Source organism: Hakea prostrata, chromosome 4, assembly GCF_041222555.1.
Source record: "Hakea prostrata isolate BN-2017 chromosome 4, UWA_Hpros_2, whole genome shotgun sequence".
NCBI lineage: Eukaryota > Viridiplantae > Streptophyta > Magnoliopsida > Proteales > Proteaceae > Hakea > Hakea prostrata.
Genome location: NC_142603.1, coordinates 20,266,843 through 20,338,931, shown reverse-complemented (window position 1 = coordinate 20,338,931; position 72,089 = coordinate 20,266,843). Strand labels below are relative to the sequence as shown.

Genomic DNA, 72,089 nt, shown 5'->3' with positions numbered 1-72,089 from the left:
AGCAAAAGCCTGTGTCCCTCAAAAAATAATATAAGAAATGCCTGTAACGCAACACTCAATAATTAGTAAACAAAAAGATGTGAAAATGAATAAAATTAACCAACTCAATAAACATTCAAAAGTAAATCAAGAACAACACAAGAATGTAGAGGAGAAGAACGCCTAGTAGAAAAACCAAGCAAAACGAGAGACAATGAGAAAACAAAACTCAACAAATGCCTCAGCAACCTTGATAACAGCTCAACATGCATAGTGTTGTCACAATCCTACTCATCCTCACAACCAAGTGTACCTGCAAGAACGTGCTCGACCGGGAAGGTCGAGTAACGTCTCCGACGATCAAGTTAGTCAACTATCCGACTTTTGATGAAGAAAATAGATTGCTAGTTGGAATGATCTAAGAATGCGTACTTGACCACTGGCGAGGATATGGATAGTTATAGTTGATTACCTTGGCAAAGTAGTGATTGAGATCAACTTGAACTCTATAATTGCTCCTTTACCTGTAGAGGGAAGAATTGAATCTTATCCATTGGGAGAGAGTGTTTCACTCGTATTATTGTCACACCCCACCCGCCGGTATCGATCCCATCCGAAAACCGGTGGGTGCGATCCACGATCACAAGATCCACGGTTTAGCCATCGGTGATAATAAATGCATATAATACCAAGTCAAGAACAAAGAACAATTTAATAATTAAATAAAAAAGATATACAAGTGTCCCAAGTCCAATTAAGAAATATTATAATCCAAAGAATAAATGAAAGAAACGTGTCGAAAAAGGGTATTTTAGCGAAAACAAAAGAATATCAAAGTTTAATTATTGTTTTGTACTTTTCCAAGGCTGATACTATTCTCTTCTAGTTTTTCGATAAAAGGAGTCATGAAACCCTCATTCATTGACCTATCAAAATGGCGAACTACCTAGATCATCTTGCCATCAATAGGTGCTACAAGCACACTCCATGTACCCACAAGTGGCTTCATGTTAGGCAACACTACATCCCATTGACGTCTCCAGAGTCTCTTCATGGGGGTACTCCCGAGTCATACGGAACTTCTCCGAGCTTCAATATAGTCATCTGAATAGTATAAAAATAATCCACAAAATGGTGAGTTCTAACGAACTCAGTAAAGCAACAATCTCATATGCATATCAACATTAGAATATGATAAATAACATTAAAGAAATATGGCATGCATAGGTATGGATGCCTCTAGTAGCTAACCATATAAGTCTCTAATATGGCAGACATGCTTTAAGATATAACATCAGCCCTCCTCTAGGTAAGTCTCGTCACTCTAATCCCTCATGGATTGGCCGGCTACCTCTGTTGGGATTTGGGGCAAGGGGTATGGTCCTTGTCAATCAACCATGGCTGGGGTTTAAGTCCACACTCTCTCATCACAACCATTGGTATGAGTATTGGTGCATATCAGGGATCCAAACCGAGTGCAAGGTCCTACAGTAACATACTACATATGGTCCACATACTTCCCCTATGGCACCAATCAACTTGGTTCAGTATCCTTCTTCACCTAGGAATGAAAATCCTCACTGACTAATTACCTCTATTGGACTCCATTTATTAACCCTATGGTCATCCACATATTGTTGGGGTGGATACTCTCATATCCCCTCACGACTCCCAAGCCACTTATTGGACACCTATGAGTCCAACCCTACAAATGCATGATCAGTGCACCACTAAGTCTTCGTACGAACTGGCTACCGCTGTATGATGAAAGAGAGTCATGTCACCATTATCACAGGTCATTTGGCTTCAATACCCCTTCCAAAGGGTAATAGCATGTATGGGTATCTAACAATGCAATCTAGACCACCTAGGTATGTAATCCAACAACCGTGATAGTGCTAGGGGCATTAGAGAACAGTGTCTCATACCATAATCTCTAATATCCCAAGCTTGGAATACCCAATAAGGATACCCTCAATCATAGTTCCAACCACTTATCATTTCATACACATAATGAGTCAAATACATCTAACCATCATCCACAGCGTGTTATTATCAAGAAATCAATTTAAACTATTGTAACAGCAGGTTATAAGACTACTTACGCATTAAAAGTAATAAATAGTTCAACACATTACAATTCAATTCATATATAAGTAATTATAACCTTACTTGTCGAAGTGGAAAAGCTACTGACAATGCAAATTAAACCTCACAAGCAACAACTCCAGTAAACCTCAGAGATCACGTAGATAAAGGTTAAGAAGTTTCATTAAAGTTTGAAGTCACAATGGAGCAAAATTTAAGTTGGCATGGCTACTATGACCCAGCCGATTGCTCGTGGCGATTAGTTGGGCCAATCGATCCCCCCCTTTTCGGGCAGAATCTCAAGTCCAAAATTCAAATTTTTGATCACCCATCCTTGATCTGATTTTGGGATTATTCAAATCCGAATTGCATCCTTAAAATTCCAAAGAGTTCATCTCATTCTAGAAATACATAAGAGGAAGATTTAAGATCCATTTCATCTCATTCAACTAAATCAACCCTTGATCCATATATAGAAATCCATCTTCAGGCGTGATCTAGTCACGATCATCAATGGGAAAGATTCTAAACACTTCAACTCACCATCTACAGAATCTCAGAGGGAAGAGAAACACTCTAATAACAAAGAGGAACATGTAGGAAAAGAGTGTGATTTAACTAACCTCCAAAATATTTGAAAGACCGAGCGAGATCCAAACATTCTCTGTGATTTAAGCGTTCTTCACCACAAACCACGTGTACTATGTCTCCCAACTGTCCACAAAAGCCTTCAAGAATAAAATAATACAAAATTAGGTCGTGGATGACTATTTATTGAGGGTTAGGGGCAAAACTAGGTTTAAAACCCGCAAAAGGACCAACCGGTCGCTTTGGGCAGTTAGTTAGGTCAATCAACTGCCTTAAGCAACCACCCCTTAGTACTTTTCATTATTTGGGTGCTTTGCTCAACCAATTGATCCCCGACACTAATCTAACTTAAACCAACATGTGGGGGTTCTTACTTTGATCTTAGACATCTTCAAGCTCGAATTGTCTTAAGCTAGAGATCCACCTTCCCAATGCATCGGGATTTCCATTGGATCTCCTTCGGTTCCTAGTATGGCAGGTTCTTCGTCGGTAGAATCTAGATCCATGGGCTTAGGGTATGGATCATGGGCTTCAAACCGGATAGTCCATAGCTTCTTTCAGCTGGAACTTCAGGTACTTGGACCTACAATGTTGATCCTAGGTTAGAATTATGGGGGTTTTTTAAATTATAATGGTAGAGTCTGACCTAAACTCTAAGAGTAATTCTTAAGGTGATCGGTTATGTCACCCTTGTTTACTTAGTTTTTGTACATTTCTATTGTACACAAACTGTTCACAATATAGTTGATTCAAATATCTTTGAATGTGGTCAAACCATCCAACTAGAGGGTTGGTTGAACCACCATGTTCCGCCATAACACATAGAAACCAAAGAAGCACAACTGAACAAACGGCCGACGACATCATGCTAAGAAGAAAAATAAGGGGCTCCCTAGAAATCACAATACTGAACAGAATGAAAGAAGAAAGCAGATGAAGTATCAAACTCAAGTAGCTTAGCAAATCGAAAATCAAAAATGGAAAACATAAAGAGGAAGAAAGAAACATAACTAGTGTATGGAACATCACATATGGAACAACAATGAACAGAGATCCCTCTACGTACATGAAAGCATCAAAACAAATCTCTCTTTTTCAATAAATAAATAAATAAAATAATTAAGTACCAAAAAGGATCAACAAAGTAAAAGAGAAAATGAAAATGAAAAACAATTAAATGAGAGGATAACTTTAGGGCCTGTTTGGTTGTGTGAATCCAGGGATTTCAAATCCCTGGATTCATGAATCAGGTTTTTTACCCTGTTTGGTTGAAAAACATGAGGTGATTCATGAATCCAGCCATTTCAAAATTTAGGCTAAAAACGTGAATGAGCTGAGTCCTTACTTTGGGCTAAAATGAGCGGAATTAACCTTGTGTACAAAAGCCCTTGAATGAGCGGATTCACGCGACTCATATTTGACGGAACGACACTCAAACGTCAAGTCTCGAACTATTTTCTCTCTCGACAAACAAAAGGTTTCGTTCTTGGAGAAGCTTGAAGGTGAGAAGCTTGAAGTTTGTTTAGGGTTTTTCATCTTTTTATTCAACTTTTCTTCTAGTTTCTCTAAATATTTTCTCTCATGGTAGGGTTTTCAGAAGATCAAAGGAGTTTTTTTAGGTTGAAGGTGCTCCGTTCTCTGAAGCTTGAAGGTGAGGTTTAAATCTCATTTCAGTTCAAGTCTTGTATTTGTTTTCTTCTTTCTTCTATTTCTCTGATGTATTGATCGATACAAGCACTGCTATTGTAAACCACTGCCTCCTTATAATCACTAACATTGCAGAACACAAGTGAAACTTAGCTCTTGTTATCATATGGTCAAGCTTGTTCAACAAGTTTCCAACAAAATTACAAGTTTCGAAACTTTGTTTTGCTTCTTCCTGGTTCTAGTTTCTATGTCTAAGTTCTTATAGTTGTAGTAATTCCAATGAAGTCTTGTTGGATTTTTGTTTTAAAATAAAATAATATTATAATATAATATACTATTTAGATAAGTTTCAAAACATTAAAACTCTATCTCCCTAGTTTTGTTTTAGGACTCTTGTTTATTCTTACTCTATAGAACTCTTATGGATGTATAATTCGGCATATATATTAGGTAATTTAAATTACCATATGTGTTTAGTCCTACATCGGATGGAGCTAATGATTATATGATTTAAATATACATATATAGCTCCTAAGTGGGGTGTATGCCAATAGAGAGCTAAGTGTGGATCACACGCATGCACCGAGCTGGACTGATTGGGCGTGGTTGCGGTAGTGGTCTGTAGACCCTAGTCTAACCAGGCCATGGGGCACTTTAATATTATATAAATAATATTAAGTGTCTATGATGGGACTTGGGACTTGGGGACGGGGGTCATGGGTCGTGGATCCAGAAAACCTGGTTTTGGGTTTTGCAGTAGGGAGGTGACTGATCATACAGTCACAACTCTTTGAAGGTGACCTTACGTACATATGTAGCTCTATGAAGGTGTCTATACGAGCCTATAAATAGAGGTGAAGCTCTGAACAAAGTCTTGACTCGATTTTTGGTGAAAAAAACAGAAATTCGAATTCTAGAGTTAGAAAAAAAATTCCATTTTGTTTTCTTCATTCATGTGCTGTGTATTACCTTCGTATCTCCTTTGCAAGTAGACTCTGTTGGAGTGCTGCCTTCAGATCTAGGAGTTGTTGTATCTTGGAGGTGAGAACGTCAAGGTCAAACCCGGTCTGCATAAAAGGGGGCATTCAAATACCTTAAGGAAAAGTATTGTACGTACACCTCAACTCACCCTGTTTGAGTTCATGCTGATTTTCCTTCGTTTCTTCTACTACATTCGGGTAAGTGATTCTGACATAAAGTATACATTATATATTCGTTTCTCCTTGATTCTGTTATTGGTCTGTCTATACTGTGCCTCTGGTCTTCTGGTTATAATAATCTTAAGGTATTTGAATCAGTATAAGACATGGTTAGTGACAAGAAGACACCTGTTGTTGATTCAATGGCCTCTGGCAAAAATCCTCCTGACAGTGTTGTTCCAAACGCACAAGATGTCATCCCAGTCTTGCAAACCAATGATTCTGTTCCTACGAATGTCATCCCACCAGTGCATGTGTTGAGGTCTTCTATGGACCACATGCGGATTATGTCAAAATTTGACAAGATAGACCAATTCGTTGGTCAGAATTTTAAAAGGTGGAAACAGATGATGTTGTTCGCTCTGACCCAAATAGGGGTCTTTTTGCTTTGACAGAACCAAAGCCTGCACAAACAAAGAACCCAGAACTCGAGGCAAAGAGAATGGCATGGGTTCAAGCTGATTATCAATGTAAGAACCGAATTCTGAATGCCCTTTCTCTGAACCTGTATAATGTGTATTGTACGTTTGAGTATGCCTATATGATTTGGGATGCTCTCTCGAAGAAATACATATTGGAGGATGCAAGCAATGGTAAATATGTGGTGGCAAATTTCCTAAATTTCATAATGAACAATGATGAGGAAATTTCTCCACAGATTGATTGATATCAAGTTCTGATTGGCAAGTTAGCCAAGGAAAGAATGATTCTGCTGGATGCTTTTGTTACTCGCTCTTTGATTGAGAAGCTTCCTAACTCTTGGAATACTTTAAGGTTGAATATGAAACACAAGAGGAAGGAGTGTACTTTTGAATAGGTTGTTGTTCGAATAAAAATTGAAGAGAGGAATAGAGCAAGGGACAAGAAAGAAAAGGGCAGTGGAGTTCAGAAAGTCAAGGCAAATCTTGTGGAAACCGGAAAGCAGTCAAACTTCAAGAGAGGTCTTCAAGTGAGGAAGGATAAAGACTTCAAGAAGAAGAATAGGAGTTGCTTTACATGTGGTAAACCGGGTCATTACAAGAAGGACTGTCGCGTTAAGAGGAAGGTTGAAAAAACCAAGATTAATCTCATTGAGGAAGACATCTTTATAGCGATGATCACAGAAATTAATTCAGTTGAAATTCTGGAGCTTTGTCTTTTTGGTTGTTTCAAGAAGAGGATCGTCAATAGATCTGGAAACGTGAAAAGCAAAGAGTCAAGAACACTCTGGAAACCAATCTTGAATCAATCTTGAAACGTGAAAAGCAAAGAGTCAAGAAGACTCTGGAAACGACTCTGGATCTTGAATCAATCTTGAAACGTGGTTGGATCGAGAGGGTTGAACCAAACTAAAGAATGATACCATGAAGAAATGATATTTCAATAATGTAAATGAATAACATATTACATGTATTTATAGGATATTAAGATCACCGTGATCAGCTAGAGGACAGCTGTAAGGTTGATCTCTCCTTTACACTATTCTATTCAATTTAATGTGACAAAATCAGGAATAAATTTTTTTTTTTAAATTGTTATTTAAGGTGAGAGTCTAAGAATACTTTTCTGATTTTTTTATTTTTTTTCTTCTTACGGTAAGATAAGAAATGATAGTAGAACTAAGGAGAATAGTAGAACTAACAAGCAAAAGTGAAAATTGAAATTGAAACAATATTATCTTAAACCATTAGTTCTCTTTGGATGCTTTTTATTTCTACTTCTTGGTTCTATTTTTGTTTATATGACTATAGGTCCTTGAATATGTTCTAAATAAATGAGAAATAAGCAACCATCCTCATTTGATTTGCTTCATTTTAAAAGAACATTTTTGTTATGAAACGTACTTTGGTATAGGGGTGTAAACGGACCGGATTCGGATCGGATAGTGGTATATCCATATCCGCATCCTATTATATTTGGACGGATTCGGATAATATCATATCGGTTTTCAGACGGATTCTGTCAGATTCGAATGATAATAGGATAGTTATTTTCTTAAGTAGATTCTTCTAAACAGACATGAATATAGATTGAATACAAGTTTTCAACTACCTGTTTACATCTTTACCTTTTTATTTGTGAGGGCTAGGTTTGAAATTTAAGAATTTAATAACTTTGGTAGCTATTTTAGTAGAAAATCTAGAAAAATAGTCACATATTATAGGCAAAAATTATAAAAATAAGAATAATAAATCTAAATAAGTAACTTAATCGGATAATTTTATCGGACAGATAATATTCGGTAAGAAAGGGGTATACCATATCCGTATCCTATTGATAATCGGACGGATTTGGATACCTCTAAATGGATGCGGATGCGAATTCGGAAACGGATTTCGGTTATCCATTTACAACCCCTACTTTGGTAGGAGTTTAAATGAGAGTGAATGTGTATATTTCTAATTAGGCCATGTTAGCCAAGGTTCTCTATACCAATGTTCTAGAACTAAATGCATCATAGACAACAAAAATAATACACAAACACCCATTTTCTCATAAATAATAATAAATGAATTGCTATATTCAAAATTGAGATGAATTATAAAACATCATTCCACGCATAAATCGTGCGTAGAACTTACTTGTTTCTTGGTTTACTCCGATCCCTCAGAATTTCTCAAACTTATGTTCATACAAACTCTATATGAAAATAAAAAATGCATATTGATTTCTCAAGTTTGATCTCTCAATTTTTGTACTTCAAGTTTCATGTAGGTAGAGTGAACATATTTATTTCATGACGAAGTTAACTATAGCCAACTGAATGAGAAATCATTCACTATACAATCATATGGCTCATCATTGTCTTTTAATTTTTCCTAAATGGGTACCATGTATGTGTCATGGGCAACAACCAACCAAAAGAAAATGACTACAAAGAAGAGAAGATAAGGGACGGGACTAAATCATCATATTGACGGCATGACTGATATTGATCCTATATAAATTGGCCATGATGGATTCATAGCAGAGAGTTGTGAATCCATCATATTAGGGGGTTCGTGTGTTTATAGAAACCTTTGTCTAAGTGCAAATGCGCAAAACTCTACCTCTGCTGTTAGTTGTTTATTTGTGCATTCTTTGGAGGAGAGAAAAGGAATTAGACCAATAACAACAGAGTTACTGAGAGATTCACTACAAGAAAACGGGTGTATGGCGGCACTTCGGGTAAGGATACAGCGGCGTTTTATGTGTCTTTATAACAGCGTTCATAAAAAACGTCGTATATAACTTTTTAATGACGTTTCGTGGAAACGCCGTTGTATGTTGATTTACAAGTACAACAACAATAATTTAAACCCTTTTAACGGCGTCTCATAGAAACGCCATTGTAGCGTTTCGTATGTCCGCGTTACGGCGTTTCCCTAAAACGCCGTGGTTGCCAATTCCTCCCATCCCGCCTATTTTTAACTTCTCCCGCCCCGCCTGTTTTTTCACTTTTGGGAGACGAGGAGTCGAATAAAACCCACTCATTCTCTCGCTCGTTCTCTCTTTCTCAATCCCTCTGTACGTTCTCTCTTGCTCGCTCATTCTGAGAGATCGAACTCGTGGAGCTTTCATAGAACAGTCTCGAGTTGGAGCTTTCGGGTTCTCTCCCTCTCGACTCTCCGCCTCTCCTCTGCCGTTGTTGACGGCATCTGGTAACCCTAGTTTTCGTATCTGTAGCTTCAGCTTCTTCCCTAAATCTTATGCGACTTTGAGCTCCAAAAGACAAAAAAAATTTCAGGTATGGTTTTTCTCTCAGAAAAAGTTCTGTGGTGCTTCAATTTGCTTTCAATTTCGTACTTGAACTTGTATGTTTTGTTAGAAATGATAGTTCTCTGCTATTAATTTCTTCAGAATACTTCGTTTTCGATTTGAATCTACGGAGAAATTCTTTATTTCTGCTTCTTTTTCTTCTTCTTCTTTTTCTGGTGTGTATAGGCAGGTAGAGCGGTTTGTTTTTGAATTTAGTACTCACTGTGGCTGCTCCAGTTTTAAGATTTCTGTTGAATTCTTGTGTAGATTTCGTAACAGTATGAGCTCTGGCACTTCTCTTTTGACAGCTTTTCAGTGGATTTTTTCGATGTGATTTAGTTGGGAAAAAAAAAAAGAACTCCAAGATATCGGTTTGAAGTTTATAAAAAGTTCTGATCTTCGGAAATGATAAGTCCATTGATCGTTTGCATCTGGAACCTCTGATTTAGTGGTGTTTTATGTTTGAAATATGATAAAGGTTCATGGCTGATTGTTTAAGTAGGCCTGAGTAAATTAGTTTGTCGATTGAGCTACTCCTTCCAATTCTCGTCTTGTTTGATTTTTTCTAGCATCTCATATCCTTCGCCCCTGAAATCTGTACTTATGTTTGGCTTGATGAGTGCTTGGGAAAAAGTAGGATGGTTTGATTCGGTACTTAGGCCATTTCATTACGGGTATTAGGGAGTTACGTTTTGGTTCCTCCTTTTCTCTCTCTATTTACTCTCTATTTAGCCTTTTGTTTCTTGAATGCTGTTCACTGCTTATAATTGATTCCAGTAACCTCACTATTTTGTTTTGTTCTTTTGTAATAGCAACGAGTGAGCTGGGAATTTTTATAGGTTTATCAAATTCTTATAAATTATGCCAGTCCCCATCTTCTTTTCATTTGGTATCATTGATTATATAGATAGGATACACATCTAGAATTATTTATTGTTGTCATTTAAACTAGTTCCCTTACTGTCTTCCAAAGCTTGCTATTCTAATCTACATTCTACAGTTGTTTTATGTCTCTTTTCATCATTTTTTTCCTGCAGATATTTTTTGATGCCTTAAACAATCTGAAAGGTTTCTCTATCATGAAAAATTATTTATGTTATAACAATATCAATTCTTTGTGCTGTTTATGGTATATAATACCTTCCTTTGTTTTGTGGAGAAATATGTCCTGTTTATTGTTTTTCTTTTACTTTTTTATTTGGGGGGGGGGGTGGGGGGGGTGAGTTTGAACAGGCAATAAGTTTGAACAGGCAATACCAGATGTTACTTCCAGGTCTGGACTTGCTTCTTGTACATTTCTATTGTCTAGCTCTTAATGGAGATATCAGTTGTCTAATGTTAACAGCTGAGAACTAGATAGTTCATTGCGAATGACAACCTATAACTTGAGGTGTCCTTATAATATTTTCAAGCACTGACGATGCTAAGTTAACCTATTCATGATGTTTGATCATTAAGAAGAAATATATAATGAGATTTGCTCATCATCCTTGATGAGTTATAGTCTGCCATCATGCCATTCTAGACTCTTCAGATGGAAGGCCATATATTTGAACATGGAGGCCATAAGATCTGATTTTCTATCTAGAGAAAAAAACAGATTGTCAACCAAAAAACCTATGTCAGTCTTTCACATTGTTTCACAGATAGAAACAGAGAATTTGACTTTGGAGGCCATAAGATCTGACTTTGGCATGTTTTCCCATCAGGTTCGTATTCAATTCTCATTGATACACGTCTCTTATTCATCTGTGCAATCTTCAAAAATTGACACAAATGGGAATTTCTTGTTGTAGACTGGGCAGTTGTCGACTTTGCCCCCAAAGCAGAGGACTCTAGAAGCCATAGCAAAAGCAACAGAAGCCATGAAAGCTCTTAGCAATGATGCTTTTAGAGGTGGTTCATCTTGGAGAAAGTCATTGGTCCTATCTCGAAAGGGCATCTTGAGCTCAACAGCACAAACCCCCAAGGACAACCCATCAGTCACCTTCACTACTTCAAAGAAGCAAAGGATTTAGAGAGATGTGTTGATGAAATTAAAACCATAGAGAAGGTGATTGAATTCCAAGGCCTTCAGTAATTTCTGTTAAGTTTGATTCTGTTAATTTTCTGCTCACCATCAGAGTTTCCCATTTAAATGTAGTTCTTCCTTGGCCACTTAAACTGTCAAGGGATCTAACCTAATGGACTTCCTTTACATTTGTAAAATTGAATTTGGATTGAAGGAATTGGATTTTCATTTGTAAAATTGGATTTGGATTGATGGAATTGAATATTCATTTGTAAAATTGAATTTGGCTTTTTGGAACGATTTTTTTTTAATTTAAAAAACCTATCCCGGCGTTTTACAAAATGCCGGCATAATTAACGTATCACGACAACACTTTTAACGGCGTTCATAAGAAACGTCACAATAGAACTATTAACGGCATTTATAAGAAACGCCGCAACAAGAACTTTCATGGCGTTTTCTAGAAACGCCGTAACAAGAACTTTTCACGACATTTCCTAGAAACGCCGCAACAAGAACTTTTAACGGCGTCTCCTATAAATGCCGCAACAAGTACTTTTGACGGTGTTTGTAGGAAACGCCGTTAAAAGTATCGTCGTAAGTGACCATCACCATCGCTTCTATTTAGTGCCGCTATAACAATACGGCATTGGTTTTGCCGGCATTTTTGAAGTGCCGGGGAAGCTTTATAGCGGCATTTTTTACCATTTGGCGGCGTTTCCAAAATGCCGCTGTAGATCCATTTTCTTGTAGTGATTGTGCTGCTCATATGGTTTATATGTGCAACCCAATTGAAGGAAAGAGAAGAAAACCTTTAAGGAGAGTAGCAAGCTTACCAATTGAACTCAAAATGAGGCTATGTTTCTGCAATGTAATGAAGCATCCTATGTAAAGACAGTAAGACCAAAATATCTTAAGTTCAAATTTCCGTTCCTCAACACCTCTCCCATCCCCTGAGCCTATGGATCCCGAGTCAATGTGACTGGTTTGGGATGACCCCCAAAAAGAAAATTTGAACTCACAATGACTGCCACTCCAGAGGCTATGTATTTTCATTCTGAGAGCATGGAACGTGAAGATGGTGCAGTATCTCTTGAAAACCATCATGCTGCTCATCTGTGGACTGTTTTTCCACGTAAAACTATCCTTCTGTTATACAAATTCAATTCCTTGTCTATGTTGTTTTCCTTATATGGTCTTTGCTAACAAGGCTCAAATCTCATTCACTGAATTAGTAAGAGCTTCCTTTGTAGGAGCATAAAGTGCAAGGAGGTCAGGGATTTGAATCTTCATCCCTACCACAGCTTTCCTTTCCCTTCCCTTTCTGGCTGCCCTTCCCATGGGCCTATGCACCCCCAGTCACTATGACAGGATGACAGTGACCAAAAAGTAAAAATGCCTACCAATATTTTCTCTTCCCACATGAGTTCCTAAGACTAACAAACTACACATCCTCTAAGAAGTTACTGGATATGCTTTAAAATATACATGAATGTGCTGAATTGATTAGCAAACCAATGTAATTTTTTGGTCTATAACTGAACTCTCTGCTATGAATCCATCAATACATGGTCCAAAAGGAATTGGATTGGAACGCATCTGCATCTGGTTGTCGAAGATATCAATGATGTGTAGGTGTTGTACTTGACTTTCTTCTGAAATCAAATTAATGTGCTTTTCTTGAGCGAGTTTCATGTTATATGACAGAACCGAGTAGCCAATAAGAACGAGTGTATTGGGGTAAACATTGTTGTAAGTTGAGTGGTTTGATTCCTTGTATCTGTGAAATTTGCTTGATGTTGTATTTTCTTTTTTCGATTTTAATACAAATGACCTTTTAACCAAAAAAAAACAAAAGGATTTACAAAGCAGTGCTTCAACATCAATGAGATCAATGAAAATCTTGAGAATGCATGAAGAAGAGCATATTGATTAATTAGACCGAGGAGGATTGTAACTACAATCAGGGAACTAAGTGAAATAGATCCCACAATTATTTGTTGTTTACAAAGTGTGCTTAAATAAACTCATCTTTATTCTCCTAAATTGGCCTAAGCAATCATATTCAAGCTGATTAATTGCCATATGCATTGGTATAGCACCATAGTTTAGGGAAAATCTTAATGCAAGATGAGCTGATTAAGTGTTGTATACATTATATTATTTTATTTTATTTTCTGGGGGTTAGTAGCAAGTGTTCTATGCATCCGTTTTCTTATTATTTTTCATAACTTGCATGCATCCGTTTTCTTAATATTTTTCATAACCAAAAGGAGAATTTCTGGCCCAAGTAATAGAGTTTTTTGCATGTGATATGGAAAAGAATTTTCTTTTACATGCACACCCCCACTTCGCCTCAAATACTACATATGGATCCAAAAACTACTCGACCCCCTTCCGAATCTACCAAAAATTACAGATGGATCCACTCTATTAGTGATTATTAAGACAGCTATCCGAATTCGAATTTTTTTTTTAATGATCACAAATATCCATTATGTATTAAAATGACTCAAATGCTGTTAACTTAAATTCTATTTTTAAAGTTAAACCAACATTGAAATGGGTGAAGGGAATCTTCTTAGTTATATTGATTTATTACGGTTTTAGGTTCTTTGGATTTTAGCTTATTTGTGAAATCACAACAGTTAAACTTGATTGATTAGGATTTCCGTTCACTGATTAGGGTGTTGCTAATTTTTCAAAGACAAAAGGCCTATTTGTCTCTACTTTATTGCCTTTCTCCCCTACAATATCGCTATTCTTCATTTTGAACTCGTACTCCATGAACACCTTAACCACCTCACCTGAAGTTGAGGGCAGCAAAGCTTGGACTTTCCGAGAAATATGTGAAAGCCGTGTTCATGTATCGAGAATGCAAGCACTTTCTTTCGCTTTATTCACTTTTTTTTTTTTTTTTTTTTTTTTTTTTTCTCTCAAAAACATTTGTAGTCACCCAAGTAGAAAGGAGAGCCTTGAATATTTGTGGAATTACAAACGAAAGACAAGAAAAGCAAAGAAAACACGAAAAACCAAAAACATAAAGCCATGCGCTTTTATTGATGACTTGGGAACAATTCAAGCTTTCTTCCGGTGCCTTTTATGGGAGTTTTGACCAATTTGAGGGCAAGAAGATGGGTGAAGCACTTAGATCGGGTATTGGAACTCCTTAAAACTTGCAATCTATGGAAATATGAACCGAAAAAAAATATGAATTATAAATGAAAGACAAGAAAAGCAAAGAGAACACGAAAAACCAAAAACATAAAGCCATGCGCTTTTACTGATGATTTGAGAACAATTTCAAGCTTTCTTCTAGTGCGTTTGATGGAAGTTTTGGCCAATTTGAGGGCAAGAAGATGGGTGAAGCACTTAGATCGGGTATTGGAACTCCTCAAACTTGAAATCTATGAAAATATGAACAGAAAAAAAAAAATCATGAAATACAAAACTAGAAGAAACAAATGAGAAGGGGAAAAAACAAAATACAAGAATGCTTATGAAGCAAAACTTATAGACCCTCTTTTTTTTCTTTTTTCTTTTTTGGTGTATGGTTTATGGTGGTGGGGTAGTGATGATGATTTTCAATAAGACGAAGAAAGAAGATGGGTGAATGAAAAATCTCTCAACCCACTTGTATGGTTCTTTGAGAATAAAGTATAAGAAGAATAATTATAGTTTTCCTTGGTATGGATAAAGGTACAACTGCAATTTTATTTTTTTGTTACTTGACGGGTATAATGGTTATTTCACATCAGCCACTAACAAAGTTGAAGAACCAAAAAATCGATCTCATTTATGATTAGCTCATGATATTTTTTTAATGGTAATGTTGAAGATAAATTTAATATAAACTTAGTACAAAGGTCAAGCAGCCTCATCTATTTTCATGCCTAACAAAGTTCATTTGAATTCAAAGATAAGGTGTATAAATTCTCCAATTTAATGAGTAACAATTAATTAATGTATTAGAATATGTTTTTTCAAATAGATTTAGAAACAAACAAGTAGCAAGATGAACCAAGTGAAGAGATAGTACGTTGGTGGGATGTGTACGTTTTCCGGCAGCATAGATGCGATGATACATATGTTTTCCGGCAGTGGAGTGGCTCATGAGAACGCCGGCAGAGGTAAAGGACGGAGGACTATGTTAGTGTGCCGCATCATTGCTGGTAGGGTGTGTAAGCAGCTTGAACTTGAGTCGTTTTTGGAAGGCCGAGTTGGGTTTGACTCAGTGAATGGGGACAATAGTGAGATCCTTGTATATGATTCACGAGCTGAATTGCCCTGTTTCCTAGTCATCTACAAACTATAGCATTTTAAAAACAGAGAGGAAAAAGAAAGAAAGAAAATGTTCAATGTTCTTGTATTTATCAACTCATTTGCTTCTATTGTATTAAGTTGATAAATACTTCAACATTTAATTATTGTTACTCCACTTTGTTTCATCAAGGGTTTTCGAATTACTTATCATCTTCTTCTTCTAGGGGATTTGGTGGTGATGAACTAGCTCTCCTGACAAGATTTAAGTTAATGTGACATAATCGGGAATAAATTTTTTTAAAAAAATTTTGATATTTAAGGTGAGAGTCTAAGAACAATTTTCTGGTTTTTTTAATTTGTTATCCTAAGGTAAGATAAGAAAGGATAAAACCAAGACACACTCATTAAGGAGAATAGTAGAACTAAAAAGCACAATTGAAATTGAAACAATATTATTAAACCTTTAAACATTAGTTCTCTTTGGATTGCTTCTTTATTTCTACTTCTTGGATCTATTTTTGTTTATATGACTATAGGTCCTTGAATATGTTCTAAATAAATAAATGAGAAATAAGCATCCATCCTCATTTGATTTGCTTCATTTAAAAAAAAAAAAAACATTTTTGTTATGAAATTATACTTTAGTAGAAGTTTAAAATGAGAATGAATGCGTATATTTCTAATTAAGCCATGTTAGACAAGGTTCTTTATGCCAATGTTCTAGAACTAAATGCATCCTAGACAATAAAAATAATACACATACACACCTTTTCACATAAATAATAATGAATGAATTGCTATATTCAAAACTGAAATGAATTATAAAACATCATTCCACGCGTAAATAGTGCATAGAACTTACTTGTTTCTTGGTTTCGCCTCCGATCCCTCAGAATTTCTCAAACTTATGTTCATACAACTCTATATGAAAATAAAAAAATGCATACTGATATCTCAAGTTTGATATCTCAATTTTTGTACTTCAAGTTTCATGTAGGTAGAATGAAAATGAATTATACACATTTATTTCATGACAAAGTTAACTATAGTCAACTGACTGAAAAACCATTCACTATACAATCATGTGACTCATCATTGTCTTTTATTTTTTTTCCTAAATGGGTACCTATGTATGTGTCATGGGCAACAACCAACCAAAAGAAAATGGCTAAAGAGAAGAGAAGATAAGGGATGGGACTAAATCAATCATATTGACAGCATGGCTGAAATTTATCAGATTCTATATCAATTGAACTAAAACAGGGTAGGGTAAATAGAGCTTAAAAGATATGATTAATAGCTTCAAGGAGTTCGCTCAAATGTTAAACATTAACATCTCAGATCAAAAGTTCGAATTTCCTTGAGGCCAGGTCTACTAGGGGCAAAACCTGCATAAACCTGCTCGGACTAAACAAAACAAAATGAACCCAACCATCTAATCCAAGGTGAGGTTTCTTTTTTTTCTTTTCATTTTTGGGTAATAAAGCATTTTATTGAGATTGTACGAAGGGACTGGCCAAGCATAACTCTAATAACCACTCAGGTAGAAATTGGAAGGGCCCTCCCGGCTAGAAAGTCTGCTACAGTATTCAGCTTCCTAGAAATATAGAGGGGCAGGTTTCATTGTTTGAAACATCAACAATGGCTCGGCCAATGCACCTTAAAGATCCAGCCCATTTTAGAGGATATATGTTTTTATATCATCCAGACTTTTGGGCTTGTTTCAAACAGTGTAACCTGGCCCCATCATATTTGGGGGTTCGTGTGTTTATAGAAACCTTTGTCCAAGTACAAATGCGCAAAACTCTACCTCTGCTGATAGTTGTTTATTTGTGCATTCTTTGGAGGAGAGACAAGGAATTAGAGCAATAACAACAGAGTTACTGAGAGATTGTGCTGCTGATATGGTTTATATGTGATGCGTCCAAAATCTGCTCAGCCCTTAGATCTCCTTAGAATGACCTTCGCGATGTGGCCGACCGGCGGGGTCGGGAGTCCACCTCCGAAGGCTAAGTCAGTCGATGAACTTAATCACAAACAGCTCTGCTAGAAACGCAGAGCTAAGGAATGAATAACTGGAAAACAATTTAGATCATAAGCATCTGAGTGTTTACGTCCAAATGTGTGTGTATGGATCTGGATCTCTCCTTTCTTTACCTTGTAGGTAAGTGATGTTTATATAGAGTGTACCTTCGAATCTTCTTCGTTGGATGTATTTGAGACTTCTTCGGATAGTCGTTGGATTCTAACAGTTAGATCCGTTGAGCGATAGACTTCTACTAGTTTGAACTAGTAGAGGACTCCTGAGAAAACCTCACGATTATCTGATGATTACCCCTTCAATAGTGATAAGTGACTGCCGCCAAGTTGTGTCTGCCATCATTAGGGTAATTAACCTAATCCATAAGTTGGATTAGGGTGTGCTTGTTGCTGATTTAATTTTCTTCCTCAATAAGCTACCTCCTGGACCCGGCTCGCTCGGAAGCGAGTCGATTCCTTTCGTCCCGACCGAAGTCGAAGGTCAAACCAAGTATGAACCAGGTTCAATCATATTTTCTCCACATCAATATGTGCAACCCAATTGAAGGAAAGAGAAGAAAACCTTTAAGGAGAGTAGTAAGCTTACCAACTGAACTCACAATGAGGATGTGTTTCTGCAGTGTAATGACAGCATCCTATGTAGAGACAGTAAGATCAAAAGATCTTAAGTTCAAACCTCCATTCCTCAACACCTCTCCCATCCCCTGAGCCTATGGATCCCGAGTCAATGTGACTGGTTTGGTGATGACCCCCAAAAAGAAAATTTGAACTCACAATGACTGCCACTCCAGAGGCTATGTATTCTCATTCTAAGAGCATGGAACTTGAAGATGGTGCAATATCTCTTCTTTTCATCCTTCATAGGGAAAACCATCACGCTGCTCATTTGTGGACCGTTTTTCGATGAACCACGTAAAACTATCCTTCAGTTATACGAATTCAATTCCTTGTCTATGTTGTTTTCCTTGTGTAGCCTTTGCAAACAAGGCTCATTCACTGAATTTGTAAGAGCTTCCTTTGTAGGAGCATAAAGTGCAAGGAGGTCATGGGTTTGAATCTCCATTCCTATCACACCTTTCCTTTCCCTTCCCTTTCTGGCTGCCCTTCCCATGGGCCTATGCACCACCAGTCACTATGACAGGATGACAGTGACCAAAAAGTAAAAATGCCTACCAATATTTTCTCTTCACACATGAGTTCCTAAGACTAACAAATTGCGCATCCTCTAAGAATTTACTGGATACGCTATAAATTATACATGAGTGTGCTGACATGATTAGCAAACCAATATAATTTTATGGTCTAAAAGTGAACTCTCTGCTATGAATCCATCAATACATGGTCCAAAAGGAATTGGATTGGAACGCATCTGCATCTGGTTGTCGAAGATATCGATGATGTGTAGGTGTTGCACTTGACTTTCTTCTGAAATCAAATTAACGTGCTTTTCTTGAGCGAGTTTTATGTTATATGACAGAACCGAGGAGCCAGTAAGAATGAGTGTATTGGGGCAAACATTGTTGTCAATTGAGTGGTTTGATTCCTTGTATGTATGAAATTTGCTTGATGTTGTATTTTCTTTTTTCGCTTTTAATACAAATGACCTTTTAACCAAAAAAAAAAAAATTAGCAAAGCAATGCTTCAACATCAATGAGATCCATGAAAATCTTAGAGAATGCATGAAGAAGAGCATATAGATTAATTAGACTGAGGAAGATTGTAACTGCAATCAGGGAACTAAGTGAAATAGATCCCACAATCATTTGTTGTTTACAAAGTGTGCTTACATAAACTCATCTTTATTCTCCTAAATTGGCCTAAGCAATCATATTCAAGCTGATTAATTGCCATATGCATTTGTATAGCACCATAGTTTAGGGAAAATCTTAATGCAAGATGAGCTGATTAAGTATTGTATGCATTATTTTATTTTATTTTATTTTATTGGGGGGGTTAGTAGCAAATGTTCTATGCATCCGTTTTACTTATTATTTTTCATAACTTGCATGCATCGGTTTTCTTAATATTTTTCATAACAAAAAGGAGAATTTCTGGTCCAAGTAATAGAGTTTTTCGCATGTGATAAGGAAAAGAATTTTTTTACATGCACGCCCCCACTTCGCCTCATATACTACAGATGGATCCAAAAACTACTCGACCCCCTCCCGAATCTACCAAAAATTACAGATGGATCCACTCTATTAGTGATTATTAAGACAGCTATCAGAATTCGAATATTTTTTTTTAGATGATCACAAATATCCATTATGTATTAAAATGACTCAAATACTGTTAACTTAAATTCTATTTTTAAAGTTAAACCAACATTGAAATGGGTGAAGAGAATCTTCTTCGTTATTGATTTATTACGGTTTTAGGTTCTTTGGATTTTAGCTTTATTTGTGAAATCACAACAGTTAAACTTGATTTATTAGGATTTCCGTTCACTGATTAGGGTGTCGCAAATTTTTCAAAGACAAAAGGCCTATTTGTCTCTACTTTATTGCCTTTCTCCCCTACAATATCGCTATTCTTCATTTTGAATTCGTACTCCATGAACTCCTTAACCACCCCACCTAAAGTTAAGGCAGCAAAGTTTCAACTTTCCGAGAAATATGTGAAAGCCGTGTTCATGTACCGAGAATGTAAGCCCTTTCTTTCGCTTCATTCACTGATTTTTTTTTTTTTTTTTTCTCTCTCTCTCAAAAACACTTGTAGTCACCCAAGTAGAAAGGAGAGCCCTGAATTTGTGTGCAATTACAAACGAAAGACAAGAAAAACAAAGAAGACATGAAAAACCAAAAACATAAAGCAATGCGCTTTTACTGATGACTTCGAACAATTTCAAGCTTTCTTCCAGTGCCTTTGATGGGAGTTTTGGCCAATTCGAGGGCAAGAAAGATGGGTGAAGCACTTATATCGGGTTTTGGAACTCCTTAAAACTTGCAATCTATGAAAATATGAACAGAAAAAAATCATGAATTACAAATGAAAGACAAGAAAAGCAAAGAAAACATGAAAAACCCAAAAACATAAAGCCATGCGCTTTTACTGATGATTTGGGAATAATTTCAAACTTTCTTCCAATGTCTTGGATGGGACTTTGGGCCAATTTGAGGGCAAGAAGATGGGTGAAGCATTTAGATCGGGTATTGGAACTCCTTAAAACTTGCAATCTATGAAAATATGAACAGAAAATAAAATCATGAAATACAAAACTAGAAGAAACAAATCAGAGGGGAGAAAAACAAAATACAAGCATGCTTATGAAGCAAAACTTATAGACTCTCGTTTTTTTCTTTTTTCTTTTTTGGTGCATGGGTTATGGTGGTGGGGTAGTGATGATGATTTTCATTAAGATGAAGGAAGAAGATGGGTGAAAGAAGAATCTCTCAAACCACTTGATGATTCTTTGAGAATAAAGTATGAGAAGTATAATTATAATTTTCATTGGTATGGATAAAGGTGCAACTACAAATTTGTTTTTTTGTTACTTGAGAGGTATAATGGTTATTTCACATCAGCCACTAAAAAAATGAAGAGCCAAAAAATCGATCTTGTTTATAATTAGCTTATGATATTCTTTTTAATGGTAATGTTGAAGATAAATTTAGTATACACTTGTACAGAGATCAAGTAGTCTCATCTAGTTTGATGCCCAACAAAGTTTATTTGAATTCAAAGACAAGGTGTATAAAGTCTCCAGTTTAATGAGTAACAACTAATGAATGTATTGGAATATGTTTCTTCAAATAGATTTAGAAACAAACAACTAGCAAGATGAACCAAGTGAAGAGACAGTACTAGACCATCAATCTGCAGGTCTGATCTGAACTACTACAAAATAGATGGATCTCGCATGCTTTACCAAATAGTATGATCCACATGATCGGATGGAGTCAGGATTCAATATTGAGGGACAGCAATGATCTTTCTACATATTGTCTTTGTATTTACAATTTTTCTTTAATAAAGAGAAGAGCCAAGGGCATATTTCCTTATGAAATGAGGGCCAATTGACATAAAAACAAAACAAAACAAAGAACCCAAAACAAAAACAAAAACAAAAAAAAACAAAAACAAAAACAAAAAAAAACAAAAAAAAAAAAAAAAAAAAAAAAAAAAAAAAAAAAAAACCAAACAAACAAACAAACAAGCAAACAACATCACTTAAATAATAGAAAAAATCGATAAGGTGATGCTTATTTTTGTAGTGTCTTTGCTTAACTATTTGTAAAGGAGAGATCCACCGTCCAACTAACAGATAATCAGCAATAGAAGAACTGCCACGCTAACAGATAATTATATTTGGGTGTTTGTGTTACCCATGGCTTCGTCCATATAGTACAAATAAATTGGAACCACGATCTAGAGCATGTATCTTTGTTGGTTATGCTACAGCTCAAAAGGATATGAGTGTTATGATCCTTCAACTGGAAAGATCTTCATTTCAAGGCATGTTGTGTTTAACGAAGCTATATTTCCTTATTGTAATTTTCAGCATTATTTTGGGAATTTTTCAAAAGATGCTTGGCTCTCAGTTGGTATTTCCCTACCCCCAAAAGTATCATCCCCACCCGACTCCAATACATGTATCCCCTCTGTTGTTATCCCTAGCTCATTATGTACTAATAATTCTCCTGTAATTTCTGAAGATGTAACTCCTACTAGTGGATATTCCCCCTCCCCTAATGGTTCATCTGGGCCTTTGGCATTCTCCATGGATCCTGAAAGCCCATCCATGGCAATTACACGATGCCCAACTCAAGCAACTCATGGCCCACATCATACAAGTTCACCTATTGGACCACTGTCTACTACAGGCCCACTTGAAATAGTGGATAATAATCTTGCCTTAGCCCACTCTATGCTCACACGCTCCAAAACAGGGTCTTTAAAACATATTACTCGATTGAATTTAGTTGCTACCTGTGATGACTCCATGGTTCCTACCTGTTATATCTGTTATCATCGTCAATTTCAAGGTTCAGGTGGCTCTGATCGTCGGTTTCAAGGTTCTCAGAACTTAATTCCTAGCCATCACCATTCTGTAAGTTCTTCACATGGTGTTCCTATGTGTCAATTATGCGGTCAAGAAGGGCATCTTTGTGCTAGTTGTCCTCAACGATTCAATCACGCATATGTGGGTAAAATTTTTGTTCTACTGCAATTCTTGGATCCTCTGTCAAATCTTCCCTATGGATTCTTGACTCCGGTTCTAACACTCATTTAACTATAGATTTGAGTAATCTTGCTATATGTGAACCATTCATTGGCTAAGAGAACATTGTTGTAGGTAATGGACAGGGTGTTCCTATTTCTTATTATGGTCTTGCAATGGTCCAATTTGTTGGTTCTGCTTCTGTTTTTCATTTACCTTAATTTTCTTCAGATAATAATGTTTACTTTGTTTTTAATGGAAATTCCTTTTTCATTAAGGATGTGCAGACTCACAAGGTGGTTCATCAAGGGCAGGGTAGTCATGGTCTCTATACTTTGCGCTTACAACTCACCAATTCAGTTACTCCTGCTGCTGTTATTCCACTTTCAAGGCATTTGTGGGTTCAATGTGAAAGTTGTTATGGATTAAATTATAAGAAATTTTTTAAGGCAAAAATGAATATTTGTGAACAATGTGGATATCATTTGAAAATGAGTAGTTCAGATAGAATCGAACTTTCGATTGACCCGGGTACTTGGGATCCTATGGATGAAGACATGGTCTCTATGGACCCCATTGAATTTCATTCAGAGGAGGAACCTTATAGAGAGCGTATCGATTCTTATCAACGAAAGACAGGGTTAACTGAGGCTGTTCAAACAGGCATAGGTCAACTAAATGGTATTCCCGTAGCAATTGGGGTTATGGATTTTCAGTTCATGGGGGGTAGTATGGGATCCGTAGTAGGCGAGAAAATCACCCGTTTGATCGAGTATGCTACTAATAGATCTTTACCTCTTATTATAGTGTGTGCTTCCGGAGGAGCACGCATGCACTTTCACATTGGCACAGCCGTTTAGGACATCCTGTTGTTGCAAGGACTAAGCAGGCTTTACATCTTGCTGATACTTTTTTTTCTGGTTCTTTTAGAAATTTTAGGCGAATTTCTAACAGATAATCAGCAATAGAATAACTGCCACGCTCTTTCCGGAACAATCGATCTTTAAGATCAAGAACTCTCGATCTAGTAGCCGGAGCATAGACTTCAGCAAAGGTTTCCCAAGCCTGCTGAGAGGTTTGAGCAGAAACAACATGTGGAAGAGATGTTTCGCTTCTATGATGAAATAATCCAACTCAAGATGAGTTGATCCTGACGAGTCCATAGATCGACAGTTAATGGAGAAACTGAATCGGCAGATGCATCAACTGAGCTCTCAGATTCAGGCGGTGCAACAACAGGAATACAGAGAGATCCATCAACAAAACCAAAGAGATTGTGAACTTTCAAGAGAGGAACGAATTGAGCACGCCATAAATGTAATTTCCAGCATTCGATTTGAGAGGAAAAGCTGGATGAAAATTCAAAGTAACGAGCGGAGACGTAGATCCAGCCGTCACCATGAAAAAGCTTCAAGAACCGAAAAGAAGAAAATAGAACTGTTGAACTATAAGCTGAGAACAGCAGCAGAAGCAGTTTTCTTCAGGTTTCAAGTAAATTTCAGATCTTCAAAACTTGAAATAGAACTTGAACAGCGATGTCTTCTTGAGCCATTTTCTGCGCAAGAGCAGCACAGTAGTGAAGAAGAACAAATTCTGTGAAAAAGAGAAGGCTTCAAGAAATTCTGGAGCTTTGTCTTTTTGGTTGTTTCAAGAAAAGGACACATCCATAGATCTGAAAACGTGAAAAGCAAAGAGTCAAGAAGACTCTGGAAACGACTCTGGATCTTGAATCAATCTTGAAACGTGGCTGGATCGAGAGGGTTAAACCAAACCAAAGAATGATACCATGAAAAAATGATATTTCAATAATGTAAATGAATAACATATTACATGTATTTATAGGATAATTGAAATCACCGTGATCAGCTAGAGGACAGCTGTAAGGTTGATCTCTCATTTACACTATTCTATTCAATTTAATGTGACATAATCGGGAATAATTTTTTTTTTTTAAATTGTTATTTAAGGTGAGAGTCTAAGAATACTTTTCTGATTTTTTTTTTTTCTTAAAAACCAAGACACACTCACTAAGGAGAATAGTAGAACACTAACAAGCAAAAGTGAAAATTGAAATTGAAACAATATTATTATTATTATTATTATTATTATTATTATTATTATTATTATTATTATTATTATTATTATTATTATTATTATTATTATTATTATTATTATTATTATTATTATTATTATTATTATTATTATTATTATTATTATTATTATTATTATTATTATTATTATTATTATTATTATTATTATTATTATTATTATTATTGTTTTGGTAATCAACACTTTCATTCAAATAAAGGAAAAAGAGTGAAACACCGGATCCAAGCTACAAAGATGCCGGATCCAGGAAGTGGATAAAGGCCAAAAAGTCCTACTCGAAACGGACCTAGCTTCCTTGGCTAGAGAGTGAGCAACATCATTCGACTCTCTAGAAACAAAAAGAAAATTAAAACTTCGAAACTCATCACAGAGCTCCTTACATTCCTTAACCACTTCTGTAACATGAAATGGTCCATGATGATTCAAACCCACTAATAGTTGCTGGAGTCCTAGACAATCAGTTACTATCTCCACTTGTTGGATATGTAAACTTTGAGCCCAAAGGATTGCTTCCTTTAAAGCAAGAGCTTCACCTTCCATTGCTAATATAGCTGTAAGTGGGATGGAGACAGCAGCCATGACCTTGGTTTGGTAAGCTGCAATAAATCCCACTCCACATGCTTCTGAATTTTCGTCATAGGCTGCATCACAAAATACAACCCAAGCATTATGAGATGGCTGCTCAAAAATCAAAATATATATGTGGTGAAGAGCTGCAAGATTGAGGTTCGTTGGTGCCTTGTATTTTCCAGAATTCTTGGAAAGCGAATCTTGCTCGTTTCATCACATCAAGAGGAGTTAGTTGCAATCGCCCAAAAATCTTTTCATTTCTTGCAAGCCAGAGGTGCCAACAAATGAAGGAAAATTGACATAGTACCTCTCTACTTTGTACCTTTGATTGAAAGCTGTAATGAGTTCAATGTTGCAGCAAGGTAGGCAAAGAGAGATTTTGAATGTTGAAAATAAATTCAAAACCATTTGCACACCATACAGCTTTAGAGAAAGGACATGTAAATAGGAGATGCTCATATGATTCCAATGGTTCCGCACACCATTTGCAGCTAGCTTCGACTTTGATTTGCCTTCTTCTAAGATTTTCAGCAGTGGCAATTCCTTTAGCACATACTCGATATAGGAAGTTTCGTATTTTGGGCAATGTGTTGCAGTTCCATAGGCGCTTCCAACCTTTCACACCCATATCTTCCCAGTTTCTTCACCTTGAAGAGGATGGTTGAAGTGTCATTAATTGATCCCTCTTATTGAGTAATAAATGGTAGGCTGACTTTGTAGAAAAGAGTCCATTTGTAGCTGCTGTCCAAAATACTTTATCTTCTCTATGAATTAGAGAAAGGTTAATTTTCTTGATTGCGGCAATTTCTGCTTGGCTGAAAAATTGTTGTAAAAGATCATCCTTCCATCTTCTTTGATGTGCATCAATAAGATCTTCCACCATCATAATTGGAGAATTAAGTGGTTGTTGGGATAGCACTTTAAAGTTTGGTAAAGAAGGTATCCAATTATCACGCCATATATTGATTTGAGTTCCATTATCCACCTTCCAACATAAGCCATCAAAAAGTACTTCCCTGCCCACTAAAATGCTTTTCCATGCCCAAGATGTTCCATGTCCATGCCTTGCTTTCAAGAACTCATTATTGGGAAAATATATGGCTTTCATAAAGCGTGCCCACAAGGACCCGGGATCATACCACAATTGCCATGCCACCTTGCCAAGAAGAGCCCTATTATGTAATATTGGATCACGAAGACCCAACCCCCCTTTTTCTTTGGATCTACATAGTCTAGTCCAAGAGATCCAATGTACTTTATGCTCATCACCTTGTTGACCCCATATACAGTTTGCCATAGCCTTTCGAACTTGAACATGATGGGAAGCTGGTAAGCTAAAGTGTGAAGCAAGCATAAGTAGACAAGTGATCCCGCCACGGACTTAACCATAGTGACCCTTCCCTCTGCTGATAATAATGTGTTCTTCCATCCTTTAATTCTAGCACATGTCTTTTCTGTTAAGTCCTTGAATACCTCCGATTTGGACACTCCAAATTCAGTTGGTAAGCCAAGATATTTACTTGGTCCAGCTCCATATTTAACCTTGAGGACTCGTGAAAACCATGCCTTGAACCGACGTGGAGTGTTAGGACTAAATGTCAAGCAGGATTTTTGTAGATTTATGGCTTGTCCACTAGCTTTGCAATAAACATCAAGACATTGTTTCAAATTGCAAATTTTATTCAGATTGACTTCCGAAAAAAGTAAGCAATCATCAGCAAACAATAAATGAGAGATTGGTGGAGCTCTATTTTATACTCAAATCCCCCGTGCCTTCTTGTTATCCTCCTCATAATGAATTATAGAGGAAAGAACTTGAGAACACAATATAAACAAGTACGGGGAGAGTGGGTCACCTTGTCGGATACCACGGGAAGGTTGAAACTCGCCCCTTTCGGCGCCATTCACTAACAGAGAGTATGTGACTGATGTTACACATGACATAACCATTTCGATCCATACTGTAGAAAAACCCATTTTCACCAATGTTGCACGAATAAATGGCCATTCCAAGCGATCGTATACCTTCATCATGTCAATCTTCAAAGCTAGGAACTTACGCTTTCCATGTTTCCTTTGATGGATGTAGTGAAATAGTTCATCCGCAATGAAGACATTATCTAAGATGATTCTGTTCGGTACATATGCCGATTGCATGGGTGAAATGATCGGTCCAAGACACACCTTCAATCTCATAGCCATGATTTTAGAGATCAAACGCACTATGACTCCACAGAGACTGATTGGACGATATTGGTTTGCCAATTCTAGGCACCGTGTCTTAGGAATGAGACACACCAAGGTCCGGTTGAGAGCTTTGCTGAGAGAACTTGTTTGAAAAAACTCAAAAATGACATTCAAGATTTCAGGTTTAGTATCGTGCCAAAAAGTTTGAAAAAATGTGGGAGGGAATCCATCAGGACCAGGGGATTTTAAAGGACCCATTTCCTTTAGTGCTGTATGTATTTCCTCTTCAGAGGGGGTGGCCATCAAAAATTGATTTGCACTATCAGTAATGATTGGTTGGATATGCTGTAGGGCAGTTTGAAGATCAGCATCATGTACTCCTTCAGTTGTAATTACATCACTAAAATGATTGATTAACTCTTCATACACTTCTTCAATAGATTGAGACCATTCACCATCCAGTTTTTTAAGTTTCAAGATGCGGTTGTGTTGCCTTCGTGAGATGGTTGATGCATGAAAAAATGAGGAGTTCCGATCACCTTCTCGAACCCATGAAATGCGCGATTTCTGTCGCCAAAGAGTGTCTTCTCTGCTGAGTTGTTCTTCTAATTCATTTTGCACATCAAATTCTGTTCTTCCAGTCAACAGATTAACCCCATTAGTTTGAATACTAATAAGCTCAAGCTTCAACCGTGATATGTTAGTTTGAATATGGCCATACACCTCCTTGTTCCATATCAAAAGTTGGTCCCGGCAGGTATTTAATGTTTCTCTTACTACTTTTGCTGGTGCGCCATTAACAGGCAGAGCCCAAACAGATCTAATTACAGCTTTACATCAATCATCATGTAGCCATGCCGCCTCAAAACAGAAAGGTTTTGTTCCTTTAAATTTTCCACCCTTCATATCCAATAGCAAAGGATTGTGATCAGACACGAAGGCCGGTTTGATGAAAACAGCAGCATCAGCGAAACTAACTCTCCAAGTTGGATTAGCTAAGGCACGGTCGAGATGTACCCGAACAGTTGCATCTCCTAATCTTCGATTTGGTTAAGTATATGTAGGGCCATTATAACCAAGATCTAGTAAATGACACAGATCAATCATGTTCTTAAAAGCCTCTGTATCTCGACCACCACGAAGAGCACTTCCCTTCTTTTCAACCCAGCTTAGGTGAGAGTTAAAATCACCCAAACAACACCATGCCTGAGCGATTCATGCCTAATGCAATAAGCTAATCCCACACTTGTTGTCTTTGATTTCTCAATGGGTCACCATACACAAATGTAAAAAAAGATTCTTTACCATTTGGAAACTGCACAACTGTATCAATTATGTGTTTATTTTCCAAAAGCACAGTAACATGTAGAACTTTAGACCAATACAAAATTAAACCCCCTGTTGTACCAACCGTTCACAACATGACAGTGATCAAATTTGAATGCTCGTTTCAACCGTTGAGCAGTATTGTTGTCACATTTAGATTTGATAAGGTTCCGCAGAGCTCGAACTGTTCGTGGATTCCCCATTCCATGACAGTTCCAAGATAGTAGTTTCATGGCTTCCCTGGTGATTGCAGCTCCCCAGTCACCACGGGATCTAATGTTAGAAAATGCCCAGGTAATGAGTGGTTGGCATTTTTGACCTCTTGACAGATAGAGATAGCTATGTCTTTCATCACCTGCTTTCGTGGACATCCAAGTTTGGCTTTCTTGGCTGGTTTTGATGTCTCTGCAATAGTCAAGGATTTTTTAAGCCTCAACGTTTTTGGCAACACACGACGAGTATATTTCTTTTGATGGGTTGAAGAAGTATGAATGGGTAAATTTGGTATAGGTTGGAGTGGATTGGAGGATGAAATATCATGCTGGTTCATAGGTAAGTTGGGTTGGCTTAATGGAGTTTGGATGGGCTCAAGTGGATATGGGCCGTGACAAGGATTTTGGGTAGGTAAAGAAGGATGATGTATTTTGAGTTGGGTTTGGAAGGGTGGTGGGTCATTTAGAGATGGGCCTAATCCAGTTGATACTTGGTCCATGAGAAGAGCATTAATATTTTTAGGATAAGAGATGGGCTAATGGAATGATAGGTGGTGGATGGGAGATTGGGGGGGTATTGCTGGATGGAGGTTTGGGCACGTGTACAAGATTGTCATGTGGTCCTGGTGTAATGGAAAAGCATGCCATATGGTGAAGCAAGGACAAAACAGCCTCTAAATGCTGCGGGCAATAAGCCAGATAGGTTTGAATATGAGGTGGAATGGAGAGAGAATAATCAAAAGCAGGGGATTCATGCTGTACCATTGGGTTGTGGTTGATATTTGTAGAGATTATGCCGTCGAGATTACCTTTATCAATTTCTTCTCCAGCAAGAATTCTTCTTCTACTCGTCGGTGATTGGCCATGTATAAAGGATTGATCAGATACTGTCTCATCATGCTCCCCAATATTTTGATTGTCTGACCCATGGTAATACAGGTTGGCAGACTATGTACCAGAGTTCTACAGAAGCTCATCTTCTTGTCGGTTCTCTTCTCTAACTCCGGCTGCCGTGAAAGTAGAAGTTTGGCTTGAACCTTCCTAGTGGTGACTATCAAATAGGATCACTTGAACTCGATGGGTCAAACGTATATCCGGTGATTGTCCACGTTGTGCTAGGCCCCATTTCCCTTTCGGAGTACCATCACAGGCATGAGGGTTAAGACGCTCATGTAAACGGTGATGCGCGCGAACATCATTGAAGAGCTTTGGACATCTACCTTCTTCATGACCCAGAGTAACAATAAAAGCAAAATAAAGGTAGCCGTTCAAACTTAATTTCCACAGGAAGAGGCTGGAATTCAGGACAACGAACAACAATTTGGAATCTGAGAGGTTTTTGCACGTCCACCTTAACTCGCACTCTTACATACTGGATTCTAGTGCCAAATTGTAACCCATCGATGATCATATACTTCAGAGGCTCCTCGATTTTCTTTGCAAGAGTAAAAATGGTGTTATAATCTCGTACTTCGATAGGAAGGCCGTGGATTTGAATCCAGAATTCACAGTGAGAGAAACTCCACCATTTTTCATTGTTCCACCTCTCCAAGATGAGTAAATTACTGGATACTAACCAAGGACCCTCATCTATAACATTCTGGAGATCCATTTCATGCTGAAATTCAAACATATACCGACGTTCGTCCAAGGGAGAAATCTCAACTTTGAATCTGGAATTCCATGCTTTGATTAAGCCTTCAGCAACAGCTTGCTTCCTATATTGTTTCCCATCTTGTATCAGACCAACAAGAGTAGTATTCTTATCAACAATACGTCGAGTGCCATAACTATCATCAAGAAAGATATCATCATCGGAGAGCTCAGAGTTGTCGATAGAGGCAGGGGAGTGTGAGGAAGCAGGAGTTGAAGGGATAGAAGATGGAGAGGAAGGGGCATGGCGAAGTCGCGGAGCAAGAAGAAGTAGGGGATTTGGAGGTCGGAACTGCGGTCTCATGGCTAGGGTTGGGTGGATTTCGTTGGATAGATGCCGTTATCAGAGGTAAAGTTCACGCACATGGCGGAGGTAAACAGAGACTTCACGCACAAAAGGCGGAGATGAGAAACTGCAAGTAAACTTAAAACTTTAAAAGAAGTAAAATACAGCGAAGGAGAAATCAAAGATTCACAAATTCTTCTCAAAAAACACTCCCAAAACCTCTCTTCCATGTAAATCCGGTCTCTCAGCCGGCACGGCATGTTCCGTTCATCTGGAAAAATTCCTTCAAACGCTGCATTTTCAGAGAAGCCTTCATGGGTTACTCCGCCCCTCAACACTTATTCCAGTTCTTCAAAAATGCTTGGCCGCACGATTATACCTCTCTAGTCGATTCATGGAAGACAACTCTCTTATCATCGTGTCTCTCTCTCCACTACCGCCTCAACTTGCAGAAAAAAATACTTTCCCTGTTGCTCCAAGAATGTGAAGAAGAATCATTTAAGTTTCATCATGTTTGGCAAAACGAACAAACGAAAGTGGAACTGAAGGAGAAAAAAAATACAATATTATTAAACCTTAAACCATTAGTTCTCTTTGGATTGCTTTTTATTTCTACTTCTTGGATCTATTTTTGTTTATATGACTATAGGTCCTTGAATATGTTCTAAATAAATGAGAAATAAGCAACCATACTCATTTGATTTGCTTCATTTTAAAAGAACGCTTTTGTTATGAAAGGTACTTTGGTAGGAGTTTAAATGAGAGTGAATGTGTATATTTCTAATTAGGCCATGTTAGACAAGGTTCTCTATACCAATGTTCTAGAACTAAATGCATCATAGACAACAAAAATAATACACAAACACCCCTTTTCTCATAAATAATAATAAATGAATTGATATATTCAAAACTGAGATGAATTATAAAACATCATTCCACGCATAAATCGTGCGTAGAACTTACTTGTTTCTTGGTTTCCTCCGATCCCTCAGAATTTCTCAAACTTATGTTCATACAAACTCTATACGAAAATAAAAAATGCATACTGATTTCTCAAGTTTGATCTCTCAATTTTTGTACTTCAAGTTTCATGTAGGTAGAATGAATATTAATGAATTTACACACATTTATTTCATGACAAAGTCAACTATAGCCAATTGAATGAGAAATCATTCACTATACAATCATATGGCTCATCATTGTCTTTTAATTTTTCCTAAATGAGTACCATGTATGTGTCATGGGGAACAACCAACCAAAAGAAAATGGCTACAAAGAAGAGAAGATAAGGGACGGGACTAAATCATCATATTGACGGCATGGCTGATATTGATCCTATATCAATTGGCCATGATGGATTCATAGCAGAGAGTTGTGAATCCATCATATTAGGGGGTTCGTGTGTTTATAGAAACCTTTGTCCAAGTACAAATGCGCAAAACTCTACCTCTGCTGTTAGTTGTTTATTTGTGCATTCTTTGGAGGAGAGAAAAGGAATTAGAGCAATAACAACAGAGTTACTGGGAGATTGTGCTGCTCATATGGTTTATATGTGCAACCCAATTGAAGGAAAGAGAAGAAAACCTTTAAGGAGAGTAGCAAGCTTACCAATTGAACTCACAATGAGGTTGTGTTTCTGTAGTGTAATGAAGCATCCTATGTAGAGACAGTAAGACCAAAAGATCTTAAGTTCAAACCTCCGTTCCTCAACACCTCTCCCATCCCCTGAGTCTATGGATCCCGAGTCAATGTGACTGGTTTGATGATGACCCCCAAAAAGAAAATTTGAACTCACAATGACTGCCACTCTAGAGGCTATGTATTCTCATTCTAAGAGCATGGAACGTGAAGATGATGCAATATCTCTTCTTTTCATCCTTCGTAGGGAAAACCATCACGCTGCTCATCTGTGGACCGTTTTTCAATGAACCACGTAAAACTATCCTTCTGTTATACGAATTCAATTCCTTGTCTATGTTGTTTTCCTTATATAGCCTTTGCTAACAAGGCTCAACTCTCATTCACTGATTGGTAAGAGCTTCTTTTGTAGAAGAATAAAGTGCAAGGAGGTCATGGGTTTGAATCTCCATCCCTTACCACACATTTCCCTTCCCTTTCCCCTGCCCTTCCTTTAGGCCTATGCACCCCGAGTCACCATGATCGGGTGACAATGACCAAAAAGTAAAAGTGTCTACCAATATTTTCTCTTCCCACATGAGTTCATAAGACTAACAAACTACATATCCTCTAAGAACTTACTGGATACGCTTCAAAATATACATGAGCGTAGTGACATGATTAACAAGCCAATGTAACTTTATGGTCTAAAAGTGAGCTCTCTGCTATGAATCTGTCATGGTCATACATGGTCTAGAAGGAATTGGATAGGAACGCATCTGCATCTGGTCGTCCAAGATATCGATGATGTGTAGGTGTTGCTCTTAACTTTTTTCTGAAATCAAATTAACGTGTTTTTCTTGGATGAGCTTTATGTTATGTGACAAACCAAAGGAACCGGTAAGAATTGATGTATTGGGGCAAACATTGTCGTGAGTTGAGTGGTTTGATTCCTTGTATCTATGAAATTCGCTTGATGTTGTATTTCTTTTTTCGCTTTAAATACAAATGACTTTTTAAAAAGAGTTTAGCAAAGCAATAAGCTTCAACATCAATGAGATCCATGGAAATCTTGAGAATGCATGAAGAAGAGCATATAGATTAATTAGACTAATGAAGATTGAAACTGCAATCAAAGAACTAAGTGAAATAGATCCCACAATCATTTGTTGTTGTTAACAAGGTGCTTAAATAAACTCATCTTTATTCTCCTAAATTGGCCTAAGCGATCATATTCAACAAGTTGATTAATTGGCATATGCATTTATATAGCACCATATTTTAGGGAAAATCCTAATGCAAGATGAGCTGCTTAAGTGTTGTATGCTTCATTACTTGCATGCATCCGTTTTCTTATTATTTTTCATAACCAAAAGGAGAATATCTGGTCCTAGTAACAGAGTTTTTTGAAAAAAAAATTTCTCCACAATATCATTATGTATTAAAATGACTCAAATGCCATTAACTTAAACCCTATTTTTAAAATTAAACCTTAACATTGAAATGGGCGAAGGAATCTTCTTCATTGGTTAGAGGCAGAAAGCACCCACCTCCACTTACAATTATTGATTTATTAGGGTTTTAGGTTCATTGGATTTTTGCTTATTTGTGAAATCACAACAATTAAACTTGATTGATTATGATTTGCGTTCATTGATTAGGTTTTTCTAGACAGAAGGCCTAGTTGTCTCTTCGCTATTGCCTTTTTCTCTGCAATATCACGCTTCTCCATTTTGAATTTGTACTCCATGAAAACCTTAACCACCCCACCTAGTGTCAAAGGTAGATAAGCTTCAACTTTCTGAGAAATATGTGAAGGCTGTGCTCATGTATTGAGAAGACAAGCGATTTCTTTCGCTTCATTCACTGGTTTTTCTATTTTTCTCAAAAACACTTGCAGTCAACTACATGGAAAGGAAAGCCCAGAATCTTTGTGCAATTACAAACGAAAGACAAAAAAAGCGAAGAAAACATGAAGAGCCAAAAACAGAAAATCATGGGTTTTTGCTGATGACTTGGTAACGAATTCAAGGTTTCTTCCGACGCCTTTGATGGAAGTTTTTTGGCCAATTGAGTGCAAGAAGATGGGTGAAGCACTTAGATCGGGCACTGGAACTCCTTAAAACTTGCAGTCTATCGAAAAATGAACAGCAAAAAAATCATGAGTACAAAAACTAGAAAAAACAAATCAGAGGGGAAAAAACAAAATACAAGCATACTTAAAACTTATAGACCCTTTTTTGTTTTCTTCTTTCTTTTTTGATGCATGGTTTCTGGTGGTGGGGTAGTGGTGATAATTTTCAATAAGATGAAGAAAGAAAATGAGTGAAAGAAGAATCTCTCAAACCACTTGTATGGTTCTTTGAGAATAAGGTATGAGAAATATAATTGTGATTTTCATTGGTAAGGATAAAGGTACAACTGCAAAAAAAAAAATGTTACTTGTAGGGTATAATGGTCATTTCATATCAGTCACTAACAAAATTGAAAAGCCAAAAAATCTATCTCATTTATGATTAGCTTATGATATTCTTTTTAATGGTAATGTTGAAGATAAATTTAGTATAGACTTGTACAAAGATCAAGTAGTCTCATCTATTTTGGTGCCTAACAAAGTTCATTTGAATTCATATACAAGGTGTATTGGAATATGTTTCTTCAACTGCTTGTGTCATCCTCAAATAGATTTAGAAACAAACAACTAGCAAGATGAACCAAGTGAAGAGATAATACTAGACCATCAATCTGCAGGTCTGATCTGAACTACGACAAAATAGATGGATCTCGAATGCTTTACCAAATAATATGATCCACAGGGTCGGATAGAGTTAAGATTCAATATTGGGGCCGCAATGATCTTTCTTCCTATTGTCTTTTATATTTAAATATTTTTCTCTACTAAAGGGAAGAGCCAAGTGCATATTTCCATATGAAATGAGGGCCAAATGACATAAAAAATATAAAAAATAAAAATAAAAACAAAACAAAAACAAGCAAGCAAACAACTAGAGTGATGGTACATATAGCGGAGATTAATCCTACTTCAATAATAAAAAAAATCGATAAGGTGATGCTTATTTTTTGTAGTGTCTTTTCACAGTAGATGGTGTCTTTAATTCCAAATGATTGTCATATTAAGCTGAACTATTCTATTCAATTTAATGTGAAATAATCGGGAATAAATTAAAAAAAAAAAATTTGATATTTAAGGTGAGAGTCTAAGAACAATTTTCTGATTTTTTTTTCCCTACGACAAGATAAGAAATGATAAAACCAAGACACACTCATTAAGGAGAATAGTAGAACTAACCAGCACAATTGAAATTGAAACAATATTATTAAACCTTTAAACATTAGTTCTCTTTGGATTGTTTCTTTCTTTCTACTTCTTGGATCTATTTTTGTTTATATGACTATAGGTCCTTGAATATGTTCTAAATAAATAAACAAGAAATAAGCATCCATCCTCATTTGATTTGCATCATTTTAAAATAACATTTTTGTTATGAAAGGTACTTTGGTAGGAATTTAAATGCGAGTGAATGCGTATGTTTCTAATTAAGCCATGTTAGACAAGGTTCTCTATACCAATGTTCTGGAACTAAATGCATCCTAAACAATAAAACCGATACACACCCCTTTTCACATAAAGAATAATGAATGAATTGCTATATTCAAAACTGAGATGAATTATAAAACATCATTCCTCGCGTAAATAGTGCGTAGAACTTACTTGTTTCTTGGTTTCCTCCGATCCCTCAGAATTTCTCAAACTTATGTTCATACAAACTCTATATGAAAATAAAAAATGCATACTGATTTCTCAAGTTTGATCTCTCAATTTTTGTACTTCAAGTTCCATGTAGGTAGAATGAAAATGAATTATACACATTTATTTCATGACAAAGTTAACTATAGCCAACTGACTGAGAAACCATTCACTATACAATCATGTGACTCATCATTCTCTTTTATTTTTTCCTAGATGGGTACTATGTATATGTCATGGGCAACAACCTACTAAAAGAAAATGGCTAAGAGAAGAGAAGATAAGGGATGGGATTGAATCAATCATATTGACAGCATGGATGATATTTATCAGATCCTATATCAATTGTACTAAAACAGGGAAGGGTACATAGAGCTTAAAAGATATGATTAATAGCTTCAAGGAGTTCACTCAATTGTTAAACATTAACATCTCAGATCAAAAGTTCGAATTTCCTCGAGGCCAGATCTACTAGGGGCAAAACCTGCATAAACCCACCCAGACTAAACAAAACAGAATGAACCCAACCATCTAATCCAAGGTTTCTTGTTTTTCTTTTCATTTTTGGGTAATAAAGCATTTTATTGAGATTGTACGAAGGGACTGGCCAAGCATAGCTCTAATAACAACTCAAGCGGAAATGGATCATTCTATCAGATACGAAATTGAAAGGGCCCTCTCAACTAGAAAGTCTACTACAGTATTCAGCTGCCTAGAAATATAGATGAGCAGGTTTCATTGTTTGAAACATCAACATCCAGCCCATTCTAGTGGATATATGTTTTCATATCATCCAGACTTTTGGGCTTGTTTCAAACAATGAAACCTGGCCCCATCATATTAGGGGGTTCGTGTGTTTATAGAAACCTTTGTCGAAGTTCAAATGCACAAAACTTTACCTCTGCTGATAGTTGTTTATTTGTGCATTCTTTGAAGGAGAGAAAAGGAATTAGAGCACTAACAACAGAGTTACTGAGAGATTGTGCTGCTGATATGGTGTATATGTGCAACCCAATTGAAGGAAAGAGAAGAAAACCTTTAAGGAGAGTAGTAAGCTTGCCAACTGAACTCACAATGAGGATGTGTTTCTGCAGTGTAATGACAACATCCTATGTAAAGACAGTAAGACCAAAAGATCTTAAGTTCAAACCTCCGTTCCTCAACACCTCTCCCATCCCCTGAGCCTATGGATCCCAAGTCAATGTGACTAATTTGGTGATGACCCCCAAAAAGAAAATTTGAACTCACAATGACTGCCACTCCATAGGCTATGTATTCTCATTCTGAGAGCATGGAACGTGAAGATGGTGCAATATCTCTTCATCCTTCATAGAGAAAATCATCATGCTGCTCATTTGTGGACCGTTTTTTGATGAACCACGTAAAACTATCCTTCTGTTATACGAATTCAATTCCTTGTCTATGTTGTTTTCCTTATATAGCCTTTCCTAACAAGGCTCAACTCTCATTCACTGAATTGGTAAGACTGTTAGAGCTTCCTTTGTAGGAGCATAAAGTGCAAGGAGTTCATGGGTTTGAATCTCCATCCCTACCACACATTTCTTTTCCCTTCCCTTTCTGGTATGAATCCATCATGCCATACATACATGGTCCAAAAGGAATTGGATTGGAACGCATCTGAATCTGGTCGTCGAAGATATCAATGATGTGTAGGTGTTGCACTTGACTTTCTTCTGAAATCAAATTAATGTGCTTTTCTTGAGCGAGTTTCATGTTATATGACAGAACCGAGGAGCCGGTAAGAACCAGTGTTTTGGGGCAAACATTGTTGTCAGTTGAGTGGTTTGATTCCTTGTATCTATGAAATTTGCTTGATGTTGTATTTTCTTTTTTCGCTTTTAATACAAATGACCTTTTAACCAAATAGCAAACCAGTGCTTCAACATCAATGAGATCGATGAAAATCTTGAGAATGCACGAAGAAGAGCATATAGATTAATTAGACAGAGGAAGATTGTAAACTGCAATGAAGGAACTAAGTGAAATAGATCCCACAATCATTTGTTGTTTACAAGTGTTCTTAAATAAACTCATCTTTATTCTCCTAAATTGGCCTAAGCAATCATATTCAAGCTGATTAATTGCCATATGCATTGATATAGCACCATAGTTTAGGGAAAATCTTAATGCAAGATGAGCTGATTAAGTGTTGCATGCATTATTTATTTTATTTTATTTTTATTTTTTTGGGGGTTAGTAGCAAGTGTTCTATGCATCCGTTTACTTATTATTTTCATAACTTGCATGCATCGGTTTTCTTAATATTTTTCATAACCAAAAGGAGAATTTCTGGTCCAAGTAATAGAGTTTTTCATGCATGTGATAAGGAAAAGAATTTTCTTTAACATGCACACCCTCACTTCGCCTCAAATACTACAGATGGATCCAAAAACTACTCGACCCCCTCCCGAATCTACCAAAAATTACAGATGGATCCGCTCTATTAGTAATTATTAAGACAGATATCAGAATTCGAATATTTTTTTTAGATGATCACAAATATCCATTATGTATTAAAATGACTCAAATGCTGTTAACTTAAATTCTATTTTTAAAGTTAAAACCAACATTGAAATGGGTGAAGGGAATCTTCTTAGTTATTGATTTATTATGGTTTTAGGTTCTTTGGATTTTAGTTTTATTTGTGAAATCACAACAGTTAAACTTGATTTATTAGGATTTCCATTCACTGATGGGGTGTTGTTAATTTTTCAAAGACAAAAGGCCTATCTCCCCTACAATATCGTTGTTCTCCATTTTGAACTCGTACTCCATGAGCACCTTCACCCCACCTGAAGTTGAGGGCAGCAAAGCTTCGACTTTCCGAGAAATATGTGAAACCCGTGTTCATGTATGAAGAATGCAAGCGCTTTCTTTCATTTTATTCATTTTTTATTTTTTTTTATCTCTCAAAAACACTTGTAGTCACCCAAGTAGAAAGGAGAGCCCTGAATATTTGTGGAATGACAAACGAAAGACAAGAAAAGCAAAGAAAACACTAAAAACCAAAAACATAAAGCCATGCGCTTTTATTGATGACTTGGGAACAAATTCAAGCTTTCTTCCGGTGTGTTTGATGGGAGTTTTGGCCAATTTGAGGGCAAGAAGATGGGTGAAGAACTTAGATCGGGTATTGGAACTCCTTAAAACTTACAATCTATGAAAATATGAACAGGGAAAAAAAAATCATGAATTACAAATGAAAAACAAAGAAAACAAGAAAAACCAAAAACATAAAGCCATGCGCTTTTACTAATGATTTGAGAACAATTTCAAGCTTTCTTCCAGTGCCTTTGATGGAAGTTTTGGCTAATTTGAGGGCAAGAAGATGGGTGAAGCACTTAGATTGGGTATTGGAACTCCTTAAAACTTGAAATCTATGAAAATATGAACAGAAAAAAAAAATCATGAAATACAAAACTAAAAGAAACAAATCAGAGGGGGAAAAAACAAAATACAAGCATGCTTATGAAGCAAAACTTATAGACCCTCTTTTTTTTATTTTTGGTGCATGGTTTATGGTGGTGGGGTAGTGATGCTGATTTTCAATAAGACGAACAACAAAGGAAACAGGATTACTACTGGGGTCTGAGGGAAACTAATTTCTCTAGATTACAAGAATCAGTGGCCAACGACCTCACTACGTTATTCTGTGCAAGAGTTGTGAATCACGAAACAAAGGACCTCACTACGTTATTCTGTGCAGGAGGGCTGTCAATCACGAAACAAAGGAAACAGATACTGCTGGGGCCTAACGCGACAAGGGAATATTGTCTACTGTTGGATCGGCAAAGAGAAAGGAACCTCCTATGTTGCTACGATGGCTAAAGGGTTAGCTTCAGGAATGAGAATTGCCCAAAATCAACATTTGAAGCCGGACGAAATCATAACAAATTGGGGTCAGATCAAGGAGACTATACCCATTCCAAAGATTAGATGGCCCTTAGAAGCAATTGAAGACTTACTGGTTCTTGCACCTAAAATAGAAGGAGCTCTGATTATTACTAATGAGGATCATGAAATCTTAAAATCGGCATATTTGCTTGCTTGTACAGCACTAGATAAGGCAACCCCATGGGACCGGAAGAATGTAATGTGTAATGTACCAAGATAGTTGTATTTAATTGTTTTTGTATCAACAAAAAAAATAAATAAATAAGAAGAACAAAGAAGATGGGTGAAAGAAGAATCTCTCAAACCACTTGTATGGTTCTTTGAGAATAAGGTATAAGTAAGTATAATTATAGTTTCCATTGGTATGGATAAAGGTACAACTGCAATTTTATTTTTTGTTATTTGATGGGTATAATGGGTTATTTCAAATCAGCCACTAATAAAATTGAATGAACCAAAAAAATCGATCTCATTTATGATTAGCTTATGATATTTTTTTAATGGTAATGTTGAAGATAAATTTAGTATAGACTTGTACAAAGATCAAGTAGCCTCATCTATTTTCATGCCTAACAAAGTTCATTTGAATTCAAAGATAAGGTGTATAAAGTCTCAAATTTAATGAGTAACAATTAATGAATGTATTGGAATATGTTTCTTCAAATAGATTTAGAAACAAACAACTAGCAAGATGAACCAAGTGAAGAGATAGTAAATTGGTGGGATGTGTACGTTTTCCAGCAGCATAGATGCGACGATACTTATGTTTTTCGGCAGTGGAGTGGCTCATGAGAACGCCGGTGGAGGTAAAGGACGGAGGGCTATGTTAGTGTGCCGCATCATTGCAAGTAGGGTGTGTAAGCAGCTTGAACTTGACTCGTTTTTGGAAGGCCGAGTTGGGTTTGACTCGGTGAATGGGGACAATGCTTAGCTCCTTGTATATGATTCACGAGCTGTATTGCCCTATTTCCTTGTCATCTACAAACTATAGCATTTTTAAAATAGAGAGGAAAAAAGAAAGAAAAAAAAATGTTCAATGTTCTTGTATTTATCTACTCATTTACTTCTATTGTATTGAGTTGATAAATACTTCAACATTTAATTATTGTTACTCCACTTTGCTTCATCAAGGGTTCTCGAATTACTTATCATCTTCTTCTTCTAGGGGATTTAGCTCTCCTGACAATATTTAAGTTAATGTGACATAATCGTGAATAAATTTTAAAAAAAAAAAATTGATATTTAAGATGAGAGTCTAAGAACAATTTTCTGGGTTTTTTTATTTTTTATCCTACGATAAGATAAGAAATGATAAAACCAAGACACACTCATTAAGGAGAATAGTAGAACTAACCAGCACAATTGAAATTGAAACAATATTATTAAACCTTTAAACATTAGTTCTCATTGGATTGCTTCTTTATTTCTACTTCTTGGATCTATTTTTGTTTATATGACTAAAGGTACTTGAATATGTTTTAAATAAATAAATAAATGAGAAATAAGCATCCATCCTCTTTTGATTTGCTTCATTTTAAAATAAAAATTTTGTTATGAAATTGTACTTTGGTAGAAGTTTAAAATGAGAATGAATGCGTATATTTCTACTTAAACCATATTAGACAAGGTTCTCTATGCCAATGTTCTAGAACTAAAAACATCCTAGACAATAAAAATAATACACATACACCCCTTTTCACAAAACTGAGATGGATTATAAAACATCATTCCACGCGTAAATAGTGCGTAAAACTTACTTGTTTCTTGGTTTCCTCCAATCCCTCAGAATTTCTCAAACTTATGTTAATACAAACTCTATATAAAAATAAAAAATGCATACTGATTTCTCAAGTTTGATATCTCAATTTTTGTTTCATGTAGGTAGAATGAAAATGAATTATACACATTTATTTCATGACAAAGTTAACTATAGCCAACTGACTGAAAAACCATTCACTATACAATCATGTGACTCATCATTGTCTTTTATTTTTTTCCTAAATGGGTACCTATGTATGTGTCATGGGCAACAACCAACCAAAAGAAAATGGCTAAAGATAAGAGAAGATAAAGGAATGGGACTAAATCAATCATATTGACAGCATGGCTGATATTTATCAGATTCTATATCAATTGAACTAAAACAGGGGAGGGTAAATAGAGCTTAAAAGATATGATTAATAGCTTCAAGGAGTTCGCTCAATTGTAAAACATTAACATCTCAGATCAAAAGTTCGAATTTCCTTGAGGCCAGATCTACTAGGGGCAAAACCTGCATAAACCTGCTCGGACTAAACAAAACAAAATGAACCCAACCATCTAATCCAAGGTGAGGTTTCTTTTTTTTCTTTTCATTTTTGGGTAATGAAGCATTTTATTGAGATTGTACAAAGGGACTGGCCAAGCATAACTCTAATAACCACTCAGGCGGAAATTGGAAGGGCCCTCTCGGCTAGAAAGTCTGCTACAGTATTCAGCTTCCTAGAAATATAGACAGGCAGGTTTCATTGTTTGAAACATCAACAATGGCTCGGCCAATGCACCTAGAGATCCAGCCCATTTTAGAGGATATATGTTTTTATATCATCCAGACTTTTGGGCTTGTTTCAAACAGTGAAACCTGGCCCCATCATATTAGGGGGTTCGTGTGTTTATAGAAACCTTTGTCGAAGTACAAATGCACAAAACTCTACCTCTGCTGATAGTTGTTTATTTGTGCATTCTTTGAGGAGAGACAAGGAATTAGAGCAATAACAACAGAGTTACTGAGAGATTGTGCTGCTGATATGGTTTATATGTGCAACCCAATTGAAGGAAACAGAAGAAAACCTTTAAGGAGAGTAGTAAGCTTACCAACTGAAATCACAATGAGGATGTGTTTCTGCAGTGTAATGACAGCATCCTATGTAGAGATAGTAAGACCAAAAGATCTTAAGTTCAAACCTCCATTCCTCAACACCTTTCCCATCCCCTGAGACTATGGATCCCAAGTCAATGTGACTGGTTTGGTGATGACCCCCAAAAAGAAAATTTGAACTCACAATGACCGCCACTCCAGAGGCTATGTATTCTCATTCTGAGAACATGGAACATGAAGATGGCGCAATATCTCTTATTTTCATCCTTCATAGGGAAAACCATCATGCTGCTCATCTGTGGACCGTTTTTCGATGAACCACGTAAAACTATCCTTCTGTTATACGAATTCAATTCCTTGTATATGTTGTTTCCTTGTGTAGCATTGCTAATAAGGCCCAACTCTCATTCACTAAATTGGTAAGAGCCTCTCAATCAAACTTCACCTCAATATAACTTCACCTAGCAAAAGTAGAATAAGCCCATAGACCTGCTGTTCTTCCAGGAAACACATTTCACCCTGCTTATCAATCCCAAAACTATAAAATTGCTGCCTAGCTAGTAAATGTCTCCGAAGGAGTAAAAGGCAATCAAGGTTACACTAATGAATGGTCGTATCCAGAATGAACTTCATCCGTGTGAAATTCCATAGAACAGACCTGCGCTCAAAAGCCTTTTTGCTTTCTAACCACCTGTTCACTATCCTACATACACCAATGCAAAATGATGCAAGAAAACATATGGATGTTGTAATCTCTAGAAAAGATGCACAATTTTTTCCCTTTTTTGGCCCTATTAGGAGGCTAAAGGTAGGAGAATGGTTCTCAAACACACCCCACAAATTTCTTGAATGCCACTGACCTATGGCCTTCTCCACACATCAAACGACCAAATCAACCTTCCAAATGGCTGAAGACATTTTGCAATAACTCAACAAAAATTAATGCACATGACCTGTGCAGGGTTTATAGTCCAGAAAATGGATGAGTACCACTATTTAGGACAGCATGTAGAGCTCTTCAAGCAAAGAAAGCAAAATAAATGAAGCATTGCACTTAAGGAATGCTTACCTGAAATTACTTTCAACAGAAAAGAAGTGCCCCAATCTCTCCAAGGGCAGTTTCATCATATCAACCAAGTAAATACTTTAAATGAATCTGTTTCTTACTCCATTAATGATCAATCAGCCCTCAGCTAAATAAAACATTCTCAAACAGCTTTAAATTAGATGATTTATTACACACAAAATTAGGACAGAACCTAACTCCTCTGACAGTTCCAGGAAATAAATTCCATCCCACTATTGAATGGGAGAAGCAGGAATGAACACCGTCTGTGTGATGGTCAATCCAAACCAGCATGCAAACCGAATTATGATTTCTAACCACTAGCTACCAGCCTATAAACTTTAATATAGAATAAATGGAAGAAAATGTATACGCACTTAGTAGCAAAAAAATTACTCTGACGAGCTAATCAGAATTATCTTGCCCTCTAATGAGTTTAAGGCTGCCACGACAATAGAACCACAGAAGACCAAAGGAAGATGTCTGCCATATAATCCAGGAAAGGAAAACTGGATAACTTATGAAGTTTTTGGTTTTCAAGTATACCCCCCATCCCCATGGCCCCTTCTTCTCCTCCCCCAACTCTCTCTTCTCTTTTCTTACAAAAGCTATCAAGCAACTGTTTTTTGTTTCTTTCAGCAGTGACAGTGTTGATATGGCTAGTGATGGAGGAAGGAGATAAAAAATGGAGTCGGTACAGTTTGAGAGATTTTAGTGGGGATGAAAGAGAGAAGATGGAGAGCCGACAGCAGATGCTGGAATCTTTTAGGCAAAGGTGAAATATAAGCATTCAGCTCAAAGACAACGTTAATGAGGGTTTCTTACAGTAAGATGTGACACAACACTATTGGCTTGAGAAACAGTTGCTGCAAAATCTGCCACAGTAGACTCAGAGTGGTATAACTGCGAGCATAGAGATTCAAGGCAATGAACAAGACTAGCCAAGATTTTTATTTTTTTTTAATGAGTGATTTTTGTATTAGAAAGAGGGAAGATACAGAACAGGCAATCTCCTAGAACCCCATTTGGGGGAAGAAGATTCCATCAATAATGGTCATTTCCTTTTAACCAGGATCTCAAACAGGGCAGAGAATCCAATTACAATCACAATCTGAATTAAAAATGAGTTCCTGCATCCTTCTGAATAAGCTCTGCTAGCTCTCCTGGAAAATCCACAGGCTCCCTCTCTGCCTGTCCCTGCCTCGGCTGAATGTCAGTCATGCACTCAGCCAGCTGGTTTTGTTACCTCCACACATGCACAAACTCCCTTTCATGTTGAGCCAAAAAAAAATAATAATAAAAAAAGAGGATTTAGAAACTTCTGTTGCTTTACATGTTACTTTTGGGCTGTGGATACCAGATCGGTGGCTATCTCAAGCCAAAGCTCGGGATTGGCATATACTCTCCTTCGCATCGAAGACTACTCTCTCATGCAACATAAAATATTCATATCCCTTCACCACTATGTATAGAAGAAGTGCATAGATTTGTGAACAAGCAACAGTTAATCAGCACTGGAGGACCACAGAGAATATGCCTTCATAGTTATGTGTAAATTTGAGACTTTTTTCGGAAGTTGGTTCTGAGTGCATTTTTATGTCTGTTCTGTGTGTGTGAGTGTACGGTGGGGGGGGGGGACCCAGTAGTTTTTTCTTAAATCAAAAGCCTGAAACAACTTCGTTTCTGTGAGAATTCAGTCAAGCCCTTATATATTAGCTGCCTCTACAGGGTGTTTTTCCTACTACCTCCATGTCCCCCTTTGTATTTAAACCTTTCTTAGCTTACCATTTCCATCATGGTGACCTTGCTTATGTAGTTATTCTATTGCCTTAATCTTACTTTTAAGTTTTATCTATCTTTTTGGTGCATCAACTATGCAGATCAACAGATGGCATGTATTACACTTTTAAGTTTTATCTATCTTTTTGGTGAGTCAACTATGCAGATCAACAGATGGCATGTATTATATTCAGCCAATTCTCTTTTGCATGGATCCTTTCTCAATTGTTTTATTACCATTTAGATTGTATGTCAGTTACTGTGCAACCTTAAGGCATTCTTTATTTGTGTTTGTTTGGTCGTAACCGTCGTATTAGAGCTGGTCTAGGAGTAGCTCTGTTAAGTGATAAGTTACGAGAAATTCATTTGAGGTAGCATCCCTAACTAGGATTATCCCACTAAGTACATCTATATGATGCTTTTTAACAACCCAACATTCTACACTATACATCATTGCTAGTCGAATGACGGTCCTATAAAACTTTCTTTTGAGCTTTAAGGAAATATGTCAACCACACAAGACCCCGAACGCACCTAATGGCAGTGGTCGCCGGAAAGGGGAAGGGTTGGGTGGTTTTCGGCAATGACAATGGACAGTTTCTGGCAAGATGTAGGTAGAAAATGGGTGAAGGGATTCTCCCTTCACCTACGTAAGGGTTGGGTATGGGAGGGTTTAAATGGGAGTAGTTATGTCATTTGACTCTAATAAGGGTAATATCATCATTTTACTCATGACTTACCAAAATCTTGGATGGAATGTTACGAGCGTGCAACTTGTAATTTTGAGAGTGTGTAATATGTAATTTAAAGCACTAAAGCGTGCAATCTGTAATTTACTCAAAAAATATAGATATGCAAAAAATGAAGCTAAGAAAATTGTGGGGAAGGCAGAAGAGCTATTCATATGATATCTTCTAGAAGCCTAGAATGAGGGAAAAAATGATAAGAGATTTCAACCATGTCAAACACATTAAAATGGGATAATCCTAGTTAGGGATGAAGACATCAACGAGAGATGGACGGGTTATCTGACTTATTTCTACAACCTACCTAGTGAAAGTTTTGAACCAACACGAGGAATAGTGGACTAGAAGAAGGCACCACACATCTTGTCACTTGTCAAAGGCATATACATAAGACTACAATTTCCAAATTAAAAGAACCATCAAGAAAGACAAAAAAGCCAAGGCTTCATGATGTAGTCCTGGATCGATTGGAGTTCAACTAGAAACCAATTCTTCAAGGATCTTAATAAACAAGTAGGTTTAGATGGGTCAAACTTAGTTTAAAGGTCACATTTGGGGTTCCCCTAGGAAGGATGGAATTTTTATGGTTCAATCAGAGAGTTGTCCAAGACAAAATTCAGAATCTGGGAAAAATACCAAGAGGTGTCTAAGATGGTTTGGGCACTTGGGATGGGTGGGTTGAGGTTTGGGAGAAGATTGTTTGGTTTCAAATTGTTTGTATTGTATAAGACTCACATCTTGATTTGGGTTCTCCTGGGTGGAGGTGATAGGGTACTGATTTGCAGGTACAATAAGAGATTGTTAGGATAACACTAGTTAAATAGTAGTTAGTTTGTTAAGAAATTGGGAGATGGGATGATTTCAAGATATGGATGGGATAATAGGTTTAGGTGGTTTCGATGATTAGATCAAGAATCGAGAATCGGATGGATCAAACCATAGAGTTAGGGTTTCTTGGGCAAGAGTCAGAAGCTCAGTTGATTAGAAGATCACGATTACAGATTGAATATTGAAGCTGAAAGATCTTGAAAAAAAATCTTCAAAATTATTGAAAGAGAGCTTCAGTTAGTTTGTTAAGAAATTGGGAGACGGGATGATTTCAAGATATGGATGGGATATTAGGTTTAGGTGATTTTGATGATTAGATCAACAATTGAGTATCAGATGGATCAAACCATAAGAGTTAGAGCTTCTTGGGTTGGGCAAGAGTCAGAAGCTCAGTTGATTAGAAGATCACGATTACAGATTGAATATTGAAGCTGAAAGATCTTGAAAAAAAAACTTCAAATTTATTGAAAGAAAGCTTCAATTTGAACCTCCAAGGCATTTCATCTTCAAGGAGTAGATTGGATACACAACACTCCCACAATTTACATCCCTAGGCTTCCCGCTGTCAATGAATAGATTGAAAACACACAAGAAGCCCAACCACCTAGATTACTAGACTTAATCTCCAATGGAGAATAATAGCACCACAGCATCTTGAAAAGCAATTTCAGTAATCAAATTTGTGTTCAACACATGCAATATTACAACCTTATATTAAACTCATACTAAAAAAGAAACCTAATCCAGTCCTAGATGGGTAACTTAAATTGACTAAGAAACTGAAATAGACTCAGAACAGTACTAATCAAGCCCTAATAAACTGTTAAAATAAAGAATACTAAATGAATATTTCCCAAGTCTAAATCCTAAAATGATTTAAATCAAACCACTGGTTCAACCCTGCAAAACCAGTATAATTTAAAGCACCTAAAACATAAAATAACCTAATATAGAAGCTATCTCGTATGCAACCTAATTAACCCTACTTAGAGTTAAGGCCCTTTGAAGTGACCCAACACATAGAAATCCTTGGGATCAAAGGCCCAAATGTATGGAGTTATTCCTCAGGAAAGAAGCCAAAGTTGGTGACAAATCTACATCACTCCCAAGCCCAAATGGAGGGCTCAATAGAAGTGTAGAAGAGCTTAGGAATCTCTGGTTTATCTTAATTAACTTAGCTGGTTAACAAGATTATGAGCCCTGATAAAATGATTGATAAATGGAGGAGAAGGCATTCCGGTCCCAAGTCCCCACTTAGAAAAGTAAAAGCAATGTCAAAAGTTGTAACAGCTATAGAAGCATAAAATAATGAGTAATACTATAAAATTAGGGGAGAGGATTATTAAAACAACAACAAACAAACAAAAATAAAGGATGGAACTAAGATGAATGAGGCAAGCATAATTTATGGGCACTGCAAGGGATGAGGACATTGAGGAGAGATGGAAGGTGATTCTACAACCACTTAATAAAACCAACCTGAGGCAGAAGGCACTACATATCTTGTCACTTCTCAGGCATATATATTTAAAAATGGGGTTTTGAAGTAAAAAAAGCACCAAGAGAAGGAGAGCAGTGAAGAAAGGAAAAATATTTGAAGTAAATATGTGGACATAATCAAAGATGTAAACAATGGTACAATATATGTAAATAAATAAACTTTGGTCATGGTAACTTTCAAAGATAGTTCTGTAATCCTGCAGAGGAGAGCAATGATGACTGTTTGAAGGGTATTGCCTTACAGTTTTTTTTAAATTTTAGTATTAAGAAAAGATAAAAACAAAAACAAAAACAAAAGATGAGAATGTGGATGCATCTAAATTTCTGCATCTATTCCTTTCATACATTTGAGAAATGTTATTAATCTTATTAATCTGGTCTTTTTTGTAAAATATAATAATAATAAGGGATAATTATGGTTGTCCCCCTATACTATAGCTTAATTACTACTTTATCCCCTATACTTTTTGAAATTACTAATCCAACCTTAAACTTCACCTGTAATTATTGTTGCCACCCTACCATTAAACTCCGTTAGTTAAGTGATGACCTAGCCATTTTTATTTATTTAAAAATCCCAAAATAACCCTAAGGTTTTATTCTACTTATTTATATTTAATAATAAATTACATTATTACCTTAGTAATTAGGAAAATTTTAAACCTAATTAGGTAGCTCCTTATTTTTTAGCTTTTTATATTTACTTTTCAATTTGGTGTTGCTTTTTAATTTTTATTATTCACTTTCCAATTTGATGTTATTAATTTTAAGAAATTCCCATTTTCATTTATTTACTATCTAATTTGGTGTTATCAATTTTAGGAAGTTCCTTTTCTTAGCAGAAAAAAATAATTTAGGCAATCTTTTTTTGGAATTCAAAATAATAAGAATACAACTCTAAAATTGGTACTTGATATGGTTTTTTTTTCTAAATTAGGATAGTATTGCATTTTGACTTTAATTTTAGGACAAAATAGACATTAAACATTCAACTATAGCAGTCTCTTAACACTGTTAGAATTGAGGGGGGCAACAGTAATTATCCCTAATAATAAATTTTCAAAAAATAATCTTGGAGTACAGATGAAGCTTTAAGAAAAGAAACTGAAAATTGAATAGGAGATGGGATTGAACTGGGATTGAACTGGGATTAAACTTTGAACATGGTAACTTTCAGGATGGTACTCCCATGTTTTTGATAGACATAATGGAAGATTAAATTTACTAACCTCCTTTCAATCTGAAAATTCTGCATAAGTTTACTCCACAATTAAGATCTTTCCTTATTGTTTGTTTTCTTTAACTTAGAATTTGTTTCAAAAAGGGAACACCTACCTGGTTTTGATCGTTGTTTTATATCAATCTTCATTTTCCTGTGGGGTTCCTTTAAAGGTTTACCAAGCCAGATTTAGGTGTCTGCAATAGGAACGCAAGAAGGCAAACCGAATTCAGGAGATAGCTCTCCTTTTACATTCCATTGTTCTATATCTTCTACCCTTTCCCCAATGAAATTCTCTGTTTGGAGAGCCTCCCCCCACCCCCAAAAAAAATATAGACACCAGGATACACTCACTCTTCCCTAACAAGTAAAGATTTATAATTTAACACAAGAAGTGGCCTACTGTTTCTAATATTCGAAACCTTAGCTCCAGAAGAATGAGGAGAACGGATTTCCCCCCTCTATTGCTGCAACAGTATTTAATAGAAATGCGTAAATAGTATCCCGGAAAATCAACAATTTCTTAATCATGAAAGTGCATTTCCATCATTAGAACACTTGGAAGATAGAGGTAGAGAGAAAGGGTCATGCCATATGGAAAGGGACAGGTGATAGAACAGAGGAAATTGGATGAATCCTAAGACCAAAATGAATAGGAACAAAAACTTGATGTTTTAGGTTTTATGTTACATAAACAAATTGGCTATGGTGGGCCCAGGTTTTTCTTGGCTGGATTGAGTTGAATACCATAAGTTGGTTTTTCCAACTCATTTGAATTTTTAAAACCACACCTGTTGGATGATTGCAAGGCCGCATGGAGTGCTCGTCTAGCTGGGCAGAATGATGGACCACTACATACTTGACCGCAGAGGAGCCAAATCTCCAATCACAAAGTTTGGAATTGCTAGCAAGCAAGAGAAAGCAACCCAAACTCAGAATGGACTTTCAGAAACCCCAAAAATTGATTGTTAAGACCTTGATAACCCTTTCAATAGTCTTGTACAGTATCTGAAAGAATAAGCTGATTGCTTTCTCTCCCAACTGTTGGGTTTTAGTGCAGTGGTGTCACAGGCACAAATTTGGAAGTTCTACTGCCCAGAATCCTAGCCTAGTCACACCAAGTAGGTTAATATCAAAAACAGGACTGAGCTAGTTACAAAATGAGAAAGAATCATATAAACTACAATTCATAAAGGTTCCAGGTTATACAGCACCATGGGAGGGGGGGCTAAAGAAGAAGAAAGAAAGTGACGATGTAGAGTTTGAAATGGCATCAGCATGCCGAATTTCCACTGACAGAAAAGAAAAAAAAACTAACAGAAAGACTTGTCAAACATTCAGGATACCCAACTACACTAACTGAAAATTCCCTGCTGGTGGCTCTAACACAAGCACCCAGAAGTTGTTCTCAATCTAAACCAGCCACAATCTATGTCTTTTAAAACTTTTTCCCCCATAACAACAGCGAAGAATCCAAATTATTCCTGATTACTCCACATTGATAAAGCATGAGCATTGATGGGGGATTTCACTAGCCTCATCAATCTTATTTTGCAGTTGGGAAAGATTCTTTTTACACACAAATTCTTTTGCTTGGGGTGGTTCAGACTGTAGAACAGAACATTGTACCATAGGAATCTTAGTTTCGCACATTCCTTTGTTGTTATTGAATACAATCAAGAGTACATACCCTCCTCTAAGATTAAGTAAAATTTAAGTACCTGCCCTTTTCCCATTGAACCCAATTGATATTGATAATCCCCTCTTTTAAAATTAAGCGTAACTACAGAACTTGCATCGTATCTATTTAACACTGTTGACATTAATAAATACCCTCAAATCAACATTGCATTGGGCAAACAACATTAGGTCAAACAAAAAAAGTACAAATACATAAATACATTCCTATGCTGAGTGAAAATAGCTGTGATTTCTAAAAAAATTCTCAAGTAGAACGACTTCATAATCCACTACAAAGAAGCAACCAGAAGATTAAAGATGCAAGTCAAAAGTTGGTTTTTTTATTGAACTACAAGGACCCCCATATTATCAGCACAAATTCAAAGTTCCCCGACCACAGTCGACCGAAAAGGAATCCAATTAAAGGAAAACAAGAAGCTGGTAGAGCCAACAACCATACCCGAGACACCCAATCAGTCAGATTCATCAGCAGCAGCGGCAGAGGCGAGAGCGATCTTCTGATTCTCGAGTCGTTCGAGGGCTTTTTGGTGAGCCCAAGTCTCCATGGTCAAATCAGGCTTGGCGTTGAGGCCAACACCGAGAATAACGACAGTGAGGAAACCAGTAATGTAATAAGGGAGCTCCCAATCCTCCCATTTTCTGGACTGCCCAGGTGGAAGCGGGGTTCGATTGAAAATGTAACCGTTGGGACGCTCTTGGTGACCTGGGGTCGTCCACCTGCTTGGACCGTCTCCACCTCCCCTTTTACGCAGCGACAAGCTGAGACGGCTTCTCAGCATCCCGGCAGTGGCAGCGAACCCCTTTGAAGATGCCATGTTCGCTAAAATTTCTTAATTACTTTGAACTTACAGACAGCTTCAAACCCAGAAGTTGCAGAAAGCGTGAACGCCTGTAGAGAGGAGCGAGATCGAAGAAGTGGTGAAGCAAGATTCGTGGACCATGGCCAATAGAGAACCCGCATAGCTGGGATCTTCTGCTGGTTTAACCATGGGGAAATTCGAATTTCGAACTGGGCCGACGCAAAAATTAGGCACTCGAGTCGAGCAGAGTTCCAGGTTTAGCGTAAAACAGAGCAGTAACCCGAACCAAGTGGTTCTAAAACGGATTTTTATTTGCAACATCATGCCAATGGTTAGGATTTGACCATTTAGTCAAAACTAAATTAAACGGTTGTAAAAGAAAGTGCAGGTATATATGTAAATATAAAAAAATATTTTTACATCTAAAGATTTAAAAGTTCAAATTTTACAAAATCAAGTCCGCAGTGGTTTACCTTATGGCGGATGTCAATGGTTCGAGTCCACTTATCTTTAGCTCGTGAACTTAGCCGATACAAAGGTATATGATAGCACCCAATTTTTTCCGATTCGGCAGTTCGATCTATGATTTATCATTCATGGACATTGATAGGATCCTTCCATTTGGCAGCACCTTAGGATGGCATAGCCTTAAAGTTAACGGCAAGGTTCAAACGAGGAAAGACTTACGGTGAATCGACTGTACCCAATCCCCAAATTCCAAAACCTTCTGTGCTCCTCCACTCCACCTTCTAGTCGTTCTACCACCACTGCCACCTGCAGACGTTCTTCAAAAAAAAACCTAGTCAACTATGAAACGAAAGTTTCTCGATCTGAAAACCCTAGCAGCCCTCGTCTCCTGTAAGTCAATCGATTTTCTGGAAGGAAAGTTTATATAACCTAGTAGTTGTAGAGCTTAGGGGGAGCGTTATTAGGGGAATCCATGCTAACCTTCTTGGAGTTCTTGCAAGGCAATTGACCATTCCGCTTCACAAGGTTAGAGATAAATGTCCATGAGGAATTGATTCGAACATGGAGATAATTTTCAATGTGCTGGACAAAAGCCACAGATTTGAGAAAAATTATGCTTGAAAAGATGCAGATGAAATTAGAGCCCGTTGAGTGCATTAGGCAGCTCAACTTCATTCCATTCCATTGTTTATGTAAAACTGAAATCTTAGCTTGTAACTGGTTTTCTTCTAAATTCTTTCTATTGATTTTTCACACAATATCTTCAAACCATTGTTATACCAAAATGAATGTAAAATTCAATGATCAGTAATTACAAGAAGGGCCAATCCTAATTCTTCAATTCACGTTCTCAAAAAAGACCGAGCATGTCAGTCAATCGACAATCAAAATTCGCCAATGCAAATTACTAAAAGATGGAAATAGAAGAGCATAGTCATCTGAGAAAGTAAATTAAACAATGAAGAAAATGCAAGGGAGCTATCATTTGCTAATCAAAGCTATATATAATATTTAACAAGGAAGAAAGAGGGGAAAAGAAAGAGAAATCAAGAAACAAAGATCAATCTCTGACTAAAAGCATTGATGGCACTCACAGGCACCGATTTCTAACTAAAAGCATTGATGGCACTCAAGGAAGTCTAGCAGTGAAGTTCCTAAGAGGAAAAATGAAATAGGGATTTAGGAGTTAGGTAAATGAGGGGTCTAATTTGTAAATTAGTAAACTTTAATTCTTAAAATGTAAAAATAAAAAAATATATATTTACAAGCAAACCCTCACTATTTGATTCTCAATCGTTCGATCTTATTTTGATTCGTGCAAATGTCATCCTTCTAAACAGCTATGACATTTCAAACTCTTCGTCCCCCCCTATCTGGCCCGCACTAAAAAGAGTCCTCTCTTTAAGATGCGCAAGCTCAGGTAGGCTAAGAAGCTATATCAACTTGTCATCTATACAATGCAAGGCTTTCACCAATCAAGGGCGCGCGTTCGCACCTTTTTTCCCAAGAACAATCAATACTTAGAGCTGTTCCCACTTGAATTCTCCTTCTACTGGGGTTGCAACATGGATGAGTTGAGTGGGCTTTTCAAAATTGAATTTCAGCATGAGTCCTCTTAGCTAAGTCAATTCGTGTCCTAATCTTGCTAGATTTAAAATTATTGTCTTTGACCTTAACCTTAATGAGTTGAGTCAAGCCAAACCCGTTCTTGCCCTAATTTTTCCTAAGTGGACCAAGTTCGGATGGGTTAGCAATTTAATGCTAATCATTTCCTTATGCTTGTTGGTCATATCATTGTCCTTGATTGTTTTTTAATCTGGCTCTGGCTACCTTCCCAATTCTTTCGAGCACTTGAAATAGGCCGTAAATTTTTAGTAAGCTTCTTATTAAGGCGTCAAGCTACAGATGTTTGCCAAAATGGCTTCAACTTAACAAGCACCAAATCCCCTTCCTTAAACTCCTTTTAATATTGATGTTCATCTGGTTGTTGTTTCATCCACACCTAGGTTCTAGCAAGACTCTGTTTGAGGAAAATCATGGCTGAGTCTCGGTCTCTTATTTCCTGCTCCACTGTAGCATTCATTGTAGCCCTTGGAATGTACTATGTCAATGTTGGAGGGGAACGACCATAGAGAGCTGCAAAGGGTGTGGTTCGAATTGCTAAATGGTTCAAGGAATTATACCACAACTCCGCCCAACTAAGAAAGTGTGTCCACTTAGTAGGCTCTGCCTCTACATAATGCCAAAGATACATTTTCAACGTGCATTTGACGTTTTCGATTTGTCCATCTACATGTGGATTGTAAGCTGAACTCATCACCAAAGCCATCCCTAACAACCATAAAAAAAAATCCCTCTAGAACAAGCTGAGAAAAATCGGGAAAACCTCTATCATTGACAATGGATTTAGGGATCCCATTAAGACAAACCACGCAAAAACTTCTGCCACTTTTTATTCTCTCGTAGTGTTGGGGAAGGGTGAAAAAAATGCTCGTATTTTGTCAATTTGTCTATTGCCACTGTGATAGATGTTTTGCCATAAGAATTTGGAGGCCTAAGATAAAATCCATGGAGACATCACTCCAAGCATTGTCAGGAACTGGTAGGGGTTGCGTTAGCCCGTAGGGAGGTGCGGTTGCGCTTTTTGTTTGTTGGCAAGATACGCATTGAGCGAAAAATTCTTCACCTCCTTCTTAACACCCTTACAAAAGACACTAACATTAAGCCATTTGTAAGTTTGCAACCCCTAGAGTGTCCTCCAATGGGCATCTCATGAAACTCCTTCAATAATTTCTCCTTGAGTGATGATTCCGATGGTATAATGGTATAATAGGCCAAGTCATTGCACATAACCAAGGGCCCTCATCAGATTAGACTCAAGTGCCTAAAAGATCTACTCTAACTCCTTGGATTTTGCGGTCCCTCTTCAAGTCTTCCAAAAATTCCATGGTTGGTATTGAAATAGCTAAGATGCAAACAGAAGATTCGCTACAACATAAGAACACATCGTCAACACTATTTTCCTTACCCGGCTTGTACTTTATGTAAAAGAAGTAGCCAAATAACCTAGACATCTAGTGAAATTTTTCCAGTGTTTGTATTTTTTTTTTGCTTGGAAAGCTCTCACAGGCTTTTCTAGTCTGTTTTGATGGTGAATCATCTTCCTAAAATGTACTACCTCCAACGAGCGATGAATTGAGTCATCACGTACATCTCAAGCACGTACGTTGATGCTGCTTGGAGTTTCGATGACAACTTCAGGTTGTAAAATACCACCATGTGGCCCCCTATGATAGCACTGCCCCTATACTAGTTTCAGCCTTTCAGATGCATCTATCTCCAAGAAGGATGGCTGATCGAAGTTGGGTAAGGCCATTTGAGAGGGCTTCTTATAACCTGCATGTGAAATCCCCTATAATCCTAACCCGAAAATTCATATTGTGGTCCAAGAACCCACAACGCAAGCAGAAGAGAGCCTGGGGCCATCTAAATAGAAACCGTTGGATTAGAACCTGAACCAGTGGAAGTGTATAGTGAAGATGTTGAATCTAGAACTTTGCTAAGTTTTGAAAAAACGAACTAACTCGAACACTGACTAACTGGGAAAATGGATTAAGAGTTTATGGCCAGCACTTTTGGAAGTCCTAAAGATCAGATAAAACTCCCCTAGTATATGGAATTAGTGTGGAAGAAGAACCTTAGAGAAACTGCCCTTGAAACTCACTCCTGGAAAAATTTCCAAGGGAGGGTCTCTTAGGTAGCCTCTCGAGCGACCCACCTTGGTGCCTGCGGGAAGTAAAAGGGTAATTTCGGAATTTGATGTTATGGACCCCTATTTAATGAGATTTTCGACCTGAAATGCATTATTATCCTCCTTAGCCATCAGACCATGTTAGAGAGAACATTGTTAAGGAGGAAAATGTTGAGGAAATCATCTAGAGAGTTGTTCATGTTTCAATAGCAAATCTTAAGGGTAGTTGCTTCCTCCTTTAGTAATAGCTTGTTTCTTTTGATCTTTTGTCTAAGGAAGAGCTTTGTAGAGAGAGTTGTAATTATGGGGAACCTAAACCTTATTTTACATTACTTCTAGAGTGATTCTACAATCACTTTAATTAACCAATTTCTTTACGGATAGATTTCGGAATGACCTAAATTCAATGGATTATTGTTTAGATTTGTGTTTCTGAATGGTTGTTGTGGTTAGATTTTGTCCTTAGGAGTTTTTAGAACATCTCTTAATTTTGGAAATAGTTTAGAACCCAAATTCGTAGCTGTTGGGAAATGCCATGTTAACATTGCCACATCAGCCTCCATTAGTTTTGATGATAACAAACACAAATTACTAATGTCTACATTAAGTTGTAATTGTCTAGCTCATTACTAAAACAAGTGGACCGATTCCAACTCATTAGATCAAACTCACCGGATGCTCAAGCCCAAGTCAAGATCAAGCAATCTTGGACAAAGATTCAAAGTCAATATGAGTATCAAGTTCAAAGCACAAGAAGATGCAAAGATTAAGTCAAGATCAAGACTTAGATAAATTAAGGATTTAGGATACATTCACATAAACTCATACGTAATCACATGCTTATCATGTCACTAGATTGTCCTAGGACATATTAGGAAAGTGTATGAGGCTTAGGGTTGACCAAAAAGATAAAAAAACCCAAGCAAAGTCCAAGTCAGTAAAATTTTACGAAAATTTTCTATCTGTTGGGAGGTTAGGCTAAGCAATTGAATGCCTTTTTTATAAGCCCAACCACCCCCATTTGAGAGTTTCTACCTTGTTTATTGAGCTATTACAACCTCACAAGTCTCAAAGCTATCATTTGGTGAACTAGCATTGATTACTTGCCTTTCAACACCATCAAACTTTGAAGGACATCCCAAAGTTGTCACGCAAGCTCATTGGAGTCAAGTTTGGAGTTATTGAAGGCCATTGGGACTTCTTTGTGGTGCATCTCATATCTTGGGCATTCATTCCTCATTGCATCACATTCACACAAGGGATAAAGTGTCACTCCTTTGTTAGGTAATATCCTTCACTCTTCAAATTGTATTGATTGTTCAATTCTAGTCTAGGTTTATTAAAATTGGTAGAGGGTGTTCTTGCCCTACTTAGAACAAATATTGTAAAGGGTGCTCTTGCCCAAGTAAACATAGATTGTAAAGGGTTTGATCTCTACTCATTGTATTGAAAGAGAATCACTAGTGAAATACTCTCTTGAGGCCAAGAGAGAAGTGGACGACGTAGACTTATAAAGTCGAACCACTATAAATACTTGTCTTATGGATTGATTGCATTATTTAATTATCTTTGAAATGTACAATTTACTTTGTATTTGCAATTATACATAAAAATTAGGCAAGTCCACTGGTTACAACCTATTCCACCCCCTCTAGATTGTATTAACACTAGCTATCTAAGTTTTTTGTTGGCTATTGTTCGTACTTGATTATGGGTCTCCCGAGCGACCCACCCTCCCTCTGCCCAAGCGACCCTACTCCATAGGTCTCCCGACATGGTTCTTCCAAGCAATCTATGCTAGTACTGTTCAAGTGGCCCTACCCTATGGGTCTCCTGGAAAGGGTCTCTCGAGCAAGCCCCCTTCAAGCAACCCATCCCCTTGCTCTCTGGTTTTCGATTATACTTTTGATGTTTGACTTTTAGGGCTTTTCTGACATTGAACCAGCATTTAAATAGGACTCTTTGAAATGTGATAAGTTGTCTTCCTTTTCACTTAAAAAGGTTATAGTCTACCTTAAAGTGAGGACTTGCATATTGATTTATATGATGTTGTTTTATGACTTTTACATTCATTTTATAATATGAAATTGCTATAATCATGTTTCATTACTGTCTTGCCGATTTGTAAAGTGGCGTGGTTAAGTTAGAAATAAAAATGGATTTGACCAGGGGTTGTGGTATAACCATTTCCCTAGGAACCCTAGTATGGATATATAGCTTAGGGATGCACTTCTAGGATGTCTAGATGAACATGGTTATGTAACATTACCCCATCGGCTGAGATCTTGATGCCAAGTGACCCGTGGCAGCAGTGTGGGGTGATGGGCTCTCAAAACTAGTAACCAATTCATGAGAGGACACAACCATATTGTGGAGGCCACTTATTGGTAGGGTTGCATATAAAAAGCTTGGGCTCATGGGCGCTCAAGACTGGTAGCCAACGAATGAGAGGACTTAAGCTTCCCGCCCATTAGATGTGGATGACCAACAAGATTAAGAGGAGGCGTAGTCCAAGTTGGTTGGAGCCATAGGATACTCTAGATAGGGAAGGATACCAAATCGAGTGTATGGTGTTAGGGGAGAGGTATCTAAACCTAGAATGATATGATTAAGTAGATGACTTGCATTAGGCAAGGTATTACCTTGACACGCGCCAGTACTCATGCCAATGGTAGTGGTGAGAGTGTGTGGCCCTAATCCTCAGCCATGGTTGATGAAAGACTGTTATTCCTATACCTCGATTGTGATGCCTAGTCAGTTTGGTGCCATTGGGGTCGGTGTGACACTTCGTAGAGGAGGTTGATGCCATATCTTAATGTGTGTCTACCTAGATAGAGACTTGCATTGATTAGAATATATGAGCATTATCGTACTACATTGCACATCATATCATATTGTCATAAGTTTTCTCACGTCGTGAATGGTAAATATATATGCTTGAATTTTCTTGTTGAGTTCTTTTGAACTCATCCCTTGTGGTATGTTGTTGTTTTTTAGATGTCTACACAGGTGAAGAATAGACCCCGAGTTTGGAGATATTTGGGCTAAAGACCAACAAATCATTGAAAAATACTAAACTTAATTTTCATAAAAATGTTCTAAATACCTCATTCATCATGGCTTGAAACATTACCGGTGTGTTGGTGAGCCCAAATGGCACAAGAAACTCGTAGTGGCCTTGTTACATCCAGAAAGCTGTCTTATGGATGTCTTCATCTTGGATCTGAATTTGATGATAATCGGATCGGAAGTCCAACTTGGAGAAATATTGTGCCTCGTAACTCATCAAATGTCTCATCTATGGTTGGTATCGAAAACCAATCGGACACAGTGATGGCATTCATGGCTCAATAGATGACACAAAACCTCCAAGTGCCATCCTTCTTCTTCACAAATAATACCGGGGACTTTAGTTAATTGGGAAGCTCCACTATACACCAATCGAGGAAACTAGCAGCTATAGTTAGTCCCTTTCTATTTTATGTTATTAAGAAATCCTACATAAGCATGACATGAACTTGGTTTTTATTACTGAGGAGAACTCCGTTAGAATTAGAATACCAAAGGCATTGTATAAGAGAGACAAATATCAAGCAATAAGATAAAGAATCACAAAGTAATATAATCTCATGTTAGAAGAAGCACTTACTTGTATGAAACAGAAGAAACAAAAATAGAACAACATGAACTCAAACAGGGCGAGTTGAGGCATACGAATAGTACTTTTCCTTAAGGTATATTTGAACACCCTCTTAAGTGCAGATCGAGTTTGACCTTGCATCCTCGCCTCCAAGATACAACAACTCCTTTAGATCTGAAGGCTAACACTCCAACAGATACTACTTGCAAAAGAGATATACGAAGGTAACATACAACACAGGAAGGGAAGAAAGTAAAAACAAGAATTTTTTCACTTTTTAGAACATGAATTTTTCTACTCCAAAAAACCAGAGAAAACTCTTGTTTTTAATTTCACATATGGACTCCTAAACTCATGTAGACACCTATGGAGGAGAGTGGCATATGTTCGTAAGGTCACATCTGAAGGGAAAGAGTTGTGACTGATCGTAATCACCTCCCCATAGCAAAACCCAAAAATGGGTTTTCTGGATCACAACCCATGCCCCATGTCCCAAGCCCCATCATAGACATTTAATATGAATTAATTAATACAAATTTCATGGCACCTGCTATATTTGAGGCAAAACTCTTAACCACTCATTATTGCCTCATAAATTACATAGCACCCACATGTAAATTAGAAGTTACTCACAGTTAACTTTACTGTTAAAATGAATTATAAAATTACTCAAATGCCTTTACTTTTATTTAAAGTATTTAAAATTTAAATTTCAAATTACCTAAATACCCTCTAGGTACAAAAATGACAATAATATACCTTTTTTATTTAGCAAATGACACTAACACCCTCACTGTAAATTTAGTGATTGAAAAGCTGAAGTCAAATTACCAAAATACCCTCCCTTAAGAGAAATTACTAAAATACCTCAAGCATACCCCTCTGCGTCTCTCTGCAACCCATCTTCTCCATCTTCTCCAACCACCCCTCTACTGCTCTCCACCGCACTACTTCTCCAGACACAATACTAATCACTATGAGAGGACATTTTATTGCTTATGATCCATGTCAAAGAACTCCGCAAATATGGAGTAGCTCTCTATTTCCTCATCGACAAGGAAAGAAAACCAGTTCCAAATGTCCTTGCTGTCTACTTCGATCGAAAGCTTCTAAAACCAAATAATTAGAGAGGAAGAAGAGATGACTGTTGCAAGACTTGATGGAGTCAATGGAATCAGTGTTGTGGCCCAAGAATATGGTAGCGCGAGAGTGGCAGAGAAGATGGGTTGCAGAGCGAGAGAGACGAGGTATGCTTGGGGTATAAGGGTCCTGTTGAGTTAAAGGGGTATTTTAGTAATTTTTCTTAAGGGAGGGCATTTTCATAATTTATCATCAGCTTTTGAATCACTAAATTTACAATGAGGGTATTAGTGTCATTTGCTAAATCAAAATGGGGGTATTATTATCATTTTCCTACCTAAAGGGTAATTAGGTAAGTGCTTTAAATAAAAGTTAGGACATTTAGATAATTTCATAATTCATTTTAACAACAAAGTTAACTATGGGTAACTTGAAATTTACATGTGGTGCCGTGTAATTTATGAAGCAATAGTGGGTGGTCAAGAGTTTTGCCCCAAATATAGCAGGTGCAGTGTAATTTGTTCTAATTAATATTATATATGTCCCATGGCCTAGTCGGATTAGGGTCTAGGGACCACGGCCTTAGCCAAGCCCGACTCGCCCCAACTTGGCACATGAGCGTAATCCATATTTAACTCTCTACTGGCATACACCCCACTTAGGAACAATCAATGTATATAATCAATATTATCATGAGCTCCATCCATGTAGGACTAAACAAATATGGTAAATTATATTACCTTGTAAATATCGAATTACCAAAATTTTTAGATCAAAATCTTTATATCTAGACGAGTCCTATAGAGGTAAGAATCAAACAAGAGTCCTAAAACAAAACTAAGGGGATAGAATTTTAACATTTTTTAAATTTATATAAATAATATATTATATTTTTATTTATTTTTTAAATCAAAATCCAACAAAGTCAAGTTCTCTACTCCAACTCCTCAATGATTGTAGGCCTTGGTTGTTTGTTTTTTCTTTTTCTCACCAGAAAGGGAAGTAAAAAAAGAAATGGTGTCATTTTGACAAAAATAAAAATAATAATAGATTTTTTTTTCCTCCAGAAATGAGAATTAGAATTTTTATTTTATTTTATTTGATACTGGTGTTTTTTTTTAAACTGTAAATGAAATGTCGCTGGATGGGTGTGAACATAAGATCTCCCCATAGGAATCTGGACTTTTAACTGCTCTAGTAACCCACTATTGATAAAGAAAATAAAACTTTCATAAAGAATAAATACGAGAAAAAGACATATTTTTTTTTTTAAAATCAATTCAATAGTTATAATGATCTAATCACCCTTTGTCAGTTTCTCGATCCAAGATTTGTTGTCTGGGCCCAATATAAACACAAACACAGGGAAGGGACGAGTGGGCTAAAGTCCAAGCCCAATAGATAGTTTTTACACTTCAGAGAACTACCGACAAAAAGAAAGGTCGAAGCCAGCTTGGACTGACCCTCATCAAATCAAACTACCACTCCACTTCAAGGTACACCAAGTACGAGCAACACCGGCCCACACACAGGTTGGCAGGTTGCGGGATGGTGGAGTGAAGGTTTGCATTTTGCAAGGAAGGTTTGGTAAAAGACAAGAGCCCTGTGCTGCTGTGCTGGATGGGTATGACGGCAACGTCACAACAGTCCCGCAGCCCCAGGTCTTGACCCATCACCATCACATCATACACAACCCCACACATATGCATGAGCGTACCCTGAGCGTTATACTTATACCTAAAACCAAGGAACGACTTTTCGGTCGTTTCGCCCAGTTCGCTGGGCGGCGAACTGGGCGAAACGGCGAAATATCGCCGAAATTTCGGCGATATTTCGCCCCCATATAGAAATTTCGCCCCCAAATTTTTTGAATATTTTAACCAATAATTTTGATAAATTTGATACTTATCCTAATCTGATGTAAATATGTGGTAAATTTGAATTATTTCTAAAAATTATTCCATTTAAATTCTCTTACCTAGTCACATTTAATATATTACCTTATGAGGCCTACATCATTAGGACATAATTGGAACGATTATCAAATCACTCTTAAGATTCTTTTATAAGATTCATTAATAATTTAAATTGTTTCCATAAATTATTTCATGTATACACTCTTCCCTAATCACATTTGGCATGTTGACTTTGATAATTTAAATTATTTCTTAATAAATATTTCCATTTAAATCTCCTGCCTAGCCACATTTATGTGTTACCTTCTCGGCCTAAATCATTCAGGCATTGTTGGAAAGATTAATTGACGATTCTATTACAAAATATCTTCATAATGTAAATTGTTTCTATAAATTATTTCATGTATATATTCTTCCCTAACCCCATTTGGCATGTTAACTTTTGAGAACTAGATCACTAGAATATAGTTGGTAAGATTGCTCATTAATCTTGATGATTTTGCTATAAAAAGTTTTTCTATTTATAAGTTATTCTATATAGATTTTCTTCCAAATTACATTTAATACATTAACTATTGAGTCTTGAATCATTGTGATAAAATTGGTAAGATTGTGATACAATCGCGAGAAAACCGCCTAAAAAGTGCAAGAAATAGTATAAAAAGCACACACAAAAAAAAAAAAAAAATAAAAATTTCCGAAATATCGCGAAATATCGCCCAGATATCGCCGATTTCTCGGCGATATCTGGTAAAGATCGTTTCGCCCCCTGGTTTCGTTTCGCCAGGGGGCGACTGCTCGATATTTCGGCGTTCAATTTCTTTCAATGCCTAAAACTCTTCGGTTCCTCCATTGGCATCTCGCCCTGTTCTTTCCTCAAAACTCCACCTTCGTCTTCTTTGGCCCTATCTTTCCCCACCTCCCCTTCCTTACCAAATTATACTTGACCTTACTTGCTGACAAACTTCTCTGTCAGCCCTGTGCTTACCATCAATCAATCATCAGCTTAGCAGCACTCCACATCATATCCTCCTGCATCAGTTTACAAAAAAAAAAAAAAAAAGCTTAGCAGCACTCCACATCATATCCTCCTGCAATTTTTATCCATGGTCAAACTTACGATTGAGTATGAGATGGAATATGGAGTTCGTCAAGTTTTGCGGCATCAGTGCATGCGTTCGGATCAGCGATCTCTCGGGGCTACAGCTTTACCACCATAAATATAGGAAACCAGGGGTTGGGTGATGAGTTTTTATTTTATTTTTTTAATATCTGTGGGTCTCATAGGATTTGTAGTGATAATTGGTAAAAGCCGTCGAGGAACAAAGAGTGCTCCCCTGACAGGGTGATGATTCGAATTCTCAGTACATCACCTCAATAATTGTCTATCTATTCGTTTACGATTAATATGTTAAAACAAACACTAGGAAATTCTTTCCTTGGTAAAAGCAAGCATCATTCATTAAAAACTTAAAAGAATCAACCAGATAACCAAGTGTTAGCAACAGCAACAGGTGTGTAGGCATACATCCAACATCTATAAATGAAATTTTTAACCCAAATTGTCATACATGTTGTGGTTGTGAAAATATGTTCTTAGTTCCCTAGTTCGTTTTTGGTTAGAACCTGAGACCAAAATAATGGTATGAGTTGGCCGCCTCTGAGGACGGAAAGCCACCTCCAATGATTAAATCAGTTCAGGTAGGTAACCAAAGGCTCCCCTTGAGGAATAAATGCTCAAGGGAACGAAGAAGAGAATGTTTTTGAGGAATTAATGCAAGAGAGTAATGGCTTAAGTATTCAAGTCTTCTTGGCTTACCGTTACTTGTGTATTGAATGGGTATATAAGCAGCTGGTCCATACTTAAACTGACGATGGATGTATCGTTGCTCTTCAATGAGGATGGCCTGGATGAAGGGTGGAGATGACTTCTTAGAGAGGCTTGTCCAACAAGCCAAGCCGTGCAATTTCTTCGTCGGTGAAGGATCTTGTTGATGAGTCAAGCAATCAGTCTCGAATGGATACTGACATGACACCAGCCCGCATTTGGGGGGATAAAAAGGCGCAAGTGCAAGGCTCAAGGCAAGCTAGGGGTGAGGGAGAAGCTTCCTTGTCATCCATGAGCATTCAATGAGTCTGAGTGCATTCAATGCAAATTTCTTTGAAACAAAGAAAAAGGTGTGTGCCGCACTGAATGTCGTGATTGACGTCTGAATAAAAGACTCACCACATCTGTTGCCAGCGTTGCTTCTACCAAGAAGCCACATGATGATAGTTGTGCGTCACTATGATGTATGAATCCTGGGTTCTAAGCCTGGTATTTCTTCCGAGAAGTCCCATGACTGAGAAGCTTCAACAAAGTTATCTTGGTCCAAGCTTGAACCCTGGCTTTGGTTCAAGTGGCTTACTCAAGTCCAGGGATTCGGACAATAATGACCATAACACATGTGATATACAAGGTCTTTCATACTACGTATGAATAAACCTGTAAACCTTTGAAAGAGGGCTATAATCATAGAACATGTAATGATCAACCAAATTTATATCCTAAAACTCACAAGCACAAAGGGAATTAACCATGTCACCAAACAACATGGATTTTACATGATTCAATATCTTATCCAAATGCCCGATGTCCTTCCCCACAACCGTGAGAAAATATACTTTTGACCATTCGAGTTGAGCCCAAAGGTTCAGAAGTGAACCCAATGTTAGTAGATGACCCTAGTGATGATCCAACATCTTTCCTAGAATTTAAGAGGAGAGAGAATATCAATCACGATGGTATTAAAAGACGATTTTGGCACTTCCACAAACCGATGATGGGAAATCCAAAAGACGAGGTAAATATACTCAAACGTAGATAATCGAAAGACCTTTCTTTAAAGCCGAGAATCACTGGAGTCGAACTCCGAATGAGGGAACAAACATGGACTAGTTTGTTGGCTAGTTGAACGACTAGTTCAACCACCCATTGCCCAGTTCGGGGCAATTTTGGGAATTTGGGTTTAAAAACCCTATTTTATGTTTCAACTCACCATTAAATATATTTTCTAATGCTAGAGTGGGGTTGACGCTTGGGGAGGAGGAGAAACCAAGAAGAATCTTGGATACCATCCACACGAAAGCATGTTGAGATCCGAATCATAGCAGAATCGTTGGGAAAGGTAAGTATTCTTCAACCTCTCTTCTCTGAACCTAAGTTTGTGGTTTTTCCTTCATAATAAATGTTAGATTTCGGTAGTTGGGCTTGTTAGACACAATAATGCTTGCAAATAGATTTATTTATGTTGCTCTTTGGTTTAGAAGTGGTTTGTGCAATTTGTTGCGAACGATTTCGCATTTTGACTCTTAGAGACGCCTGTGGGCACTCGCGAGAGCCAGATTTGGGGCTTTTTTATTGAGACCAAATTGGGACAAATTATTTATACTTTTAGGATGCTATTACTATTAATTAGAAGTTCCCACGATTCCATTTCAATTCGACTTCGAATTGGAGGCAAAATATTGATTTTTACCGAAACTAGGTTGAGAACAACGGGTTTGAGGCCATTTAATAAATTGGGTTTGGGAAGCATGTTTATGGATCTATTTTGATTCACAAATTAATACCTCCTATTCTCTTATGTGATTAGGAGAATTTTGAGTATAAATATTGACTCGTGAGTTTGAAAATTGGGACTTTGGAGAACGAAAATAAAATCGAAAGGTGAGGAATAAACTAACCATGTCTTGTATATTTTCATATCGTTATTTAAATTCCATTGATGGTATCTAGTCTTATTTTGATATCTATTATTATGTGATTGTGTGTGACTTTGTGCAAACGAAAGGTAAAATTATGTGAATGATTATTATTCTTTCTTTTCGAATTTTATATTGGAGAAATGAGAATGATATGAAAATGTACGAGAATGAATGATATTGGTTGAGATTTTATTCTCTTTTTCTATTTTACCACTTGGGGTTGTGGCTTCGCCCAATACCCTAGTGACCTCATATAGATGCATCTAGACATAACTACATGAAATATATGTCTAGATTTGTTGAGCTAAATAATCCCATGAGTGCTACTACCCTTCCAGTAGGGGGTATTAAAGCCGGTTAATCCGTGATGTTAGTGGTTGGGTCATGTGTGTCAAGCATGTTTATTATCATCATAGATTGGTAGAGTTGCATATAATAGATAAGAATTTTAAGCACTCAAGACCGGTAACCAACCCGTGAGAGGACATGGAGAACATTATATCCATTATATGTGGATGACCATTGGGTTAAGAAATGAGATCCAACAGATGCCTCTCGTTGAAGATATCATTCATAGGTAGAAAGGTATCGAACCAAAAGGGTGATAAGCATGAGGGGAGATATCTGAACCATATGTAAAACGAACTCATATGACTTTACATTGGACTTAGAGTTATCCTTGACACGCGCCAAGTCTCATATCAAACGGTGATGTGAGAGAGTTGTGACTTATACCCCCAACCATGGCTTGACAGACTTTACCCAATAACCGCAGAAACCCAATAGATGTCTCTTGTTGAGGGAGAGTGATTGAGACCACTCAAAAGAGATTGATGTTTTACTTAAAGTGTGTTTATCATAGAGACTTTATGATGAAGTTAGTAGTATAACATCGTAATCATACACTTATTACATCAATGTTATTACTTATATATATATATATATATACAGGATATAAGGACCCTACTCCCATGGAGAATCCATTCCTGGTAGATTACCATGAGGGCATGATTGGAGAAGATGTGGACGCACCTGACGCTTCATGCTCGTGTCAAAATTGTTCTTATGGAATTGCCTTCCATTAGAAATTTTCCTTAAGAGTTATTTCACTGCAAATAGACTACTTTTCTTTTCAAACTCTAATGTCTATTTGATCAACATTAGGTAGCTTTTAATTTTAGTTGTGGGATGATTGTAAGTTTAATATTTCAATTTTTTATTTGACATTTACTCTTGTTCTTCGATTTATGCTATATCATATATTTGTATGGAATTGTCACTGAATCTAGTCATGTAGTGTATTACTCCACAAGTATTCGGGTATGACAGAATTTGGTTGGGTGGGGTGTGACAAAAACACATGTCTATAGAGTTTTAATCGGATAAACAGATTGACCCATTGAATTAGGTTGTACCTTGTGGCACAAGCCCTCTGTTTTCATCACATATCTTAGAAACTGAGTTATTCAGGTTCCCATCAAGATATGTCGATATAGATAAATCTTTCTTTTACCCAAACCAGGTATAAGAATTCACGTTACACCTGACAAAATTGTTATAACTAGGTGCTAAAATGTAAAATTCGAATTTGAAATCGAGTATCGATCACTACGTCAATGTTTGTGCTAGTATGGGGCATTCACAATGGATGCACAAACTATTCAAGAGGTGACCTACATCTTTAGATCGGTCTACATCATTCCTAACCCTAAAATTAGATGAGAAAACAAAAGCTTGTACATATACTTTGTGAAGTGGGATGGAAGTAATGATCACCTGGCAAAAAAACTATTCTCACCTCTTCCTTGAGTTTGGATATTCTATGCATAAGATTAGAAGATTATGCTCACTTTATATCTATCTATTATACTTTTAAGAAATTGAATCCACCTCTAAACGCTGACAAGGTGGATTAAAAATAAACTCCCTTCAAAATATAAGGAGAACAGGTGCAAGGGGAAGAACACTACCCTCATAGTTAAATGATCCCAACCTTGTTCATTTCTATAAAAGTCAAAACAAAACAACATAACATTGCAATGGAATCATGGAATTCTTATTTGAGATTGAGATTGGATGATTTACAATACATGAAGGGAAATAGGTTCAACTCTAGCAATTCAATCTATATCAAAACCTAGTCGGATGATATTCGCACAACCATAAAATAAAAATTCTCCCACCTCTCCAAATATTGAAGATCCTTTCCACCTAGCCAGTCCTTCCACTCATTCACCACACACGAGTGTGCGACCCACACTCCAACATTTGCCCGAACAATGACCATGTGGATCCTGAGTCCGGATCTGCGACCCTGTTGGGGAGCACAAGGGGGCCCAAAGATGGGTGATGAGAGTTTTTTTTTTTTTTTTATTTTTTAATATTTTTCAGCTATGGGACCCACCGATTTTGTGGTGGTAAAACCGTCGGGGAGCACTCTGTACTCCCCGACGAGGGTGATGGTCCGGATTTGTGGATCCTAGTCATGTGAGTGTAAGACAATAAATGGAAGGGTAGGTTACGAGGAGAGCATCTCAACCCCTTCCCAGAAAAGTATCTAGGCAAATCCAACTATTAAGTGTTGGACCAATATCAGGTCCATTTCTGACTCGGAAATGGACCTGATAAATTTCCATTAAGTGTTGGGTGTTCTTTTCAACTAATTTCTTAGTTAAAGGGAAAATTTTGATGAAGAAGAAAATCTGTAAACCGATCAAACAATGATCAACGATTTAAATGAACCAATATATTTCAGTTTCAGCAGGATGGTTCTTAATCCAGACCAAACCAAGATAGAGACCGGTTCAAATTCAGACTGGTTTTACAGACTAGCTCAGCGCCTCAGCGCATGCACCTTCGTGAATCGGTGACACAGTAATTTGTCGACGAAATACTTACAGAGCTGAATTCCCAAGAATCACAGGGTCAATTCGGGAACACTATTTAAACGGCAATCTAGTTGGCCGGAATCGATTTTGGTGAGCCAAACGCCTCGGCTTTCACGAAACTGTAGAAGAACAATCATTACAGTGTTCGCGTTAGTTGTATGATTGTATCAACCGAGCCACCTTTCGTGTTTTCCAATGCAATTCCACTGCATCAAATCAATCACCTCATAGCAGAAAGGTTAGTATTGTCATTTTAACTGTCAAATTTCAAAAAGTTCAAAAAAGAGAGGGGGTTAAAACTGTCAGAACAGCAGTTAGCGTGCAACGTTAGCGCCCTTTTTCAGTTTTCGTCCCAACGGAAGGACCGCAAAAGAGAATAAAGCCGTGAAAAAAGTGATAGTTTGACAGCTCACACATGACATGAACAAATCAGTCAAACCGTCAAAAACTCACACATTTTAAGAGATAAATGCTCTGTAGCTATACAACACCCCTGTGCGTATTGCGCACATGCCACACCAGCCCTTTTTCTACTATTTAGTATTTACAGCTCATCAACATATCACCTAAAATTAAAAAGCAAATTCTTTTTTCTTTTTTCTTTTTTCTTTTCTTTTTACTATTTCGAAGAATATTAAAACGGTTGAAAAGCAAACTATTTCTGATTTCTCTATCATCTTGGGCCAGAGAGCTCCATGGCATGGGTATCCAAAGACCGATCATCATCATCATCCATCTTTACCCAAAGCATCCTCGCATGAATATCATCATCATCATCTTCTTCAACATCATGATGATGTTGTTGTCTTATCTGCGACATGCACCTAATGGGCCGTAATGGAGTTGCACTTGAAATCTCTGTCTTCTTATGGGCCTGGGCTTTCTGTGCCGCTTCCCACTTCTCAGCAAGCCCATCACCTTCCAACATTCGTACTACCTCAGACATTTTGGGCCTATGGGCCGGCAGAAACTGAGTACACAACAGTGCCACCTGTATCATCTCTCCCACCTCAATCCTGTCATAATTTGGGCCCAAGTCTTTGTCCACCAACACCTCCACCTTCCTCTCTTGCTGTATCTTCTTAACCTGTACACGTGGAATTTTAAATTTGAATGAAATTCGTAAAACAGTCGAACAAAAATAAAAGGGCTGGGCCTGGGCCGAAATGGGCTTACCCAATCAAGCATTACTCCTTTCTGGTTAACAGCTTTACCAAATTGCAGAGCTCTCATGCCGGTGATGAGTTCCAGCAAGAGAATGCCAAAACCGAACACATCAGTCTTCTCCGACGACTGCCCCGTCGATAGATATTCCGGTGCGATATGTCCAACAGTGCCGCGGACGGCGGTGGTGACATGTGAATCTGCGTGATCAAGCAGCTTTGCAAGGCCAAAATCACCAACCACGGCTTCACAGAAATCGTCAAGAAGAATGTTTGCAGCTTTAACATCTCTGTGAATGATTTTTGGATCGCATTGTTCATGTAGATACAGAAGACCTCTTGCTGCACCCAATGCAATTCTCTTCCTTGTGTTCCAATCCAACGTTGGCTTCCCTGGAATTGCGTTTCCAAACCAGTTAATCAATCAAATTTTAAAACGATACCGGGTTGACTCACCGATTCGACTCAGAACTCAGTTCACCAATGGAGGTTTGTCATGGTAACTCACCTTTAAGCCTGGAAGCGACACTGCCGTTAGACATGAAAGGATAAACGAGGAGCCTTTCATTGGAGGTAGCACAGTAACCAAGCAATCTCAGAAG

The 72,089-nt window shown here is 37.1% G+C and overlaps 2 protein-coding genes across 2 annotated transcripts in view; both read right to left on the bottom strand.

Annotated features, from left to right (window-relative positions):
* Window positions 1-45,874: 45,874 nt before the first annotated feature.
* LOC149018398 (uncharacterized) lies at window positions 45,875-53,001 on the bottom strand. The gene has a single exon (XM_089152679.1). The coding sequence runs from the start codon at window positions 52,847-52,849 to the stop codon at window positions 52,487-52,489; it is 363 nt and encodes a 120-aa protein (XP_089008805.1). The 5' UTR covers window positions 52,850-53,001; the 3' UTR covers window positions 45,875-52,486.
* Window positions 53,002-70,792: 17,791 nt separating this feature from the next.
* LOC149018397 (protein CLAVATA3 INSENSITIVE RECEPTOR KINASE 2-like) overlaps window positions 70,793-72,089 on the bottom strand; it is a 3,523-nt gene continuing 2,226 nt past the window's right edge. Inside the window, exons 9-11 of the mRNA XM_089152678.1 lie at window positions 71,996-72,089; window positions 71,501-71,880; window positions 70,793-71,411 (exon numbers count right to left, since the gene is read on the bottom strand). The exon at window positions 71,996-72,089 is cut by the window's right edge and continues 251 nt beyond it. Of these exons, the coding sequence (XP_089008804.1) occupies window positions 70,998-71,411; window positions 71,501-71,880; window positions 71,996-72,089 (888 nt within the window). The 3' untranslated portion in view covers window positions 70,793-70,997. The remainder of the gene's footprint in view (window positions 71,412-71,500; window positions 71,881-71,995) is intronic.

Bases quoted from the DNA above. Each gene is read 5' to 3' on its own strand.
- LOC149018398 (XM_089152679.1), bottom strand. From the start codon at position 52,849: ATGGCATCTTCAAAGGGGTTCGCTGCCACTGCCGGGATGCTGAGAAGC.